Source organism: Sphaeramia orbicularis, chromosome 8 (genome assembly GCF_902148855.1).
Source record: "Sphaeramia orbicularis chromosome 8, fSphaOr1.1, whole genome shotgun sequence".
Classification (NCBI taxonomy): Eukaryota; Metazoa; Chordata; class Actinopteri; order Kurtiformes; family Apogonidae; genus Sphaeramia; species Sphaeramia orbicularis.
The window spans coordinates 47,364,976-47,437,064 of record NC_043964.1 but is presented as its reverse complement, the minus strand read 5'-3'; the positions used below and the strand labels follow the sequence as shown (position 1 = coordinate 47,437,064).

Below are 72,089 nucleotides of genomic sequence, written 5' to 3'. Positions count from 1 at the left end.
CCTCCTTCATTAGTCATTAGAATCTTCTTTTACCTCTTTCACTTTTCCTTGCCAAAAACGCATCAAAGTCCATGCAGAACGGCGTCCTCGACTGCTACTTCCGGCTGGATTCCTTTATTGTGAAGGGCTGTTTGGCGGCACACGCGTCGACTTCCGGTCGCTCCGTGCTATGTCGCACCTTGACACCGTCCTCGGCACTCCGTAGCAGGTGAAAGGATGCACCTCCGATGGGTAGCTGGGCTGGCAAACGGTCCGTCCCTCTCTCAGAAGTCCGGCGAAACATCCAAAGTCCAACAAAAAAGCAGCAACACAGGGTAGAGGAAGGATAACTCACGGAACAAACTTTTTCATCCAGAGTTGCCAGGAATACAGACACGGTTCGGGCGCCATTTGTAGCGGCCAGGGAGGCCTCCACGGGTCAGAAAAGTTAGAAATAAGACTGGAAACAGCTCTTCACCGTCACACTGCACATTTAATGTTTGCAGGGAAGCTCAGACATTCTTCACATGTCGCACAAGCACAGTTTGGTTGAGAAAAAACATGAAATAAATGTATTAAGAGGCCAAACTGATGAGCAGCCGCAAAAGAAGGTAACGACAGTAACTCTGGTCTGGCCTCGAACTGTCCAGGTTACGTACTCACGTTAGCGTAGCGTCATAATAGAAACCAAGAGCTCTTAAAGAGAAATTACAGAGAAAGGTGATCATTACAAAGGGTAAAACTAAAAAAGGAGAAATACATCTTACATCAGTGTCATGTAAGTTTACTACTCATTCTAAATAGCTAACGGCTAAACAAAGGCTACAATTCAATGCAGCTAACACTAGCAGACCAAAACCCGTTTAACCGTACACACTCCTCTGTATAAAAACAAAAATGCACATCACTCAATGTCTTATCAAACTTGTAATCATGAGAAACATACCGAAGATGCTGCACACGGAACAGAATCAAGAACAGAAGCAGAGAAATCATGAAACAGCTGCACATTACGTCCTCTTCAATTAACGTAATAAAGACATTCTCACCACTAGGGGGAGACAACGTGCAGAATAACTTTTGCAGAAAACAACACTCCCCGTCTGGCATTTCTAAATACCAGTTGCGTAGGACAACTCACAAAACAAGCTAATCTAGCAAAGAAGTTTCTCACTTATTCAGAGTTCACAGGTAGCACTAGACAGACAAGTTCTGAAACAGGCCTCAGGAATAGTTTAGGCCCATCTTCTCTTATCACCTTGACTTCCACAGACCGCACCTTCCCGTCTTTGCTGGGGTGAACCTTAGTTATCAGTCCAAGTGGCCAACAGTTTCTTTTGGCCTGAGAGTCTTTGAGGAGCACAACATTGCCTAGCTCCAGATTTGATGTGCTACTTTGCCATTTGGTGCATGTTTGAAGGGTAGACAGATACTGCTTCCTCCAGTTATCCCAGAACACATTGGCAAGGCTTTGCCACTGCCGTTTGTACAGGTCCTTCACATCAAATGAACCTGCTGGTGCTGTTAAAGTTCTGACCTTCTGTGTGAGGAGAGCTGAGGGGGTAAGTATGACAGGGTCTGAAGGGTCAGTTGACACAGAGGCCAGAGGGCGTCCATTCATGATGGCTGCTACTTCAGCCATGAGGGTAGTAAGGGTCTCATGGGTCAGCCTTAAATGTGTCTGCAACAGCATTGAGTCCAGAATTTTCCATGCCAGACCTATCATCCTTTCCCAGCACCCACCCATATGAGAAGAGTGGGGTGGGTTGAATGTCCACTTGCATCCCCTTTCTGCCTAGTATCTGTCAACTTGCTCATAGTCAATGTTTGAAGGAATCTGCAGTTCTTTGCAAGCCCCAATGAAATTGGTGCCTCTATCTGATCTGATTTTTTTGACGGGGCCCCTAATTGATGTGAATCTTCTGAAGGCGTTGATGAAGCTTGAAGCTTCATCGTCAAGAGCTTCAACTGTTTCTATATGGACAGCCTTCGTGCTCATGCAGGAAAACATTACTGCACATCTTTTGCTATCAGAGCTTCCACTTCATGTGCGACGTGTGAGTATGGACCAGGACCCAAACACATCAAGGCCTACTTCAGAGAAAGGTGGTTGCATAGCGAGACGGTCTTTGGGCAAATTGGCCATTTTCTGAGTTAGGAAGTTGCCCCGCAACTTGCGGCAGATGACACATTTGTAGATGCAGCTGCTTATTTTCCTTTTTGCCCCAGTTGTCCATAAGCCTCCCATCCGTAATGCTCCTTCAGTGAAGAGGCAGCCTTGGTGCTGTACCTGCTCATGGTGATGGCTTATTAACAGGGATGAGACATGGGCGTGGCCTGGAATGATGAAGGGATTCATTTCATCTGCAGGTAAGTTTGCCTCAGAGATACGACCCCCTACCCTCAGTAGGCCATTGTCATCAATGAAAGGATCAAGTGCCCTCAGAGGGCTGTCTTTTGGAACCTCCATTCCGTTAGTCAGGTTTTCTGTCTCGGTCATATGCTTCCTGCTACACAGCGCATAATATGGCTCGTTTAGCTAGTTCAAGTCTTTCAACTCTCAAAGCTTTGCTACAGAGATGCCACCCTTAGCAGCATTTTGTTCCTCTGGACTTTGGGCTCTTAAAGGACTGTGCCACATGAATAAGCTGGGCCACGGCATGAGTTAGAGTCCTCCAGGATGAGAACCGTTCAAACCTCTTCAACTGTTCAACTTACCCACAGAGGTGATGGTCTTTAGTGCTGACACTTGAGGACGTATTTCAGCACCCAGGGAGGGGTCAACTAACTCATAGCAGTCTGTTTCAGGCATGTCGGATTTCCTTTCTGGATTGGATAAGAACTTAGACCCAGTAAGCCATACACTACCATTCAAGTGAGACGCAGGGATAGCTCTAGTAGCTTGATCTGTTGGGTTAATGTCAGTGCGGTCATAGCGCCACTGCTTAGGTTGTGTTGACCTGTGAATCCATTGAACTCTGTTATTAACGTAAACGTAGAACCTTCTTGTCTCGTTATAGATATAGCCAAGGACCACTCTACTGTCTGTATAAAACAGTGCCTCATGAAGCTGGAGGTCAATTTATGACTGAATGAGTTCAGCAAGCTCAACTGCGAGAACAGCTGCACAGAGCTCTAGCCTGGGTACTGTATGTTCAGGTCTTGGTGCCAGTTTTGCCTTGCCCATCACAAACCCAGTATGATTTTTTCCATTACAGTCTGTAACTTGTAGGTATGCTACTGCCCCTATAGCCATAGTAGAGGCGTCTGAAAAAATGTAGAGGACTCTTCGTACACCATTCAATGGAGAGACGGGGGTATACATCCTGGGAATCTGGACACTACTGAGATCTTTCAGAGAGTCTCTCCACCTGATCCATATTCCTGCTTTCTCCTGTGCTAGAGGGGTGTTCCAATCTGTGGTGCTTGCTGTGAGCCCCCGCATCAACGCCTTGCCTTGTATTATTACTGGTGCAGCAAAGCCTAGGAGGTCGTAAAGACTGTTTACAGTAGACAGGAGGCCCCTGCAGGTGAAAGGTTTATTTTTATGTGGAACCTGGAAGATAAAGGTGTCTGTCTTCAGGTCCCACTGTAAGCCAAGGCTACGCTGCACAGGTGGATCGTCAACACCTAGGTCTAGGTCTTTGAGACCAACAGCATGGTCTTCAGGGGGAAAGGCATTCATGACCTCTGGGCTATTAGAAGCGATTTTGTGTAGTCTGAGGTTTGAGAGTGCGAGCATGTGTTGAGTGGCTTTGAGTAGACTAATTGCAGCGTCTGTGGTAGGTAGTGACTTTAAGCCACCGTCCACATAGAAATCTCTCTGCACAAATTGACAGACATCTGGGCCACATTCAGACTCACCCTCTTGAGCAGCTTGTCTGAGGCCGTATATGGTGATGGCAGGTGAGGGGCTGTTCCCAAACACGTGCACTCTCATTCTGTAATCTGTTACTTCTCTGCTGAAATCATTGTTTTTGAACCACAAAAAATGCAGGAAGTTCCTGTGCTCTGTTTTCACAAGAAAACAGTGGAACATTTGCTGAATGTCGGCTGTGATAGCCACAGGCTCTTTCCAAAATCGAATGAGGACACCCATCAGCAGGTTGTTGAGATCAGGCCCGGTCATCAGGACGTTATTCAAGGACATGGCATCATGCTGAGCACTCGAGTTGAAAACAACACGAATCTGTCCAGGTTTCCTGGGATGATACATGCCAAAGATAGGAAGATACCACCGTTCTTCTTCCTTTGAAAGAGCTGGTGCCAGCTCTGCATGACCGTTCTCAAAAATCTTAGCCATAAATGACAGGAAATGGTCCTTCATCTCTGGTTTCCGTTCTAGGTTGCGTTTGAGTGACAAGAGGCGATTCAGCGCTTGGGCCCAGTTGTTTGGTAAGCGGTGCCTTTGAGCTTTGAACAGAAGAGGTGCTACCCAGCTGTTAGATTCATCCTTACAGAATTATTGATCCATGAGGCTCAAGAAAGCCTTGTCTTCAAACGAAGGAGCAACTGACTCGTCCTTGTGTGTTCTTTGGAAAACAGAATGTCCTAGGCCGTCTGTATTGTATATTAGAGGCTCAAAGGTCTCTGAAGGCTGCATGCCATTGTAGTCCTCTTTGACTGTGAAGCGGTTAGGACAGGGCTGGAAGAGGCTGGGGCATCCACTCTCCAGTGTGTTTGCGTAAAGAGCATTCACGGTGGTAGGAGTGTGCAGACCTCCCAGGCAAACAGTCCCAATGATGACCCACCCTAAGTCCAGACGTTGGGCGTATGGGGAATCGTGAGGGCCATTTATCTGCTCTCTAACTTTGTGGACTCTTATGATGTCTCAGCCGAAAAGGAGCATTATTGGAGCATGAGGGTCCGGTGCAGGGATCTGGTGGCTGATGGCTCAAAGGTGTGCATGATGAGAAGCGGCTTCCGGAGTTGATATTTCTGAGCGGTTGTTAGGAATAGCATCGCACTCTATCAAAGCTGGTAAATCCAGACATACCTTGCCATCTATAGATTCGACCTGGTATCCACTGGCTCTTCTCCGAGATGTACAGACCATCCCAGACCATGTATTCAAGGAGTAAGGTGAGCTTGGACCCTTTATGTTAAATAGACTGAAGAAGTCCGAGCGGGCAAGTGACCTATTGCTTTGGTCATCGAGGATTGTGTAGGCTTTGACTGCCTTCTCTCTCTGACTGCTGGGAAAATCTTTCACTAGGCAGATCTTTGAACAGGACTTCCCTCGCTTGACCCTCACCGCAAACATTAGTGTAGCTGGATGAGACCGATGCTGGCTGTTGATGCTCTCTCTCCCCGCCGTCATCTGTAGCAGGCTGTTCGTAGGGCCGTGTAGCGGGGCCTGGATGAAGGGCTGAGTTGTGGCTTTTGCTTTTGCACTCTGAGCATTGCACAGCAGCCTCACATTGCTTTGCCAAGTGCGCTGAAGATAAACAGCATTTGAAGCAGATACCGTTTTCTTTAATAAAGACTTTGCGTTCCTCCAGGGGTTTTGCTCTGAAAGCACGGCACTTTGTCAAGGGGTGGGACTTTTTGTGTAGGGGACACCATTTCTCATTGTTTGGCCCTTCCTGAGGTGAGGTAGTGTGAAAAGAATCAGTTTTAGTCAGATCTGTTTTATGCACAGAGACGGCTGTTTGTTGATTATTCTGTTTGAATGCACGTCTGTCTGGTTTTATGGCTGCTGCAGCAGATACACTGAGGTCAAAACTTGGGTCGTTTCTTGTCTGAGCTTCACGACAAACAAAATCCACAAAATAGGCAAACGGGGGGAATGAAACTCTTTTCTGTTGTTTGTATTGAGAGCCAATACTTAGCCATCTTTCCTGGAGACTGTGAGGAAGCTTCTGAACGACAGGGTTCACATCCCGTGCTGTGTCTAAAAACATTAGGCCAGGCAAATCTCCACCAGATTTTGCACATAGAAGCTCTGTGAGTAAGTCGCCTAGCTCTCTGAGTTTGCCGTAGTCTCTACAGGTGATTTTAGGAAAAGCATCTAGTCTTTTGAATAAAGCATCTTCAGTAATTTCAGCAGACCCATAGCATTGCTCTAGCTGCTCCCAGATGAGTCTTAATCCGTTAGTGGGTTGTGTGATGTTGACTGCTCAGATGTGTTTAGCATGTTCGGAAGAGTTAGGCCCAAGCCACTTTACTAAGAGATCAGTCTCCTCTGTAGAAGACATATCAAGGTCCATCACTGCATTCTCAAATGATGAGCGCCATGCTCGAAAATCTTCTGGCCTATCGCTAAATACAGTCAGACCCGTAGAGACCAGGGGCCTCATGTATAAAGCGTGCGTGAGCACAAAAACCTGGCGTACGCCCTTTTCCACGCTCACGTTCAGATGTATAAAGAGTGAAATGACCGTGGAAATGTGCGGTCCTTCACGCCAACTCCATAGCTGGCGTACGCACGTTTCTAGTGCTTTGAAACCTTTGGCGACACTTAGAGGTGACACTGAAAAACTGTTAATAATGTGAAAAAGGTCATTCCTCCGATTGATGGGCACATCGGAGACACACAGATGAACAATGAACACACCGGCATGTCATCCTACTGTCAGAGCAGCACATCCACCACCAGAACCAACCAGACCAACCAGACCAACCAGAACCAGACCAACCCTGTATCCATCAATGCCAATCCTGCCCGGGAGGACATTCAGCAACAACCATATAAAGAGACAAGGACACAAAATTCATTGGTTGATAAATATAGTGTTAATGTCTGTGAGAACATTTATTAGTCGGTCCAGTCGCTCATTGACTCCGCCAATTGTCCTCTCGATGTCCTAATGTGACTCGGGTCAGTACAGACCCATGTCGGTCAGATGGGCATCAGCAGCGGACTGTTGGACCAGTGGACTAGCTAATGCCAGGGAGTCAGCAGAAGCCTCTGTGACAGGAGGATGATACTGGGTCTGACTGTCTTCTGTCTCATTGTTGGAAAATAATAATTTGGGTGATTAAACATGAGTCAAAGTCTTTGATTTCCTCTTTGATATCCTGACATGATTACGCATGAACCTTTATCTTGTTTGGCTGTGATCAGACTATTGTGTGACCCACAGAATGAACTAATGTGTGACTTACTCTAATACTAAATATATATTTATCTTGGGGATGATCAGCCCTGTAAGAAAAGTGTCACTATATCGGCGACTCTTTCCTCAAACAGTCTCAGTTCGTCTCTTTTCTCCTTCCGCCTGTTTTGGCCTCCGCTTCGTGTCCACCTTGACGTCATCATCTGATCCTGCAGAGAGGGGAATCCCAGAGGGAATCCCACCTGCAGACCCAGTTTATGCTGATTTGCATATTTAAATGTGGGCGTGGAGAGGGAGGAGTCAGGTACTCACACATATGCGCTCCATTCCTCGCTGATTGGGATGAATAAAGGAAGTGTACTTGGATTCAGGCGTACGCTCAGTTTTATACATCTGGATTTTTTTGTGCGTATGGACTTTTCTGGATTTGAGTGTATGCCAGGTTTCAGTATGAAATCCTCGCAAGTCTTTATACATGAGGCCCCAGTTCTCTCCTAGCGAAGTATCTGACAAAATCTCCCACTCCTCTGTTGTTAGGGTGAGAGGGTGAGTGTGTAGTAACAGGGGGGTTGTCTAGGGGGCGGCCATGTTCATTGAGGCTGTTTCTAGACCTACTGTGCTGGTTAATTTGCAAGGGTGGAGACACATAGTTGGAGTGGGGAGGAATAGCATTAACATTGTTGGTAGTGAGAGTGTGATTCTGTGTGTGGCCACCACTTGTTACTGGCACTGGGGTTTGAAGCCTTAGATTGTAGTCAGACACTGATTCTAATACTGGCATGGGCCTAAGTCTGCAATCAGGTGTCACAGAGTGATTTGAAACATATTCACATGTGTGTTGTAGAGGGTCTTGGGTGTTAACTGGGATACTTGGATCTTTGTGATCATCATCAATTTGTTCTGCAGCTGCCTCCAGTGCATTTGCTTCAGCTTCAGCAGCAGTGACTTTTATCTGCACAGTAAGTATGCCTAAAGATGCCTCTATACATGCTTTTTCTAATTTCGTTTCCATCTCTTTTTCAGCAAATTGGACATGGACTTTGGCTGCTTCAGCTTTAGCACAAGCTACGACTGCAGCTGATCTAGTGGACAACACACATGATTGTTTTGATGATCCTGATGCATAAGATCTTGCTCTGAAAGATTCTGATGACTGTTTCTCCGCCATGATGCATGGAGCGATCTCACCTGCTTCGTTGCACTGCTGTGGTAGTCGTGGGCTCAGAGTGCAGCGTGACGTAGTAGCAGTCAATATCTTTGCCTTTGCTCACTTGCATGTAGCCTTTGTTTTACTGTTCTGTCCTCTGTCACAGCGTGTGATTCGACAGGCAGCTAAACTCCTTCCCAATCAACAAGACGTAGGTTCAGAGGTTCGGACTGTTGTTTTATTGTCAGAAAGGGTAAAACTAAAAAAGGAGAAATACATCCTACATCAGTGTCATGTAAGTTTACTACTCATTCTAAATAGCTAACAGCTAAACAAAGGCTACATTTCAATGCAGCTAACACTAGCAGACCAAAACCCGTTTAACCGTACACACTCCTCTGTATAAAAACAAAAATGCACATCACTCAATGTCTTATCAAACTCGTAATCATGAGAAACATACCGAAGATGCTGCACACGGAACGGAATCAAGAACAGAAGCAGAGAAATCATGAAACCGCTGCACATTACGTCCTCTTCAATTAACGTAATAAAGACGTCCTCACCACTAGGGGGAGACAACATGCAGAATAACTTTTGCAGAACACAACAACTACAAATATTGAATATCATTATTTTTTGAATGAATGCTTTGTTTTGAACATGTTTAAATCAGTCGACAAAACAATATGCTGCAAATCAACAATATTCAGTTAACAATAAACAAAAATATATGCATTTACAACACATCAACAGTGATATACTCTCTCTGTAACATCTCTGTCTTTTTGTCTGCTGTTTCTCTTTCTTTCTCTTTTTTCCTCTGTCTCACTCTCAGCCACACCTCCTCATTGCTCTTTCTGTCACACCTCCTCATCAGTTGATTCCCCTCACCTGTGAGCACACCTGGTTCATTAGGTAGAGGGTTTATATTCACCTCTCTCTCCTTTGTTCTCTGCCAGATTGTCTTCTACTTGTGAGAAACTTTCCAGCGTTGTAACTACCTGATTCCTTGTGTCTGATCTCGTTTGTCCCTGACCTGCTCTGCTGCCCGTCGTTTGATCCCTGCCTGACCCGTCTGCCTGGTTCTGCCTTTTTGTCCGCTTCCCTGGTGCTCGACCTGCCCTTTGTCCCTGACCACGTCTCTCTGCCTGCCGCCTGGTATCGACCTGTTTCCGCCTCAGACCCTGCCTTCTGTCTCAGCCCCACTGGATTCTACGGACCCCCCGGTTACTGGACTATCTGCCTGTCCCTGACGCCCCCCCTTGCCTTACCCCTGTCGGATTACTGAGACTGAGTTTGTAACTGTGTTAAAAACTGTAACTGTTATATTGAACTCCTGTTGCTACTACAAAGCTTCAGTAAAGGTTTACAAACTCATACCTTTGTGTCGGTCTGCTTCTGGGTTCCGGTTGTACCCGTTACACTCTCAACCAAGTACTGGGTTTCTAACCTTTGCTCATACTACAGTATATTCCAGACAGATTTGCTTTCTGCAGGAGAGTTCACACTGCACTGTCTAGAACTCACAGAGGAGGCAGCACCATAGGTCTTCAACCAAATCCTTGTATACTTTTTAGGATTTAAACTTGGAAGTTGGTGAGCCATTATTATTAATCATCATCAGATTGAAAGACAAGACATGTATTCTACCTTTCTTGTTTGCATTTCCAATAATGGCACTTTTTTTTTTTTTTTTTACTTGTCTTGTCCAGCATCATAACAGCAGAATGGTAGTCTGGCTGCCTTTTGGTGCTGAACAAATTTGCCTTGCCAAGAGAAACTTCATAAAGTATGAGTTTCCCCTTGGTATTCTACAGTCTTTATTATGAGTTTTGTTGAACCACATTTCGATGCTGGACCTGACATGGGGGGGGGGGGGGGGGGGGGGTTCAAGAAAGAAGTAGGTGGTGAAGATCATCACAAGAAAATACCAACAATACAAACAATAACAACCATGATGAAAATTATAATTGTAACAATAACTACAACCAGAACTGAGTAAACTGGGCAGAAGAGAAAGAAAAAACAAACAAACAAACAAACAAACAAAACAAAATTACACTAAAATAAAATAAAATACATAAAACCTATTAAATGATAAATATAAGAAAAGAACGCATGAACAGAATATCATAAACTATGACAGCCCAAATAATATCTGTAACAAATCCACACAACACCAGTTGTTCACGTTAATCTACTGTGACAGAGTGACTGCATCAGAGTAAAGCAAAGAGAACAAGGCAAAGAGACTGAGGTGCACTCAGTGAAGAACACAGCCATGCAACCGCAACTGCACCCCCTCCAAGGACCAGGAGAACAATGAGGGCCCCAAGGCCCGGCCAACCAGCAGACACCACAGAGAGGGGGATCCAGCCTGCCCCCCAAGACGCAACAGTGCTCCCGCCCCAAAGATGGTCAAGGGAGGCCCCAGCCACAGGCTCCAAAGCAGCCAAGCACAGGCCCCAGTGGGCCAGGGACGCCAGTCGCCAAACCCCCGGCGGGGTCCAGCCACCCAGAGGGAGGCAAGGTGCCAGTCCCCAAGCTCCACGAGCCCAAAAGCAACCCGTCCCCTGGGCAGGGGTCCCACCCAGCATGCCGGGACCAGTGTGCACCCTGAAGCCACAGCCAAGTGCCCCAGGGGCCCAGAGGCCCCCCCCCCCCCCATTCCTGCCCCCCGTCCCACCAACCCCAAACCCCACACCCCCTCCAGTCCCCCACACCCCCACTTACACCCAGACACACACCACCTAACCCACATTCACCCACATGCACAAACTCCTCCACCCATGCCCATACACCCACCTACCCGCATGCACACCCACATGCACACACCTACATGTACAAACACACCCACACATGTACCTACACCCATACACAGCCCCCCACACCCACCTATACATACACCTGCATGCACATCCGGAGTGCTGCCACCCCCCCAGGCAGCACCACCGCAAGTCCCCCCAAGGCACAGCAGCTGAATGCAGCCCCAGCACCAACTGGAGCCCAGAGTGGCAACACCAGCCACCAGGAACCCCACTGCGGCCCATAACCCCACCAGCAACTGCCACATCCCCAATGCCTGCACACACACATCTTTCCCGGTCTCAACACATCCTGTGGTGGGCAAGAGGACAGCCTACCCAGGCACCCCCCCGACCACAATTCCCATGCACACACGTCATTCATCAGAGGGCAGCACCCCCCCCCAGCAAGGCAGTCAGCCATACACAAGCCAATGGACCAACCCCCCCCTCCCCCCTCCCCCCAGGGCCCCCCACCCCGGATGGCATCCAGGAAACACGGGTGTGGGAAGACCCCACCACCACCCTCTCCTCCCCACCTATCAGTGCTTTGAAGTGTGAAGTGTGTATGCAAGCATTTAAAATTGAGGAGCAGAAACTGCACACCGCTGAGGGCGATGACACATGGGCAGCCTCACCCACCCAAATGGCACCACCCACCAGGTGCCACGCTGCCCGTCCCCCAAAAGTAAATGTGTGGTGTCAGTGTTTCTTTGTGTTTTGGTGTGGGTGGGTGTAATTAAAATTGAGGAGTTGTCCGCCCCAGGGTATCACAGAAGGGGGCCGTTTTAGTGACCCCCCCTTGTCATACCCCCTCGGGATGTGCACACTCCCCAAGACCCTACATGCTTGTGTGAGGGGGGTGGGGAGGCGAGGGGTTGGGGGATAATATAAGTGGGAGGAAGTTTCCTCCCAGAAGACGAGCCAGTTGGCATTAGGCACCCTCGTTCCCCAGTACCCATCCCTCGGCAGGGGCCGCCAAGGAGGGAGAGACTCCGGGCACCCATTGACTGCAGCCAGAAAGCTGCCACCCACCCCAAAGGCCACTCACACACTCAATCATCCTATGTGGTCGAGGGGGCATGGATCTGGGACCAGCTGCCCCAAAGTCCCCCAAACAGGCGTGGGGACCCACCTCTCTCCATACCTCCCCAGTCTTGCACGCCCTAGGGGTGCAGCAATCACCGGCGCAGTGACACCCTGCCACAAGAGACCCGGCGACCAGGCCCCAATCGCCACCACGGCTGCACACTGAGAAAACCCCACCCCCCGGAGAGGCAGCACATCTTTTGAAAGATGTGCTGCCTCTGATGGCACATCTTTCAATGAGATGTGCAGTGACTTGTCAATCAACTGGGGTGGCACTGGCACCTGAGGTGTCCAATCAGGCCCCAGAGGTGGCCAGTGCTAGTTAGCAATATTTTCCTTGGCATGACCTGCCCTGCTCTGCAACTAATTGGTTAGTACTCACTGCCTTTACCGATTAGATTGGTTAACTTTAGGCATGATGACTGATGAGCCAATCAGAAGCAGAGTAGGGCAGGTCATGCCAAGGAAAATATTGCTAACTAGCACTGGCCATCTCCAGAGCCATATAAAGAGAGTTACAACATGCTTTGAGGTCACTGCTCCAGTGATCACGTGGTTCATATCAGCCTGAATAGTTCCAAATGAACTGAGAGCTGTTATGTTCTTCTATGGGACAGATAGCAGTGAATGCATCATTGCATGGTAAATCTCAAAATAAATCACACACAACCATTATTGCACTACTGTATGTATTGTTGTGTCAGTTATACTTTTGAATAGTGGGGTTGACCACTGAAAGGACTGCATTTATTACTTTGAAAACTTACATTTTGGGGGGAAAGGTTTGTGTTAACTTGGATTGGCTACCTACGTGAGTTGTGCTAATTTTACAAGTTCATTCATTCTGCAATTGTACTGTACATTTAGGGGATAGACAATTTACCATTTTTAAGTTTGCTATTACCGGACTGTGGAACAAGCAGAAAATAGTGGTTAGCTGTGTGAACACTGGGTGCCTGCCAAGCTCTGCTCTCCTGATAACACACAATAATGGCATTAACCAGCTGATAGCATAGCGGCTAACTTAGCATGCTAGCATTAGCACAGGTGCTAAACTCATTAAAAACTCAACATTAGCAAACTCAAAACTCAACAGAATTCTTATAGGATGTTGAATATTACAAACTGCAAGTTACAAAAGTTTTGCCTCCTTTAACATGAATAATGACTTTAATGAACTTTTATTGGCAGAGCTCAGCTCTACAGCAACTCTCCTCCTAATTAGGACATTACCTCAGCTGACAAACCTAACCAAACCCCACCAGGTTCAGCAAAAGAACTAAAACAAGTGGTGCTGGGCACAACAAACCCCACCCCTCAAACATATTGTAGCTTATTTTGGCATTATTACCCCTTGCCTCCCCTTTGGGGGGTGGGGTAATAAAACTCACTGACAAAAGTTAATAAAACTCACTACAAAAGTTGTACTAACATTTCCTTATCTTAAAAACTCCATAATTTGTAGTTATAGTGGTTAAATCTCAACAGCTGGCCAAGTCAACCTAGTTAACTATTGGGCTGCAGCTGAAAATCGAACATAACAGTTGTTTAAGATATAAATTTATACAAACACATACCAAAGAAATCAGAAGTTACAACATAAATGTCCGCTAATACAGGAAATACACTGGATAATTTCAAAGATGACAATACCTTATTAACTTAGCGCTAGAGTTGCTAGATCAGCTTCGATAGAAATGAATGTGTTCCGACGCCACTGCACTCAATGGGCCATATCTACTAAAGGTTTGTGTGTATTAAAACGTGTGCAAACTCATTGCACACCCAAAAAAATGTACAAACTGATTTACTAACAGTGCGCACTAAGGGTTGTGTCTTTCAAAGGTGCAAAATAGCACATCTGCATCCAATTAGTATGTTTGCCACAATGAATATGCAATATGGGGTGTTTACACGCAATTGTGCATGTGGTGGGAGGAGAAAATGTAAATATATTAATTTAGCACACTCAAAGTGATTTATCAAACCCAAAATCAATTTTGCTCATTGAAACTGTGTCTCTGTTTAACACATCTCAAAAGGAGGTGCAAACAGTTTGTATCCATAATTGCACACACGGCTGTGGTTAGGAGACACTGAAATGATGAAACGAGATGCAGAGAATGCATTTTTCACCCTTGTGTGAAAATTTTTGGAATGACGGAAGAAAAAATAATTGAGATGTATGCCACCCCCCACACACACACACACACACTTTACAGGACTCTTTTCTACTCCTGATGATTGTGATTAAAAATAAGCACCGACAATAGGCTATAGCGTGACAAAATTATGTGCGTCTGACAGTCATTCAATCCAACTACCCCCCGCCACCCCCACACACAAACACGCCACACACATTTAAAATGAAAAATGAATGAATGGATGAGGACTTCTTGGACAAAACTCCTCCAATGGTACATTTCCATGTGTCTGGATCATTCACCGCACTGTTACTATTAGTGCTGGTCTATCTCCAGAACAGTTTAGCACACACAAAATCCTCATTTAAATAGGGTGGTCTGCAAGACTTTGCACCTGTTGACATTTGTGCAGGCAATCTTGGTAAATCACCCACAAACCGCGGTTCAACCCCACACACAAAACTCTAGATTGTGCACGCAAATTAGTACACGCAAACTGGGACCTTAGTAGATCTGGCCCAATGTTGGAACTATCGGCCCCTCCATAACCCGGAAGTAGGTCCATATTTCATCCACCATTTTTTACAACAGCAGTCTATGGAAGTGTCTCAACTGTTATATTGAAGGCTCTGGCCACCTCTAGAACCTGATTGGACACCTCAGGTGCCAGTGCCACCCCAGCTGATTGACAGGTCACTGCACATCTCATTGAAAGATGTGTCATTAATGGAAATATTATTGGCAAATAAGAAAGGTAGAATAAACATCTTTCAACTTGATGATGATTAATAATAATGGCCCACCTACTTCCATGTTTAATCCTAGAAAGTATGCAAGGACCTGGTTGAAGACCTATGGTGCTGCCTCCTCTGTGAGTTCTAGACAGTGCAGTGTGAAATCTTCTGCAGAGAGCAAATCTGTCTGGAATAAACTGTAGTACAGTGTTTTTCAACCTTACGGTTGGGACCCCATTTGGGGTCGCCTGGAATTCAAATGGGGTTGCCTGAAATTTCTAGTAATTGATCAAATAACAACAAAAACTTACTAATAAAAAAATATATTGTGACTTGAGAGAAACAATCACAAGACATAGAAGACATGACAAACTGTGAAGCTGAAACTGAAGCACTGTAGTACTGTTTATCTTTCAAATGTTCATTGTGGTTGGTTTCAGATGCTGCAGCTCTTTCATAATTCATAGTTTGAGTTATTGTTTGTTCGGTGTTAATTTCCACCCTTGTAAATACAAGCTAGACCGACTGTACATATCCTGACCTAGGAAAATAAAATTCTCACTTTGTGCAGTAATCTACACCTGGCTTTTCTGCCTCTGTCCATAATAATATACATTATATAGACTAAATGTCGTCTAAAATTAACATTTATTTGCAGCATAGTACAGCAAAATATTACATGATCAAAAACAAATTCATTTTACCCCCCCCAAAAAAGTCTCTGTTTTGAATGTCTGGGGTCACCAGAAATTTGCAGTGTTAAAATGGGGTCACGAGCCAAAAAAGGTTGGGAACTACTGCTGTTGTATGAGCAAAGGATAGAAACCCAGTACTTGGTTGAGAGAGTATATCACTGTTGATATGTGGTAAATGCATAGATTTTTGTTTATTGTTAACTAAACATTGTTGATTTGTAACATTTTATTTTGTTGAGTGATTTAAATCAGCATGTTCAAAACAAAGCATTCATTCAAAAAAATGATGATATTCAATATTGCATGCATTTAAAAACCAACGATCTCAGTCTCAACTTGGTCTTGACCCCTAAAAGACTTAGTCCTGACTCGGTCTCAACTTAGGCAGTCTTGTCCCTATCACTATCCATCACACATTTGAACTGAATAACTCATTTCAACATGCACAGAATTGTCTGACATTGAGGAAACAGAAAAAGAAGCAGTGATTTCCAATGTAAACAAATCGCTGATGCACACCCATCGCATTAGCAATTGGCTTACTGTAACAACACAACGATCTCTTCTAGGATTAATACAGTATTCTGAGTCTGATTCTGATAAACCATTTGTCTTGATCAGCAGGCAATTTTGATTCAGAGGAGTGTGATGAGGTCTAAATCTTCCAACAGGTGTGTTTACATGTAACATTTTATTCTGGTCAGGCTTTTACTCCAGCTACTTGTGTCCATATACTGTAAACATTGCTACTGTCACAAAGTGCTTGCAGTTGATAGCTAAATGTAATTAGCTATTATGTAATTGTGAGCTTATCTGAGAAATGCTCCACAAATATGCTTAGAATCCTGTGTTATTTTTACCTGATCTGTGCCAATCTGGTCCCTTTTACCAATATATATATATATATATATATATATATATATATATATATATATATATATTTTACCATCAGTTTTTTCGTCTTTTGTGCAGACCATCACCTCTTGGCTGTCAGTTTTGAACGTGGGATGTTTTCTTGCCTAGTGCACAATGCGTGAGCTGACATGAATCAATCAATACACTGTTCCATTTTATTTTATTGGCTTTCTTAAATATGGTTCTTATGGTTCTTAAACATGATTCACTTGACAACTGGATCTCCACTAAAGCATTTGAAAATGAATTCCCTCTCCTGTACATAAAAAGTGGCAGATTATAGTTTCATTGCACTACACGTGATGTCATTGTGAAAAGTAGTGAATTAAAAGAATGCAATGATTAAATGTCACTTCTTTCCTTGGAGGTTGTTGGAAAACCAAGAAAGTGGTGAATGAAAATGCGTGAAAGCAGACAAAGAAAACTGATATTCAAACAACACTGAATCACGAAAGCTAATGCTGCAAAAGCAATTTCTTGAACAAACTGTTGATTTACTAAGGAAATGTGATGAGTGCAGGGCAATTTCACACAAATATGGATGGTAAAATACCACAGTGCAGTGATAAAGTAGATTCAATAACCATATGTTTTACAGATACAACTATATACTTTGATCACTTGATCAAAACTACCAGTCCTTTGGGAAAATGGGGTTTTGGCAGAATGTGACAGCAAGCGATGGAAAACATTACATCTCTAAAAGTCCTGGTTCAGAGGCCAGAATCAAAGCAGGGAAAATCTCATTGGCATGCATGGTCACAAATGCAGCTATTTATTCTTCTGAGAGAAATGTGTGCTCAGTAGGTGTCTGAGTGGGAAGCTTTCCTTTTCATTTTTCATGAAATATGTTTGGAATAAGGCCCACAACACTCTTGAGTCCACAACAGGAGTGGTCTGCTCATCTGAAACACATGTGCCACAAAGAACAAGCCACTGTAGGAACTTAATGACAAAGCATAAAAATATGTTTAGGGTGAGGTGTTAACTTATGACTAGTCAATCAATAGCGAAACAGCTGGTTGGAATAAGACGTTAAAATCTGGATGTTCTGGATGGAGAAACACAGAGCTGTCCCTGAATGCCTTCAGAAGGGCAACCTTTCTTTTAAATTTAATTCTCTCCAAATGGCGTTTGTGAAACCTTGTTCCTGTGTCCTGACCTATATAAATACAATGCATTCTGACTTGCAACTCGTCATATACTGCCTGGTTAGGAACCCAACCCCCTAATGTTTTTGATCCTTAACATCACCTTGACCTATAATGTCAATTTCAATCATCTATAGACTTATTTTGAGTTTTCTCCTTCTCAAAAAACACCATAGAAGGACCCAGGGCAATAAAAACAGATGTCAGGGGTACTTAACTAATCAGTAGAATGTGATCATTTGGGGAGAGTGAAGTTGGTTCCGTTCTCAGAACCAGTTCCATTTAAGGATCCAGTTTCGTTTAAGGATCTAGTTCCGTTTACGGAACCAGCTCCATTTACAGATCTTGGAACCAGTTCCGTTTACGGAACCAGTTCTGTTTAAGGGCCATGGAACTAAACCGTGCTCTGACCTCCAAGCCCCGCTTAGTGCCCTCAAAGCCCCAGCTCCTGTGGGGCTTGGAGCTGCTCTAAACCACAGTGAACCGGGAGACCAAGCCGTACCTCCACGGACCTCGGATCTAGTTCTGACTAATGCTCTCCATCAGGTCCGACCCATAAATTAATACACATTTGCTGTTTATACTTTCTTTAATACTGGCGAATGTCATTTTATTTTACTTTATTAATGCCAACCCCAACTTCCACATTGCCACATTGTGTCCTGCAGGAAGCCAGGCTCCAGGCTTCTAGCGCTGGCTCCTGCGGGCTTGTAGACTGGTGCAGTAAGCCACTGTGACCCTGTACACCAAACCGTAGTACGGGCCTCCAAGCTCCAGGCTTTTCATCAGCTACCAGCTACATTTAACTTAAACAGACCTTGGAAGTCCAGTCCCGTGCTGGTTATTAATAAGCTTTCTCAAATCTGCTTATGCTGAACCAGTTCTTTGTACGGTACCAGTTCCGTTTAAGGAACCAGTTCCATTTAAGGATTTTGGAACCAGCTCCGTTTAAGGATCATGGAACTAGTTTTGTTTACAGAACTCAGAACCAAGCCCTGCTCCGACCTCCAAGCCCCGCTTCACCCACATCAAGCCCTCCAAGCCCGGCTTCTGTGGGGCTTGGAGGTGCTCTAAAATGCTGTGAACTGGGAGACGAAGCTGCCTCTCCACAGACCTTGGATGTAGTTCCCAATAATGCTCTCCTTCAGGTCCGAGCCAAAAATTAATACAAATTTGTACTCTTCTGCTGTTTATATTTTCTTTAATGCTGGTGAATGTCATTTATGACTTCCTTAATGCCAACTCCAACTCCCACATCACAGTGTCGTGCCCTGCAGGAAGCCATGCTATGGGCTCTGAACGCTTGCTTCTGCAGCTCGCAGAGCAATGCAGTAAGCCGCAGTGACCCGGGCCGCTAATCCAGTTCTGAGAACCATTTTCGTTTGCAGAACTTGGAACCAAGCTGGGCTTTAAGCTCCACTTTGACCATGAAAAGATGACAAATTGCATTTTACACCAATTATTTGCATGTATTGGTAGGATTAGTAGTTAAGAAGTTATTAAACATTTTAGACCAGTAGATGATTTTGGACTGTGGTGGTTTGGGTCTTTATGGGTTGAATAGTTATTGTGTCATACTGTCATATTTTCCTTATGGTTATAGAACTTCATGACATGTTTAAAGTTAAGGGGGAAAAAATTATATAATGTGATATAAGGAATGAATCTTGCGCTGTCCATTGTACTGAATCTAAGATCCTCACACAGAACTGGTTCCGAATAAGCAGATCCGAGAAAGCTTATTCAGAACAAGCATAGAACTGGACTTCCAATGTCCGTTTAAGTTAAACGTAGCTGGTAGCTGATGAAAAGCCTGGAGCGTGTTGTGGCTTGGTGTACCGGGTCACAGCCGCTTAGTGCAACGGTCTGCAAGCCTGACAGGAGCCGGCGCTCGGAGCCCATAGCACGGCTTCCTGCAGGGCATGACTCAGTGATGTGGGAGTTCTGGGTGAACTTCATCAAACATTTGCATGACAAAGTCATTTGAAAGTCCTGATGTCTGTAAAAAAAAAATTTAAAAAATGGAAAAAAGAAAAATACATTGCATTCAATTTACAGAAGCTCTGGAAGTCTGATTAAAAAAGCAGGAGGTCAAACACACAATCAAAACTCTACATGATAGACATTAAAGCCTTTCATTCACCCTAAAATCTTAGCAAAGATGGAACAGAACGCCTACTAGAGGATCCAAATAAAACAAATGAGACCAAAATGACTCCTTTCTAGAGAGATCTTGCCAGGGTTTTTAGAGGAATATGTAGTGGCCATATGGTCTTACACATGACATACTTCTACCTTAACTTCACAATGGAGCCAAAGTCCTGTCCTTTTGTCAAATCTAACATAACAGCGTCCAATAAGGTTCGCCCATTTTGGACAAGGAAGTTGCCAGAAGCTTGATTAGTAAGTTAGTAAGTTGGATACAAATGTGTCGAAGACTGCAGTGCACATTTTGTTTGTAGATGTCATTTGACTAGTTTGTTGTTGTTTATATGTACAGATATTTTACAAAAATACTTTTATATTGTTGTTATTGTTGTTATTGTCTATATTATCAAAGCCAAGTGACCTCTGTGTGCGTGCATGCATTTATGTTATCAGCTTTATAACTGAAAAACTCGACAGAGCTAGCATGTGCCTTTTTGGAGTACTAATGTATTTTGGGTCAAGGATCAGAGAGACACTACACGACACTAACAAGTTTGCTGTGGCCCGGTTCCACTCCGCCGGTCCCCAGTCACAGCCGACCCATTAATGTCCCCTATGGCTCACTGGCAACTGTGCAATTCTTGGATTGTTTGTTTGGGATTGAAATCAGGCTAAATCTGTTTAGTGTGTGTCACTGTAGTACTTTTGGCATCATTTAACAAAAATTCCCTAACCAACCTTAATTGGTTATTTTGTTACTCTAAATAGTGAATGTGAGAGTGAATGGTTGTTCATCTCTATTTTTCAGCCAGATATGTGATGAACTGGAAACGCATCCAGGGAGTAACGTGCCTTTGCCTGATGTCAGCTGGGGTGAGTGTCAGGTGTGTATTGACCAGTTCTTTTCTGATTTCAACTCCTGCAGCTTTACAAGAATGAGGGTGAATGATGTGTATAGGCAGAGAGTAGAGCATCTGGTTTTCTTCCATTAAGCCAGTTTGTCGTCTGTCAATCATAGGTTTCAGTTTTACCCTTATAAACCCTTGCCTCCATCGATCTCTATGTTTTACAGCTTAGATACAGATAGAAAGGCACATCTATAAGCTTAACATAGGATCAAGCCTTTGCAGATTTGTCTAATATCAACATTCTTTCTATTTAGGGTTAATCAGATCATCTTCACATGACAAGAAAATAAGAGATTCATATGCATAGCCTCAGCAGCAGATGAAGTAACAGTTTTCCATATTTTTATAGAACCAGTGAATAATTTCAAGGTTAATGCAGATGATGGATGTTTTCAGTCGGTGGCATTGCCAGGATGAAAGCTACTGGATTCATCCTATGAATGAAAAGTCAATTAAAAACAGCTCACCCAAATACCCCTTACATTTAATTGCTAGCATGTGATTCAATTGAGATGCATGGAGAAGATGTGAACATATTTTATGTAATTAGGTCAACTGTACTGTGTCCAAGTAATATGTGTTATGTAAACCTTAGAGCTGGAATAGAAAAGATCATATGGGACTGTTATGCACCATGGAAAAGAAATAAAAATGCCAGTGAGTCTTCAAATTAAACCTGACACAAAAGTATGCCATTCATCAACTCCACTGCAATGAAGCATCACTTGCAACACAATAAAAATACTTGAGAACTTAAGAATTTTAGATGAAGACATTAGCATATGTTGCACAAACCCTTCTAGAGTTTTGAATGTTTAAACACATTCAGTATGTGGGTGTACTTAGGGACAACACATATATTTGATGGTACCAAAACGTTATAGCAACATCTGCAGCATAGCTACATATGTCAGACACATGTTTCATAGTGAAGTCGCGCAAACATCTGCATTGTTACTCAAATATGGATATGGTGAACAAGACAGAGTGTTACTGTTTGATCACACACATCACACAGAGAGGGGCACTCCATCAATCTAAATGGCGGCCCCCTGACTTTAAAATCTGTGACCTCAGACTAAAGTCAGAACATCTCTGTAACCACCACAATCTGAAACACATGAAAGGCATTTTCATGTTGTTTTTCCCCCTCTATGTGGGAACAAAATGAAACAACTTTGTATTCATCAAATAGACAGAAAGCAAGCTTCTGCACAGGAAGTGGAGAAAGAGCTGTGCAGGCTGGATGTGTCTGCAGAAGTATGTCCTCAAGCAAGACAACTGATGCCAAATTAGCACTTCTGTTCCTATATTTAGCAGCTTTTCAGACTACCCTTCTTCTTCTTCTTTTTTTTTTTTTCCAAAAAACACCTAGCAACAATTTTAGCTACTTTTAATATTTGTCTGGAAATTTTTATCAACTTTTATTATATTTGTGACTCAAGTAACTCAAATGCTAAAACACACATGACACGAAATGATATTTTTCTGTCACAGTCATATAAACACATTGTCTGTCTGCTTAGCTGTAAAAGTCAGTGTTGACAGTTTTGACACTTTGTTATTATTTTTAGTGATTTTTCAGGTTACGTTTGCACGTATCCAGGTATTCAAGTAAACAGATATTTCCCCCTCTCCATTAAAAAAAACAAAAAAACTTGTGCAGACATGACTGTTTTCAGAAAAATCTGCGTTTACACGGCCCTGTATATTTACACCGTCAAGAGCATACCAGGCCAGTAGATGACAGTGTGGTGAGACCATCGAGTACCATTAACCAGTCAGAATCCTGAAAAGAATCACAACAAAACGTTACTTCTGCTATGAACCTATGGGAATGTAGTTTTCTTGGTTCCAGGTCCAAACAAATCCAGGATGTGCAACCAATACAATGCTATGCAAATGGATGAGCTGGTGACTTTTGTTTTTACCATCACAAATTCCTTGTCTAATGAGCCAGAGCGGATGAACTCTGGTGAGTCGAACTGTTTTAGTTCTGTAGTCGTCAACAGCTGTGGTCTGTTTTTCAATCATCTTTTTTCTTTAGTCCTTGAAGACCGCTGTGCACAGACATTAATTATTACTTCATTTACCTTCCACTGAACTGGACAGAACAGATAAAGGACTGATAAACAAAATATGTAGTAAATGATAGGCACAAACGCAGACAAAGATCTCTGGTTACTTATGGTTACTATTGCCAGATACCCAGCTACATGTAAATGTAGCCTCAGACCCCTCTAGAGACACTTTATCAAAAAAGCAACAAATCTACCAATGTTTTCTGATGTTATTGGAGAGTATAACGTGAAAGCATGTATCATTCTTTGTCTAAAACAAATCACTGCACTGAATATAAATCATTCTAATTGACATTGACAGTTTTCTCTATTGTGTCGTTTTGGTCCATTTAGGTTGTTATGTAGATTGAAAATTTTAAATGTAATGGTTAAAATTTTCATGATTTACAGTGACTTGTTGTAGTCTACTAAGTGGACCGTAAGGTTAAACACTAAGCCAAACTGAAGAAAATGAAGATAAAAACTAAGCAAACACACAAATAACTAACCTAAATAAGTCCTCCAGAGTGTCTCTTTTGGGTCTCTTTAGCTGGTCCTCAAGCCCAGATAAAGGAGGAGGGTTGGAATTGAGGCATTACAAAAACAAGAACTGACAGAGTATAGTTCATTTGTAGATCTACACATACACATATACACTTTTTGCCTCTCTCCCATTGTTATTCCTCTCTCCTACGTCGTTCATTACAATTAGATTCACATTTCCAATTATACATATCAACAACTTCTAACAATTTTTAGGACAGAGAGTAGATACTTTCCTTACTAAAGAGTTGACAACACTGCGTAAGACTGGGTCGTTTCTCACACAAAATGTAACACAACGTCTATGGTGCAAAATCGAATGGTTCAACTGAAAAATGCGGACATATCAATCTTGCTTAAATGGCCCCTATTTTTTAACTACAGCACAACTAAAAAAGTTTATAGCATGATACGCAACAACAGTTTTGGTTTCTTTAATTAATTTCTTTGTTATGACAACTGGTTGGGATGAATTTTCACATGTTTACATTACATTCAACCTCATAGTTCTGCAGAATTAATGAGTTGATTAACAGCTCAATTGTGTGCTGAGTCAGAGGTGTTATCCAATGGGACCTTACCTTGAAAAAATATGTGATGTAGTCAAAGGCAAGACACACATTAGATCCTCTGAATTATGTCATCAATCACATATAGAATGCTTGTAAATTAAAACAGATTTTCATAAAAATGTGTTAGTCCAAGACTGAAAATATCAACACTACACACCCAAAAGGCATCACTTGTCATTATCCTTACTTTGACTTTCTAGCCTGCTGAAATCTGATGAAGATGTCTCTGCTGTTCAACATGTCCAGACTTACAGTGATTTTCATTTCTTAATACTTGACTTGTTCTAAAAGAACAAAGTGTCAGCAACCCTTTAGGTGTTGGCAACATGTTTCACATGAGGAAGGAGTCCTCTGCTCTTCACTTAACTCTTCGCTAGCTCCACCTTCTTGTCCTAATATACTCACCTCTAGCTCCTTTGTTTTCTGGATCACATGCTGACAAGAATGTTACATTTTTTTGTGTCTCTGGGAGAGTAATAAGCAGCACTGAGGTTCCACAGGGGACTGTCTTGCCCCCCCCCAGTACAATAGAGAGGAAGTACAAGACTTCATTTCAGTTAGAGAAACATACTAAGAACAGTGGAGAACATTTTGTGCATCCTCTTGACCACATTCTAACTGTCCAGAGGGGCAGCTGTTAACGGTACATAGGTTCAAGCACTCCTCTGCATTATATAGAGGAAAGATTGGATACTAAAATGGAGATAGACTGAATGTTGTGAATGTAATTTGGTAAAAACTTGTTTTATTTTCATTTTATTTTATTTTCACTTCTTGACCTGATGGACATTACATTTCCCTCTAGGGGTTAATAAAGTTCATCAGTATTTGCATATGTTAAACATTAGTAGGAGGTGGTTGTGGTGGTTTTGGAGGAACACCTATGTTTGTGGTTGGCTGCTGTAAATCTGGAATTTCGCCTTGTGGGACAAATAAAGGAATATCTCATCTTATCGTAGGAGATCATTTTTAATGTCCAGTTCCATGCTTTGTTTGATTTTGCATTTTCCCCTTGTCTTTCTCATTTCCACTCTTTTTCTGGCCTTTTTATCTCCCAAAACGGTCAAAATATGATGCCCTGACCAAGCATCAGTATGTGACCAGTTTGGAAATCACGTGCATGCATGTGCATCTTCATTTTGCAGATAAAAAAAAAAAAAAAAAATCTGAAGAGGAGACTGTACACAATCAGATAAATCATTTGTCCCTTTGTCAAACAATCCTTGAGGTTTTTTTCTGCATAACAGAGTCAAACTGTATGTTTACAAAACTAAGTTATAGTATGTGGTGGTCCTTTGTTATATAACTGAATTAGCCAAATAATTTACATACTAAAACTGAGCAACATGACACATCATAATGAAAAACAAAACAAAACAAAAACAAAACAAAACGGAAACTATTCATATCTCAGTGACTCAAATCTGAGAAGTGAGAGGTCTTCACCTTAAATACACTCCTGATCAGAATTTTAAGACCAGTTGAAAAATTGCAAGAATTTAGATTTTGCACTGTTGGATCTTAAGAAGGTTCTAAGAAGAGTTTCAAAATGCAAAAAGAAGGAATGGGAGTGAGGCAAACAAAATTGAGTAAGCAATTTATTGAAAACAATTAAAAACAATTAAACTGAAATAGGCCGTTCATCAGCCGTTCAAAAGTGTAACACCACATTCTTTAAAAGCCAAATTCTGCGCAAAAATGTGGATTCAGTGTCATTTTCTGTCAGATATTCACAGTCATGACCTCCTGATGGCAAAGGCAAAAAAGGCTTTCTTTCTTTGAATGTGGTCAGATTGTTGAACTGCATAAATTGCGACTTTGGACACAGAATTACAATGTCTATAAGTGAAATTAGTTAGTTAGTTAGTTAGTTAGTTAGTTAGTTAGTTAGTTAGTTAGTTGGTAGCCTAATAATCAAGCACATAAATTTCTGCCACTCTGAAAAGTGTCAAATCATCCAGTACCACAGATTATGACGAAATAAAGCTGTGATACAGATGAATTGCTCACAGGAGGAACTAACAAACACTAACACCGCATGACTGAATGACGAATTTCCTCTGTAACCTTGACTCCACCCAACCTGCGGCGTCTGTCTGTCTGTTTGTCTGTCTGCGCTCTTTATCATCATCTGGCCGCTGGATTAACAATCAGTGCAGATTATAGCCATGATAAAATCCAAAACACAGGTTCAAGGGTCAGCTGGGCTGTGTTGGGACGAAATTAGGATGTGTGTGTACGTCATAAAAGCCTCAATCTGAGATATGATTACTATAGCCTACATGCTTAATATTCAAACAGTGTCATTGTCAACCGAATGAAAGAGAAAAAAAGAAAATGTGGGTTTGAAGAATTACTGTTAAATAATAAAAAATCCTTATTTTATATATTTGCTAGAAAATAAGCCTTTTTTCTAACAGATTGCAATTTAACCCATAAGAACCCAGTGCTTCTTTTGTAGCAGCTCCCAACTGAGTTTTTCTTTAGCCGATACTTAACCGTTCTTACACGATTTATCACAATTTTCCATGATATTATCCTCAGTATATTGCTTTTTTTTTTCAGTGAAAATCGTGTATTTTCCTGTTTTTAATTTACTGATCATGTAGATATTCATAACAGCTCAGATTAAAGTTGAGGGATCTTTTATCAGAAACTGAGTAAACTGAAGAAAAAGTGATTCTTTCAGCAAAGATATCAATAACTGAACGTAACAACAAGTGTCTCCATCCACTGTCATTTATCAAACTCCATGCGTTTTACTGGTGAATCAGTGTTGAAGATGACGGTGTTTCCACGTTCACTTCAGCCTCTGAACGTCCAAATGGGTAATATCGGATGACAGTGAAAAGATGACAAACTGCATTTTACACCAACTATGTATTACTATGTAACAGGTATTAAACATTTTACAACAGTAAATACTTTTGGTCAGTGGTGGAAGTTTGGGTCTTTAAGGGTTAAAACACTACATTAAACATAAAGGGGCAAAAAAAAATAAAAGCTTGACTTTGTGTTATACACTCAAGGTTCAGTACTTTGGTTAAAAGCCACATGTATCAGTACTTTTGTCTTCATTAATAATTATTGCCCACCATGCACGTCGTCGGCCAATTTGGAGCCATTAGGCCTGTAATGATTCACTTCCAAACGGGCGAACATCAAACGGTGGAGAACAATGAGAGCCTGGCTGCCGTCTCTGCCTGCGCGTCTTTAATTCTCCATAACAAAAGTACAAAGGCCGAGACGGAGACCAAAAGCTTTACCCCTAACACCCTTAACACCTCTGCCGTCCACGGCGCCGCGCCACGCCGACGCGCACACACCGCGGTGCGTCTGGAGCGCAAGAGGAAGACAAGAAAAGTAGAGAGGAGCCTCGGGGAAGGCACAGAGGAGGGGTAGGAGGAGGAGTGTGTGTGTGTGTGTGTGTGTGGGGGGGGGGGGGGGGGGGGGGATGGGAACACCTCATCTTCACTCTGTCTGAACAAACCTGGATGAGTATAAGAAAGTGTCAGGAAGATACGTTTTTTGCGTCTGCAGTCTGGCGGAATCTGACTCAGGGGAACGCAGAAGGACAGGAATACTACAAGGATTTACCCTTAAAACCTGACAGATAAAGACAGCTTGATGCGTAAGTAAATAGCTACATAACATGATTTTGAGAAACAGTCCTCCACATGACTGAAATCCAATCATTTATTTCATTTTGATTTTAAAATAAAGAAGTAACTTATAGAAACATGTTATTTATCAAATATGAACTAGGTTTAAGGACCTTTAAATAACCATATTGTAGTTATTTTCCATTTATATCAATCCTTAGCATACAGCATGGCTACTGTTTAATGTAAGTATAAGGCAGACACAGTAAAACAGTGTTTTTTATTTCATTTTTTATTTTATTAGAATGATATACCATGAATCATTGTATAGGCCTCATCTATAACTCTGCGTAGAGATAAACGTTCCTGACCATTTTTACTGTCATCAAATTATATCAAGCCATTTTGAAGAAATAGGCCCATAGATAAATCACATTGTTTCACTGATATTATTAAAAACAATATAAATGTAAAATATTCTTCGGCCCAACGAATACATTCAGGCTGTTGTTTTCTCCCATGCCTCTTCCTGAAAGTTTTTCCTTTTTTATGTTTGAGCTGCAGTTTTATTTGGCCAATCCAGATAAATCTCCCGTGACCAATCTGAAAGGTCCACGTACCCACGGTGGCCAGGGGTCCCTTTTTATATGAGGCAGCGCAGCATTTATTGTCCCAAGTGTTAGAACGATTTTTAACCAATTTTAAAGGAATAGCCTATGAGTACAAGTATACAATCAAAGACTCTAAGAACTGTGAAACCTCAAAATTGTCTATTAAATTCTGTTTATTTTTGTAAGTTCTCATCCTTTCAGTGTAAGCAACGCGTCACATTGTGCCCCAAACACACACCTGGTCCATATTCCATCCATTCGTGCCGGTTCCATCCGCAGGCCTGGTCATAAACAGCCGCCTCTCTGTGCGTCATTTCCAGTTTCAGAGGGCAGACAGACGCCGGTGGCAGCCGCACCCGTCGTCCACGGTCCCGGTCCGGCTCCGGGCCCGAGCGGAGAAGAGGAGCAAACGGAGCCGTGCCCGCGCAGCGCAGCCTTGCTCGACCAGAGCCGGCGACACCGGACCGCGTTCACGCGCGAGCAGCTGTGCCGACTCGAGCAGGAGTACGTGAAGGAGAGCTACGTGTCTAGACCACGGAGGTGTGAACTGGCCACGGCGCTCAACCTCCCGGAGACAACGATAAAGGTACAGATAGGACCATAGTCATATCCAGGTCACCTTCAGAAGGCCATCACTGACCCATTTAACTAGTCTGGTGTAAGTATTAAATGGATTCAAATGAGAGTCATTCAGCCATTAGGAAATTCACTACTAATTATATATAAATACTGGACTCACTGAATTAACAGAAATAAGTATCAATGAGATGCAGAATTCAGGTTACACTAAAACCAAACAAGTTACCAGGAATTTTTGAGCTTTTTAAGTTTCTATAACTTAAAAGTTTGGATTACCTGTACTTTTACCATTTGATTACAGTTAAATTAAAGTGTTAATTAAGTCAACTCAGATAGTTTAATTTAATATGCATTTAAGTTTTCAGTTCTTGCAACTCTAACATTTTATATTAATATGACTTAATGTTTTCAATAGGAAAAAGTTACCAGAACTTTGAAAAATAATGACTCAAGACAATTTTCTTATAAACTCACTGTTTATTAGTTTATCTTGTCATTGTTTTCAGTAAGTGCAAGTCAGAATTGTTCTCTTTGTAAAACTCAAAAACATGGGACTCAAAACTTTATAATGTTGTGCCAACTGATTACCTCCATTACACTGAGTACAACTAACTTAATGATTAAATGTCATAAATATCTGCAATTGAACAACATTTTTCCGTCCCTTCACTTATAGCACACTTAAAGATAGAAATTATTCAAATAGAAGTTAAAAAAAAAAAAAAAAACATGAAAAAAACAACAAAATAAAATTTGGCATAAAATGCAGAGATGCAACAATTAGTTGGTCAATTGATTAGGTGCCAACAAACACAGAAACAAACTGAAACCTACAAAACAGGAATAATCATTTAAATAAATAAGCTTTAACCTGTATTATTTGTTGAATCAGCAGCAGGGTCAGAAGTCTAACGTCTATAGAACCAAACAGACGATCGTGTACAGTTTTGAATGTACCTGAGTGTATAACTGAATATTTTTTAGACTACACACTTGGATTATTGAATGAATAGGACACAACTATAAACAGTGACCAACGATTGGGCTTCACAAATGAAAATACTGACTGAAACCTAGACTGATGTAGAGCTGCAACAATTAAAAAACAGTCAACTTCTAAATGAATCAATAACTATTTTAGTAGTTGCTATGAATATTTTTTCTGACTTTACCCTCAAACACAAAATATTGTGAATATTTTCGATCAGTCATGAAGATTATTGCCAGTGAAAACAATTGTTAGTTGCAGTTGTCATGTTAGGTTTTTGTCCATTTGTAGTGATTAATTACTTTGGCTTAATGGTCAGTGATTCAGAATTATTTCTTATTATTATTATTATTATTATTATTATTATTATTATTATTATTATTATTATTATTATTATTATTATTATCATCATCATCAAAGAATTTGTGATTTTGATGTAGATGATCAGTTCAACAGGGACTGCAGATGAAAACCATTAGGCTAACTCTATTGCATTTACAGCAATATGAATTAATGTACAAGGTCCCTATTAAATAAACTAATAAAATAAAATAAAAAATAAATAAATAAATAAAAAAAGTTCTGCAGTTCCTAATAATATCTTAGTTGTATACATACATAATACTTTTTAGTCCCAGAAGTAAGAAATGAAAAGTCTCAGACTTTTAAATGTGATTATTTTGTGTTTTCTGTGCTCCTCTGTGACAATGATCAGAATATCTTTTTGGCTTACAGAAAGAGTAGCTAGATTGTAGATTGTAGACTAGATTCTACACTTTGTGTTTTCTCTCATTTTGTCACTGTTTTCTCTATGGTTTCACTTCTTTTAATAAACCAATTTTTCAGTTGGAAGGCACAGGTTATATTATAATAATGGTAATCATGGTCTAAAGGACTAAAGGTGAACATGAAGAGAAAAACCTATATAGTGCATTTCATAGTACACTGCATACAGTACAATTCAGGGCTACATTAAGTCGGCCAGGTCTCCATGACAACGGGACTTTACAACAGTTGGCCTGCAAGATGACACAATTCTAACCAAAAAACACTGAAAAACAGCCTGTGTGGAACAAAGATCAGCATGTCATCATGAGTTGCTCACTTACATGACAACACCTTTGACATTTCCACTGACTGTGAGGTTTTATCTTAGTCGTGACAGCTCATAACATTTGTCGCAGAGGCATCCTGGTCCAATGCAGCAGCTGTAGTAAACCCACTGCCCATCTTTCTGTCAACTACTGCAGGGGCTTTTATGAAAGAGCAGGAATGTGAAGCAAAGCCTTGTAAATGCTGCCACCTGACGCTTTAGAAGCCAAGTCTTTCAGGACATTCTGTGAGCTGGTAAAATAGTTGAGGACTAGAAAGACAGAGTTAGCTCAAAGCTATAAATACGGCAAAAGATTTGAGTGAAACACAGAAAAGAAAGGATGCAGGACAAATTAAGTCTAAAATGTTGAGGCTAATCAAAGTAACTGTGAAAACCAGAGAAATATGCACTCCTCTAAAAAATGAAAACACTTTGACAGTAATTTATTTTTTACATGAATTTCTGTTTTTCTATGTAAAACTAGGCTGATATCTAGGTATGCATTATACATGATGGTGATTCACTTTAACCCTTAAAAACCCAAACAGCCACCGGCGAACAACAGCATCTGCTGATCTAAAAATTTTATTACCTGTTGATCCACTAGTCCTATCAATACATGTAAATAATTCATGTAAAATGCAGTTTGTCATCTTTTCATGGTCATCAGATATGACCCATTTGGATGTTCAGGGGTTCTGTAGTGAACATGAATACACAGTCCTCTTATATAACAAAACACTTGCTTTTACATGCTGTTATTCCATGTGTTTACATGACAACTTTTATTCCTGGTTTAAACTGATTAAACGTTAGATCCTATTTAAGATGCCAATGTAAACACCTTATTCCAGTTGAAAAAGAAAAGTTCGGATTGAATTTAAACCCATTTAAAGTCACTGGTTTAATCCACTTTTTAATCCGGCCTAAATTATTCCTGGGACATGTAAACCCTTTATTCCGTTTGGACTTTATTCCTGCCATTCTGTGCATGCTCGTTGCCTTGTCTCATCGCGATGACGCACACATTCTGCACTGGTGGGATTGTGGGAACATATTCCAGGATGTCTGCCCGAAGCAAGCGTTAGAATGTGGCTGAAATAAAATATTTGATTGCAACTTTAGAAGATATGGAAATTATGGCAAGAGTGGATGGGAGGAAACACAAAAATGGGGAACTTTTTCAAGCGGTCGCGAGGAAGATGTCAGAAGGAGGTTTCCCTGACAGAGACACTAACCAAGTTAAAAACAAGTGGAAGCAGTTGAAACAAGGATACAGCAGGGCTATGGCTCACAACAGAAAAAGCGTCTCAGACCCCTCGAAATTTGAATTTTTTGAGGAGGTGGACAAGGTCCATGGCGGATGGCCGTTGGCAATTGCCAAACAGCATGGTGTCGAGTTTGGCTTCGAAGACTCAACCGACGACCGTATACCAGGTCAGTTAACATGTGCAACACCACCACCTAGCATCTGTGGGTCAGGCCTATGAATCCTGACATGAACATGTTCATCTTTTTTTTTTCCCAGATGAAGACAAGGGCTCTTCACAATAGCCTCATCGGGCATCTAGTGTGACGAGTGATGCATCTAGTACTTCATCCACCCCACTCCCTGGCCAGGTTGGTAGAGACAGGCATGTCTTATTATCCATTATTTTATTTAACCATTCTTATTTAGACTCCTGGGGTGCGTTCAAATTCACTACCGTTAGTGAATGTTCTTTAACATTTGCTAACACTTCAATTTTTTGGGCAACGTTGGCAAACATAGGTTAACAGTTTGAGGAAATAGTGCGCCGCTAAAAGAAATGGAGAGCCAATTACAAGAGACAGAAATAAATCTTTATAAGTACTAAATTTCACCAGCTTGTTACACACCAACTCTGTCTTTTCTTTTTAACATTTTGCTTTAGTGGCCGCTATTTTCTATTTCTGACAGACAGGTAGGAATTGCCATTTTCCTAGTGTAGCCTACATTACGGTTGATGTTAGTGATTGCACGCTATCCCAGATGATCATATTTAAATGTCTGCTCTAATTTGTGAAAACATTAGGCCAAAAAGCATGACAGCCTACTCTTTACACTCCTGTTAATATGAGCCATCAAAAAACTAGTCTTTCTTGCAATGATATCAGAGAGTAGAGTAGCCTAGGTGCATTCATATCACAATAAATCGTTCAAATTCCATTGCTTAACGCAAGTCTGTTCGAGGTAATTGTTTGGTGAACTTGAATGCACGCCAGATAGACCTGTTTGTTCCCTTCTCAGGCCATTAGCGAGAGGCCAGATTCAGATGACAAGAGACCTGGTACATCGCTGGGTAGTGATGGTGAGTCTCTGCTCACAGGAACAGAGGATGCTACGGGTGTTCACTGCAGAGGAACAAAAAGTAAATGTTGTACTTTTACCTGAATAACTACGAATCTGTGGGTTTGTCACAGATGCTTTCTTTTATAATATAATTTATATACTTTAACACTTAGACAATAAAAGTTGTACTGACAATTGTGTTAACTAATGTTTTGTATAGGGAAGATGGCCACAGCTAAAACAGGATATGAGCGTGCTCTGTAATCCTGGTCAGAGAAGCAGAAGGTGCTGCTACTGGAAATGCAGGACAGGCAAAACATGTAAAGTGAGCAGCAAGAGGAGCGGCAGGCAAAGAGACAGAGGACACTCCTGCAGTACCAGGAAAACATGCTCAGCAGACTACCGAGAGACTTATTGGTCTGATGTTTGATGGCCTCAGGTCAGTCTTACATAGCCCACAGGTTGGTCCACCTCCCCCTAATTATTATTCATATCCCCAACCCAGCCATCCAGTCCCAGCCACCATACACCTGCAGTATCACGAGCCCCATTCTCAACAACTCCCAAATTTCCACGCACAAAATGAACACTCACAACCCCAGTCTGAGTATAGACTGCATACATTACAATGAATTCAGCTTGATTTTTTTTATTACAGTGTTCACCTCAAAGAAACAGGGATTTGACCAGAAAATATTGCAAAATACAGAAATATGATTATATGCAAAAAAGTTGTGATTTGAAAAATACTTGATATTTGCTTTTGTGATGTGGAGTGTATAGTGCAACAAACATTTTAATACAAAGTCATATTTCAGTGATATATATATATATATATATATATATATATATATATATATATTTTTTTTTTTTTTTTTTTTTTTTTTTTTTTTTATTGGTGTGACAAAATGTACTTGCACTGTACTATTTTATTTAATTTCAGGCTGGTGTTTTAAGTGCCTGTGTTTGCCCTTCAGTTACTGTAACTTTAAATTAAAGGTTGCACTTTAAGTAAAACTGATTCTGTGTGTAATGGTATCTTGAAAGTCTTGAAAGTAAGTATCAAACTTAAGACATTCCTAGGCCAAAGGAATTGCCAGTTCAGAGAGGGAAGTGTCTTCCCATATACGTTGTCATTGTCTGTCTTGCCCTGGAGTTATCTGCAAGGTAATTCTGATTGGCTGCCTGGGCAGGCTGAGGATATTGGTGTGTGTTCATCTCATCTAGCCAGTTGGTGTTGCCGCAGTCCTTCTCCTTCTGGCAGAAGTTATGTAGGCCACAGCATGTGGCTATCATTTTTGGGACGAATGTGTAGTGAAAGTCACTCCTCTTCTGCTGAACGCGAAATTGTGCCTTGAGAAGACCAAAGGTCTGCTCAACCCCAACGTGGACCGAACTCAGCTAAACATTGAAGGACTCTTGGTCTGGATTGAGGTTAGGTGACATCTGGTATCCTTTCACCAACCAATCTAGGAGAGGATAGGCAGGGTCACCAACAATTTGAAGCATGATGTCTTCTCCCTCCACTTGTCTTGTAGTCTGTAAGGGGAGAAGTGTATTTTCTAACTTTATAAGTATCCATGTTTTTCCTCAAATGTCACAGTTGTATGCTAAAACTACTGCAACCCCTCAAAAGTGTAGTATACTGAGACAAATGCTTGTATGAAGTGGAATGTAGTACATTCTACCACAATCATAGGCTACTTTTTTAAGTGTCTGAATTTTGCTAACCTGTGGTAGCAGGTAAGCTCTTCTAAAGAGGTCCGAGTTTTGGAATACCAGTGAATCATGGGCGCACCCAGGCATCTTGCAGCTGATGTTCCTGAAGCTAAGACACAAATAATATTAATGTAATGCAATAGTAAGGTATTGACTGTCAGAGGACATGCAGTAAGCATTGGAAGTAAAATGTGTCTTGAACATGATGAACCTAGGAAAAGCACTTACATGCAACGGTCATCCACAACAGCCTGGAGGACGTAGGAAGGCCATCCTTTCCGATTCACAAAATCTTGGTAGCCGTAAGAAGGAGGAAGGATCGGAATGTGTGTACCTGACAAAGAAATTAACAATCTTTACTGCAAACACAGGGAACAAAGTAGTAGAGCCATCTGATATCTGAGTCAGGGCTGCTTCGAGCCAGTTACATGTGGGTGGGCTTGAAAAAGTTTTAGGTGGACACAATTTAGTTCTATTTATCACACTGTAAGCAGTTTTTTTTTTTTTTTTTTATGTGACAAAGCGTATCTTATGATAGGCTAAATTGGCTTATACAATAGCCTGACTAGATGAATTAAAAAAAACCCAATAATTTCTAAAGAATATGCAATGCAGTATAGTCAACCCAAACCGTTCCAGTGGGCTATTCTGATGGTATTTACCAGCCTCTAAAACCCTGAAGGAATAGTTCACCACTTGTTTTTTTTATTAATTCATTTGTCATGCACTAATGAGCTAGATAAGTGGGCAAAACAGTTTGCACTGCAGTGCACCGATTGCCTTGTTCTCACAGCCCTTCCATTAGCTTAGTTTAGCCTAATTTAGCATAATCCCTTCATTCCTATGGTCAGACGTAGCCAGGCTTTTATAGGTGATTTGCAGTATTTTATGAGTGATTGTGTGAAATTCAATTCTCCCTAATCATTACTTTAGTCCGGTGGGGTCAATATGATCACAAATTGAGGCTCAAATCATGGCGATGTGACTTACTGCAGTAACAAAATCTTGGGAAATAAAAACTAATGCAAAGCTAAAACGGTAAAGCAAAGCTAATTCAGCGCATGCATCCCTTCCAACAAAACGTTTTTCCAAAGTCCGTCAACACAACAGTCCCAAGATTGTATGAGTGCAGTAAGTCGCGGATCTAAAGAAATAATTAGGGAGAATCGGATTTCACAAAATCACTTACAAAAGACTACAAATCACCTTTAAAAAACTGGCTACGTGTGACCATGGAAATGCAGTGACTGTGCTAAGCTAAGGTAACAGAAGGGCTGCGAGAGCAAGGCAACGTGAGCACTGCAGCGCAAACCCTTTTGCTCACTTATCTACCTCATTAATACATTGTAAATGATTTAATAAAAAAAGTGGTGGACTATTCCTATAAGCCTGTAAGGACCAGATCAGAGGAAGAGAATGCTTGCTTACCATCAATAAGGCCAAAAATCTGAGGGATGTAATGTGAAGCCTTGAATCTCCTTGAAATATCGACTGCCTCCTCTTCATTTGGCATACATATTAGGGTGTTTAATAGTCCTCCTTCTACCATGCCCTTACAGAAGAGGTACGTGAATTTCTTCACCATTGCTTTGTTGACTCTGAACTGGTGTGCAACCAGGCGATACTCGGCAACACTACCAAGTTTGTAGAGAACAATGGCAACACGCATGTTTAAGGGGATGGGTTCACGGATAAAGGCGGCATCTGGGGACATGAAACCCTGCACCAGGTCGCACAGTTTTACAAATGATGCGCGGCTAATCCGAAAGTTCTCCTTCCATTCTACACCCGTAAATTCAGTCAGGACTATTCGGTTCCACCAATCCTTGCAGCACATTTTCATCCACAGTTGCTTGGCCTCATGAGTCAGATGTGGCATTGGGCTAAGGTAGAGCAGCCGCTGCACCAACGGTTGGCTTTGATTTGCCGAAGTAAGTCTATGCTCTTCTGCCTCCCGTCTTTGGTTCTCTACCATCATCTTTAGCTGATCAAAATGAAGCAGTATTTGGATTCATGCCAGCTGCTGCTTCATAATTATTACAAAAATAAATGTGACGATCAAATTTATGATGTGGTCTTCCATGTTGCTAGTAGTAGTAGTAGGCTAGTTGAGACAAAAATAAACAGGAACCGGACATAGTTTTGTTTTTTTTTTTTCTGGAAGACATCAAACCTCACGTTTGTATGTTCTGCCCAGTCAGAGCCCTTTCTAACACCCCAAGCTCTTCAAGTGGAATTAACTAAACCTGAATAAAGGTTTCGCATGTAAACCTTTATTCGGGTTTAACATTTCCATGTAAACAAAAGAAAAAGTACTTTTGTTCCAAAATAATTTCTTCTGGAAAAATAAATCGGATTTAAAAAACATGATGTAACTGTACCCATTGACATCTTTTCTGAAAAAGTAACTTTTTATTCAGTTTTCTGTATTTTGATTTAATAACCTTTGAATTTACTGCAAGTTTTTGTGAGCATTTACATGATCACTGTATTAAATAGTGGAAAATCCATAATTTTCTCTGAAAATGCAAAATATAGAGGAATATACTGCAATACATGATGATAAATCACTTCAGAATATTTCCGTAGAGCCACCTCAAAAGGTTCAGAGTATGATATTGAGCAGTATATTTTCAGATTGCACCCAAGCTTTTCCTCCACTGTGATGACCACAAAAACACACAATTGTTATTGTTAAAGTCAATGTTTAGTTCTGGGCTTTTTAGTTTGTGGGGATATTAGGTGTAGTCCACTCTTAAATACATTATTCCACTTTAAACACTGGATTCCACCCATGATTAAAAAGAAACTTAAACACAAAGATCACAAAAAAACATTCTTGATGCCACCTATTATTAAAAAAAAAGAGAGAGAGAGAGAAGAACATCTAGAGTGGGGGATTTACATTTAGAAAGCCATAAAAGAAAAAGAATGTCTTTCATTTTCATAGTCAGAAACAGCAATGAACACAAATAGAATAAATAAAATAGTGAAAATAAAACTGCTTTCCATAGACCAGCAACCCTGTCATGGACAAACTACATATACACCGACAATCCAGTTATATTGTGGACCAAACATCATGCTGTGTGCATCAAGGTTAAAGGTTTGCAATAAAAAAAATAAATTAAAAAAAAATCCTGGTTTAGGGAATGAGGAGGGGGAATACAGGAGACTGGTGAGTGACTTTGTAGGGTGGTGCCAGAAGAACCAGCTGCTCCTAAATGCATCAAAAACTAAGGAGTTGTTGCTGGACTTCAGGCACAAGCCCCTCACTCCACTCCCTGTTTACATCGAGGAGGAGGCAGTCGAAATGGTGCCCTCCTACAAATATCTTGGCCTGATAATAGACAATAAACTGGACTGGTCTGAGAACACTGAACACATCTATAAGAAGAGTCAGAGCAGGCTCTACTTCCTGCGCAGGCTGGCATCATTTAACATCTGCCCTAAGCTACTACAGATGTTTTGTAACTCTGTAGTGGCTAGTGTTGTTTTTTACGCTGTGAACTGCTGGGGGGGTAGTGGCAGAAAGAAGAACATCCAGTGCCTGAATAAGATCATTAAGAAGGTGGGCTCTGTGGTAGGCCTGAAGCTGGACTCTGTAGAAGAAGTGACAGAGGAGAGAACCCTGTCCAGACTGAGGGCCATCATGGATACTGTCAACCACCCATTATGCAGTGTCCTAAGCCAGCAGAGGAGCACCTTTAGCAACAGGCTGCGCTCATTGAGCTGCTCCACCACCAGATATGCAAAGTCATTTGTCCCTCGTGCAATAAGACTATATAACTCTTTAAGTGGGAGGGGAGGAGGGAGGAGACGGGAGGAGGAGCAGCTGGGTGGGGATGTATAGGAGGTAGAAGCTCAGGAACACTTCTGTCCTTGGGTGGGTTTCTTTGATTTAATGTTTTTATGCTCTTATGTTTTTATGCTTTTATGTTTTTATGTGACAGGTAGAAAACACATCTTGTCTTTTAAGTCTACCTCTTTTTAATCTAAGTTATTCACAGCTACTTATACTATGGATTTATTTATTTATTGTGTGTTGATGTGGTATGGCTGTGTTTGTGGAGCAGTGACCGCATTTTGTATTTTGAATTTCCCCTAAGGGATTAATAAATTAAATCTATCTATCTATCTATCTATCTATCTATCTATCTATCTATCTATCTATCTATCTATCTATCTATCTATCTATCTATCTATCTATCTATCTATCTATCTGTCTGTCTGTCTGTCTGTCTGTCTGTCTGTCTGTCTGTCTGTCTGTCTGTCTGTCTGTTCAATGTGGATTGCAAGATTCTAGCGAAGTGCCTAGCTAAATGCCTTGAAAAGGTTCTCCCAACCCTCATCTCACCTGAGCAAACAAGATTTATTCCGGGATGACACTCCTTCTCAAATACCCATAGGCTCCTTGACATAATGTACATCCAGCCGAAGTCTAGTTCACCTGAAATTATTGTTGCCTTAGACACAGAAAAGGCTTTTGATCGGGTGGAATGGGACTTCCTCTTTGATACCCTTGCAAGATTTGGCTTTGGACCCACTTTTATTTCCTGGGTGAAATTACTTTACAGCAGCCCCTTAACCTCGGTCTGAATGAATGAGATACGATCAAGTTACTTCCCTTTTATACCGTGGAACAAGACAGGGATGCCCTCTATCGCTGCTGCTTTTTTGACTTAGTGATTGAGCTACTTGCAATTTTCTTAAGACAATGTCACTCCTTTGAGGGGATAAACCGAGGTGACAAGGGGCACAAGGTGTCATTGTATGTGGACAACCTTCTCCTATATACCAACCCTGTAATGTCCCTTCCACCCATTATATCTAACCTGGAAGAGTTAAAATTTGGTCACAGTTTAGGAAGCAATTTGACCTGCAAGAAGCCTCCTTAATGGCACTTATTATGTCAAACCACTTCTTTACTCTAGCCCGGTTAGATATGTCTTTTCGCGCATGGCATGAGAATGGAATAAGAGTTGTTAAAGATCTGTTTATTGAGGGGGTTTTCGCATCATTCACTCAACTGGCAGAAAAGTTTGGACTACCCCAGTTGCATCACTTCTGCTATTTTCAGGTCAGGGACTTTGTCCAAAAGGGTTACCATCCTTTCCCTGAGTTACCTCCAGAGACACCCCTAGATAGTCTTCTAACCACAAAGGCAAGTCATAAGGGTGCAATCACAAGGATCTATGACAAACTAGCCTACTTAAATCGTCAGTCCACAGCCAATGTTAGGACTCTCTGGGAGGAAGATCGGGGTACACCTCTCTCTAATGACTTGTGGCACTCAGTTTTAGAGCAAGTACACTCATCTTCCTCATGTAGTAGATATGGCCTTATACAATTTAAAATTGTTTATTGTGTCCACTTAACCAAGGCCAAACTGGTTAGGATTTACCCCAACACTACATGTGACTGGTGCAAACAAGCAACTTTGATGCATATGTTTTGGACATGTCCCGTACATTCTGGCTTGCAATATTTAACTCGAGTGAGGTTTTTAATATGGTTATTCATCCACATCCTTTGATAGCCTTATTTGGTGTAAGACCTGGGGACTGTGAATGGCCATTAAATTTGCACAATGTTGTGGCCTTTACTACCTTACTCACCCATCACCAAATACTATTAAACTGGAAGAGCTCTAAACCCTTATCCCATGTCAGGTAAATCAGGGACATTATGTTTCACCTGAAGTTGGAGAAGATCAAATTCACACTGAGAGGAAAAAAGAACAATTTTAAGAAAGTTTGGATGCATTTTCAGACTTATTTCGACAACATTACGGATGTGATTAACTGGGACTAGTAGAGAATATTTATATATTTCTACATATTTAGATGAAGACTGGCAACTTAAACCAATGCTGTGTTTATTTATTTCATTTCCCTTTTGTTTTTTTGTTTTTTTTAGTGTATTTTTAAGTTTTATTTTTATTTATTTATTTATATACCTATTTAGAATTTACTATTTGTATTTTGTGTTCTCTTTTCCTTTAGAGGATCTGGGATCACGGGTGGGGCGTGAGGCAAGGGGGTAATGAGGGGATCGACTGTGTACACTTACTGAATTTGTGATTTGTATGTGTTCAACAAAAATGTCAATAAACAGATTTAAAAATAAATAAATAAATAAATAAATAAAAGTTTTCTACATTTAATTTACTGATTATGCACATGTTCATAAATTTGTAAATTCAAAGGTTATTAGCTCAAAAACAGAAAAAATGAGGAAAAGTAACTTTTTCAACAAAATATATCATTAACTGAAAATAAAAGCATCTCCATCCACAGTCATTTATCAAACTGGGTTTTACTGGTCAATCAATGTTGTAGAAGATGACGGAGTTTATACAATAACTACAGGGTCTCTGAATGTCCAAATGGGTCATATTTGATGACCATTAAAAGATGTGTGGTGGTGTGTCAGTGGTGGATGTTTGCGTCTTTATGGGTTAACTGTATCATGAAGAGCTGAATAAAGCTAAAATCAGAACAACTGATATTGCTGAGGTGCCTTGAAATAGGTCAGTGGTAAAAGTCTAATGCACAAACAAATTCATACATTCATATGGGAGCATTTTACACATTTTCAGAAGTCATTTATTGTATTGTATTGTAATCAGGTCAAGCTGGACCATCACGACAAAACTACACCCTTGAACCAAGTTGATCCAGTTCTTGTTTCCCTCTCGCTAGGTGTGGTTCCAGAACAGGAGGATGAAAGACAAACGTCAGAGACACTCGTTGCCATGGCCCCACCCTCTCATCGACCCACTGGGGGCGCTCCTCCTCGGCAGGGCCACTCCATCCTCCACCTTGCCATATCCTTTCATTCCACCCCACCTCCACCATCTTCCCTTCCCTTCTTACTCTCCACTGGCTCTGTCATCACCAGCGTCGTCCACTCACAGTCCTTATAGCTCACCCATAAGGCCTCTGGAGGCGCTCCGCCTATCCCAGTACCACAACAGACCCGGGGGGTTGCCTTCGACCACTCTCTACCCATCCACTAGCATCAGGCACCACCCTGCTTCATGCCCATGTGCCCTCTGTTTTCACTGGGGACCAGATCATCTGCTCAAAGCCAGAGGGGAGTCCCTGGGGTTCAGCCAGCCACAGAGTCCCAAAGCAAGCCTCCAGGCTGCAGGTCTGGACAGAAGGGAAGAAATGGTTTAGATTGAAATGAAACCAAAACTCTGCCATGCTCTCCAAGGTGGCTAAACTGCCACAAACACATGGCAGCACTGAAGTTGGATGTGTGTTCATTAACAGGATGAGGATGCAAAGTCACAGCTGTAGTCTTTGAGAAAGAAACAAGTAGCGCAAAACAGAAAGTGGAAACAAATATTAAGGTCCTTTCAGAATTAATCACTCATTCAGTTCAGCTGGTCAATTAATGCACAAACCTTTGTAGTGGGAAATCTTTTTTCTTTTTTTTTTTTTTCAGTTGTAGAAGTCCATATCTATAAATATTTGCTGCACTTTGATTTGTAAAAATCCATACTGATTTGCAGAAAACAACCAGCATATTCATCTCAACAGTAACGTTTGTTAAGACAAGTGACTCGTTCTGTTCTGTAAGTTCTGTTTTAAGTTGGTTATTTAGAAAATTGTTTAACCATCAAGTTGCATTGGTGTTAGTTTGCACCATGGTGACCTTAGGTTTACCTCCAGTATTTCAGGGTGTGCTCACACAGGTCATTCCGCACTACTCCATGCCATGACCTCACACTGCCCTTAAAGTTTGCATCAACACATTTGTCTGCTTTCCATGTGGGTTTTATCATGGGACTGTTTTTACTCTAAATCATTATTAACCCAACCATGTTCATCAGGTAATGAGCCATTTGTTACATTTGGTAATTATAGTTGTGCTATTGATGTGGAAAAAGTAAATTAATTATATTAGTAGTAAAGTTAATGCATTTCTTCAAACACTGTACAATTCATGGAATGCTCCATGCTCAAGCACAAACAGCATTAAGAAGCATACTGTTTCAACTGAAGCATGCACAAGCTACAGTTGAAACTAACTTAGAAATCATTGCACATAATGCTTTGATTTACTGTGGCTTATCAATGAGTGGCATTACTCTACTTGTAGTGATTAATTATGTTGTCTCTCCTTAGTGCTTAAAAGTACCTACCAATAATCACCAAACAACAAAAAAAAACTTAGACAAAGCATCCTGATTTGACTACAGGTAGTGCCAAATCAAACAGTGAATGGTAAAGCCATCAATTAAACTATCAGGCAACATATCAATACTCTGTTAAGTAGATAAAGTGTATCACAGACACATCATGATAGTTTACAGTGATAACCATTGGAAATTAGTGGTGAATGTGAAAGTTGTTTGCTAACACTACCGCACATGACAAATGCAAAATTACTTTGGTTTATGACCAAAAAAAAAAAACCCCTCAAAAAACCCAAAAAACTAGAAATGTCCATCAGTCTTAGATGTACTTTGTGCTGAGTTAACTTGTTAACTAGCCAGTATAAACTGAACTAAGATGGCAGTGTAGCTTAAAGTATTGTTTCTATGGCCAAGTTAGCCTTTAGCTCAGACTTTCAGGGCCATGAGCTGTATCCTCTTTTATTCATAAGCCATGCTGCAAATCATGCGGCACGTTTTCTCACCAGTCATTCCAAATGGATCTGGGGGGAAATTGAGAAAAAAACATCTGTTTTCAGTTTTGATCTGAGGCTTAGAATAGATTCTTAACATTTCATGAAGCAATTTCAGCAATGATTTCATCCATTTGTTCTAGTGGATTCTGTGATGTACTTTAGTAACATAACAGCTGTGTTCTGTCCTCAATGCTCCATTTGCTGATCGACCCACGGTTTTCTGATGTCAGGATAAAAACTGGGTTGGAGGGATTGTGCAATCGGCTGAATTGGCATCTATTTATGTCACACTGGTGAAATTAAGCTGCTAATTATTTTGTAAAGTAACTTGAAGGATGATCCAGATACACTTTTGCTGATGTTAGACAACTGAAACATTGGGAAGTTTTATGGTTATGAACATGTGCAAATATTCACACTTATTTCTAGAGAAAGCCCCTGTACACACCAGCATGTGGAAACAAAAAATGTAATTTCATTGTAGTTCCTTGAAGGAATGGTATGCTGTATGATTTCCCAGTAGCATCGCCTCCTATCAAGCATGTCTTTACTTTAAGGTGAACCTGGTTTGTTTTAAGGAGCTCTGTATGAAGCAGAAAGACAGGCAGGCTGGCACATAATGTTTGATGTGATTCACATTCAGATTAAATTGAATAGGACCATTTTGATATCAGTGTCTGTAAAAGCACAATCACTTAACATGTAGTTTGAGTCTTTTTTACTAGGAGCTTTTCTTTATTATTATTATTTTTTTTTATCTTATTGTCTTATCTGCTCTAACACTAATGACTACTGTGTTAATTTATTTGAACAAGTGTGAAGATTTTGTAGCATATAGTTTTGGTTGTGGAGAGTGTTCATGATTGATGAGTGATGAAATCTTATGTAGTGTGGCAAACTAAAGGTCAAACTTTTATTCCTTCCAGAGGTGCTGTGAAAGAAATGTAACTTCTAACTGCTAGACTTAAAAAAAAAAACTGTATGTTCAGAGTGTTTCATGTTTCATGAGTGAAAGCAGAGGATTATCAATCTCATGTCAGACTGCAAAAGACATGGGTTGAATCAGGCTGTGATTAGCATTTGGACTGGTAGCAGGGGGAAATAGCTTTCTTAAAAGAAACAAAAACTCTATTTACAAAAAAAAAAAAAAAAATGTATTCCTATGGAGTGTCTTGAGTTTCTGTGCATTGATATTGTTAGTTAACTCTCTGTAGCCCACCCAGTGAGGCCTTTATTAACCACTAAAAGTGCTTAATCTGCACAACACCATGGTGTTAATGTCAGTTGTTTTTAACCTTTTTACATTTTTTTGTATTTCATCAACTTGAGCCATAATCAAAAATGCCAAATACTCAATAACTGTAATATTTTTAATTAACCCTTTATTTCTTCAAACCTTTAAATGCCATGTTTGTGATGTAAACAAACCAAATTTTTAATGCAAAAAGCACAAAAACTTATTCTTTTTCATTATACTACATAAAAATTGGATTACTTACTTCTTTTATTTTTGCTGTCTGGCATATGCCAATGATTAACAGCAACATAGGTTAATATGCATTATTAGTCTATTTTTTGTGCTAGGTCAAATGTTAAATGCTAAAATGTGTTAGTGCACATTTTTTACTCCCTTCAGAGAAGGGTGCTAGTGCAGTAATTTTGTATTGTTTTCAAAGTGCTGATTTTAGTGGCTGGGTCAGAATTTAAAAAATCAGACAAAAAATGAACAACTTTTGATTTCTGACCTAATACAAATTTTGAAAAAATAATATGACCTTTAAAAACATGATGTGTTTTAAAGTGTGCATAATATGCTCACCTGGACACCAGAAAGTTAAAAAAGTAGTGTCTGTGCATGTGGCACTGAGACCAACAATATAGGAGTCAGTTAGCTTTTTTCCCCTTCCTACATTTTTTATGTAAGCTTCCTTAAATTTTTATGAATTAAAGATGTTTTAGAGCACAATTTATTCAATAAACTAGAATCTATGAAGTGGCTTACTGTAAAATATACACATAGCCTAACTGAACATTTTCTTGCGTTGAAATACTCTGATGTTGTGTTTTGTCCATTTGTTGACCTTTTTCTCTGAAATTAGCGTAATCATTAAACTTACATTTTCAGTTTTCAATGAATTTCTAAAAAGCTTTGTCTGAAATCCATTATCCATTGAGCTATAATACTGACTCATTTTCTTTGGGGGAGAATTAACTACCTGGAAGCTCTGCATTTAAAGCAGCTGTTTATAAAAATAGATTAATAGATAGGGTTTGAAATAACAAACATCAGCATATTTTAGACAGGTAGTCTAATGGTGGTCTGTTGTCCACCTTTTGGTTCTGACTGTATGTAAATACTTTAAAGGGCCAATTTACCTGTTACTATAGATTACATGAAATGGTAAATGAATGGATCATCACATATTTAATTTTTTGACTGACATTAAACCGATTTGTCAAAAGACTGTTTTCACTCATAATCAGAAGAAGCAAGATGCTGTACTGTGTTCGGACATGTGAAGGAAATGTACTACAATTACCACTTGGTGAATAGAGATTGAACAAATCAATAAAGAGCAACAGTTATCTAAAAAACATCAAAAGGTGTTGAGTTTTGTTATGACATCATATGCCATCTACTTACTTCTATGACAGTTTATGGTTTGGAAATAGTTAAATACAGCGCTTTAAACACCATGTCTTCTCAATTTGTATTAATAAGTTTTACTTCTAATTCAGCCTGCAGGTTTAACAGTGCACTTTGTTACTGCTTTATTTAATTTGCTAAAATGTATGGCAACATGCTGTATTGTAGCATACTGTACCACTCAAATTGAAATCCAGCTGCAGATACAGAACCAAATATAACTTTAAATGTCACTTTTCCAATAAAAGTGTCATGTCTACTCAGTCAGATCAAATAACCTCTCCGACCTGATTTGTATTAGCCTTGATACCACTGATTAGCTGTAGTTCTCTGCAGGCTGATGGAATTTTACAATCAAAACACAAAACCTCCACTGAGGCAATAAAGTGATTAAAAGATTTCCAATTGCTTTGTGTATATGTGTTCTGGTGTGGCTATCTTTGTGAGAACCCCTTTGAGAACTTAACTGCTGAAAGGAGGACCTGGTCTACAGTGAGGTCATTTTGAATCATCCTCTTTGGGATGGATCATTAAGGGCTATTAGATGGTTAAGACTTGGGTTTTAGGGTTTGGAAGACGTGTACATTACATTATTTACAGTGGGGATATGCCCACACCACTTTTTAAAAGCATAATTTGTCAAAAATAACATGGCCCAAGATATGTTAACTACAACTAACAAGGTTTTATTGGGATGATATTACAAAAAAAGAAAAAGAAAATAATAAAAATACCTTGTTGCCCATAAAGTTTTCAGACAAATTCCATTTTTTATTCTTCTTTATACACATCAGTAATCACCTTTGACCAGCAATGATTACATACTGAGTCCCAGTTAGCACTTTATCTATTAACAATAAATTGCATTGTCACAATCATTTCATGAGAAGTAAAATATTTTATTCTAACGTAATAGGCAACAGTTTAATAATAAAAAAAAATAATTGTACACTGCAACATAAATATGGAATATAAAGAAACAGATTTGTATTGTACAAAAAAATAACAGAAGCTAAATTAAAAAAATAAAATAAAATAAAATAAAAAATCCCAGTGCTTTGCATGTGTTGTCCTGCCAAAGGAAATTAAATTGAATTCATTCATGAAGAGAACCATTCATTCGTTTCATCTGTCTATTATGCTGCCTCTTTGCCAGGTTGTCTTTGTGAATGAAAATGGATTCTCAATTTACCTGGTAAAATAAAGGTTAAATAAATACAACAAATTCATTTCATTTTCAGCAACAGATGAAACTTTTTGGATGTGTGAAGGAATGAAATACAGCATAATTATCACTACCATTTGATCTGAATTAAGAACAAGAATGACTGACCAGACTCTGATTGCTGACTCTCTTTATAACACAGACACAACACATTCCATCTCTTTATTAAGAAGTACTAAGTATGTTAGTGATGGATGATCATCAGTAAATGACATGGTGACATGACAGAAGGTTAAGATCCAATTACATGACTGTTCCACATGTTCTTTAGTGTCATGAAGACCTCAGAATCTTTTTGTACCTATTTTTAGTATTTTTAGACTGCAAAACTATGCTGGCAACCCAATATACTACGATACAAACAAATCCAAATATATAAGCAGCAGCTTGAGGCCACTTAGTGAGGTGCATTCAAATATTAGTACATATTAGGTGCATTCAAAACATGGTGCATTCTTTTAGCTTGGCTCTTCTTCATACATAAAAAAGTCAAGCAGAGTACAAGCCATGTGAGAACATTCACTGTTTATTGGTTACATGTGCAGAAGAAGGTCCTGAACAAGGCTCCTACAGTCCCAATACTAAGGCCACTGTGGTCTACTTTGCCAGATCCAGATCTGTCTCCCCCAGGAACACTCATCTTTATGTGTTTGACTAGATGAGTATGTGCCATTATTCTGCAGTTCTTCCATGTAATTAAAAAATGAACAAAATGACATTCAAAATCCATCCTGTTGTAATGCTTTTGGATTGAAGTCCTTTTAGGCCCTCCTTTCAGTGGACGGAAGGTTGTCATTTATTAACTAGACCCATTGTGAAAGAGGGCCTACTGTGCATAGGAGACCATGTTGTGTCCCTTTGTCAAACAGGAAATTCTGTCTATAAATCTTTTTATTTGATCAGCTTCCTCACTGAGCATGTAAGATTGAAACATATATTAGTGACTTGAAATTTCTATCTGGATCTTTGATTTAGACCAAGAGGAGAGAAATGCAGACAGTATGGTATCTACTTTCTGATTCTGATATGTTTTCACTAATTTGGGCTCCTACAGCGTTAAGTCTTTTAACCAGTTTACTGTGACTTAACCAAACTGTGTTCATCAGGGACATCTTTTACAGCAATAGGGCCCTGAAGATGTGTGTTTGTGTTCAGGTTAGCTTTGTGACTCAAACATCCATTGATGTAGATCAGTGCTTCCCAACCTTTTTTTTTTTTTTTTTTTTAACCCCCATTTTAACATCACAAATTTCTGGCAACCCCAGATATTCAAAACGGATATTTTTTTTGTTTTGTTTTTGTTGTAATAGTTTGCTATACTATGTTGCAAAAAAACCCATTAATTTTAAACATTTAGGCTATATAATGTATATTATTATAGATGGAGGCAGAAAAGCCAGGTTGAGATTACTGCATAAAGTGAGAATTTTATTTTCCTTGGTCTGGATATGTACAGTCAGTCCAGCTTGTATTTACAAGGCTGCAAATTAATACTGAAAAAACAATAACACTAACTATGAATTATAAAAGAGCTGCAGCATCTTAAACCAGCCACAATGAACATTTGAAAGATAAACCAGTTCTTCAGTTTCAACTTCAGAGTTTGTCATGTCTTATATGTATTGTGATTGTCTCTCTCAACTCACCATATATTTTTTATTAGTAATTTTTTTTTTTTTTTTTTTTTTTTTTTAATCAATAACTAGAAATTTCAGGTGACCTCATTTGAATTCCAGGCGAGTCCGCTTTGGGTCCCGACCCCAAGGTTGAAAAACACTGATCTAGATGCAGGTTTTGCTTATATACAGGTATATAAGTGCAACCCACCTTGAGGAAGCAGTTCATCTCTCTCCACTGACCCTGTCTTGCGTGAAGATTCTTGACCATGATCTCACCCACTAGTCAATATGTCATTTTGAAGCAGGGCGCTGCCATTTCATTCCTGGCTTTTTGGAGCCAGAAGTGATCATAGGGGTCAGAGCCATTTGTGAAGGTTCGTGGATGAGCTAAAGCTAAAACACTAGCTTACTGTCATGCAAAAAAGTAAATTCATCAAAATATTCGAGCATTTGTGATTTATCTTATTAAACATAATCACAGCTGAACTGTCGTCAGGAAAAACAATAAATTCAATAACAGAGACTAAGAGTCTGTCATAGCATTTGTCAGTCTTTTATTTATTATAAAACCCTAATGGAAGAATAATTTAAATTTTGGCCAAAAAGTAAAGGGTCTAGGTTAACTTTCAAATGATTTTTTTTTGTCTTTTCCAAGTGATATATCACCATTTATTATAGTATTTTCCTCTGCATGTTGTATTTTTCAGTGAAAATCAGGAATTTTCCTATATTATTCTATATAATTTATATATTGTTCTATGTAAATTACAGATCATGTTGATGTTGGAGTAAATTCGAAGATCACTAGATCAAATCAGAAAGAAAGGAGGAGGTGGTGACTTTTTCAATCAAATATATCAACTAAACATAAAAATCAGTACTTTATTAGTCTTTTATCAAACTCCATGGATTTTACTCTGAATCAGTGTTGTTGAAGATGACAGTGTTTCCACATTCACTATGGAGCCTCTGAACATTCATCTGGGTCATATCTGATGACCATGTAACTGCATTTTACATCAATTATTTACATGTATTGTTAGGGTTAGTGGATCAACGGTTATTAAACATTTTATGACAATAGATGCTTTTGGTCGGCAGTGGATGTTTGGGTCTTTATAGATTAAATGAATGACAGATGACCAGAATGACTAATGAAAAAAAAAAAGACTGCTGAGTATTTGTAGAGAGAAGTTCAGTGAAAGTTTATGAGAGCCAGGGCTTTTTGGAACATCATTTAGTGGCTGTCAGCAGTAATATACTTTAAGATAGTTCTGCATAGGTTTCTTTGCAGAACATCAGTCTTCAGCCCCTGCTCTAGAGCAGCATGTCGGATACAAACTCTTGAATGGCACAGTAACCAAAGACAATGTGCAGAAGTTGACAGAAGGTGGGATTTGTGAGGTCAAATGTGATCATTTGAAAATACAATGGATTGATGAATGGATAGAAAAAGAATAGATGCAATGAACTAAAGGCAAAAAGAAATGATATCTTCCACTGTGGTTGATTCTGTTTGGCAGTAAGTCCTAGCCCAGATCAAACAGTACAACCCTACAATTTTCTAACAAACCAAACAAATTTACTGCTACTTAATAGCAGAGCATCTGGATATGCTTAGCTGACATGCTATTTTATGGTTCTAACAACTTATCCACAATAACTGCATGAGAACACCAATGCACATTTCAAAGATGGACCTAAACATTTAATGGTAATAAAGACAGAGTATGGCCAAATAAGAATATGAATGGTAAAGTGTTTGTTCATTGTAAGGGTTTTTACAGTGCAATAGCTCTGCTTCACAGAAAAATCAATATGAGGTTTAAGCTCTAATTGAAGTATATGATCTCAACGAAACAGTTTGTTGGAGTCATTTCTTTTAGCAGAATGAATTACACATCCAGTCTGTAGTCATGAGGCTGAAATGCTGTTGTAAATACAGTTCAGACGATGTTGCCACGACATTCAGGCAGCAGGTGTCCCTTTAAACCTCAGACACCCCAACTCCACCTGGACAGGTGTTCATTTCCACAACTGTACTTGAGCAGACTAGAACCTTAGGCTGTGTGTAATAATGTAGGACAATAAACAGATGGGTTAATTACAGGTGAGGAAGCCTGCTTGGCCGTCTGAACCAAGCTTAACACAGTGGGGACTCACAGAGGGGACGGCGAGGATAATAATGTGGTATAATCATGTAAGTAGAGAGGGAAGGCAGACTGTCCTGTCTGAACTGGCTCAGGTGGCATGGAGGGAGGTGAGTGGAGAATAAGGGGCTTTCATGTGACATAATATAGTGTCTGCTGGTCATAGTGGCAGTCCTTAGCTCTATAAACAGTTGTTTGTGTCTGTGTCCATCTAAACAAACTGGATCAGACTGTGCTTCAATCTGGGATCTGATTATTTCAGTGCTTAACATCATAGTCTGTTTGTGGTCCCACACTGTATAATTAGTATGTTTTATTTTACAGTGACAGTACTGCAGAGTATTAAAAGCATCCGTGGTTAAGGGTAGAACTGAGAAGGACCCTGTCTGTACATTTCAGACATGGGGTTTGCGCTGAATAACATTTCTGCAAAACAAACTATAGGTCAATTCCACCCATGACCACTGTATTCCAGAAAATGTCCCTGATTGGCCATCTCTTGAATTGCTTCAGACTTTCAGAACATAATGTTATTGGTCCTGACCCCACACAAAATTTCAGCCTCATATCTATATTAATTTTTTAAATACTGGTGCTTTTAGAATGAGGTGTAACAGTAAAACTATTCATAGTTCATACAGTGCATTTGAAGTAGTATTCATGGTAGACAGATTACATTTTCAGAGGTTGTTCTAAGGTACAAGATGACTTTAACCTCTGTAAAACATACATACAGGATGATGATCCATTTGCATTAAATTACAGCTTCCTGAAAACTAAAACTTCTTTTAAAAAAGTTAAAATAATAATAAAAATATTAACCCTCAAAGACCCAAACAGCCGCTGACAACCAAAACCATCTACTGACCTAAAATGTTTAATACCTGTTGACCCACTAATCCTGTCAATACATGTAATGTATGTGCATGTAGTTTGATTAATGATGGAAGCACTTGTTTTTCTATTCGGTTATGGATATCTCTGTTGAAAGCAACTTTTTCTTCAGTTTTCTTTGTTTCTGATATAATTATCCTCAACTTTAATCAGAGCTTTTATGATCATCTACATGATTAGTGAATTAAATATAGGAAAATACCTGATTTTCACTTAAAACCACAAAATACAGTGGACGTAAAACGATCTTAAAACTAAAAATAATATTTTCACATCTGTTCTCAAATTCAGTTATTCATGTATGGCAAGGTCTACCATAAAAACAATCATGTTGCTCAAAAGACCAAGTCTGCATGTCTGACCCTACATCAAATTAACAATAGCACCGATGAAAATACCTGATTATCTCTTGGCACTTCACAAATTCACGCTAGTATTTTGTTGACATCTCTGTTAGGCAACTATTTCCTTTAACTTGTGGATAATAACTTGTTTATTATTGTTATCAAGATGTTAGGTGTTTTCCCCAAAGCTGGTGCATTAACAAAAAAAAATCTAATTAATATACCATGTCCCTGTCAAATAAAACAATAAAAATAAAATAAATCAAAAATAAAGTAATGTCTCCTTTCTGTGGCAATTAAACCATTTCCAGCTGTACATGTCACTTATGGATTTATGTGTATGATTTATGTTGCAAGACCTGAAATGTGTTGGTCTGGGTTTTTCTTTATGACTGATGTTGTGTTCACATTCTGTTGGTTGTGTTTTTTGTCTCCTTCCTCCTCCCTTTTTTGTTTCTTTTTCCTGCAGGTGTGTGTAAGGACGTGTGGCTGATGAGCTTCACCCGCCTTCTACGATTATCTTCCACTCCTGTGTATTTAAGTCGGTTTCTTTTCCACCACTTTACCAGAGGATTCAGTCAAGTGAAGAACTTCATGTCCCTCATGTCCCCCCAGGACTTCAGCCCCCTGCCATGGATTCCACAGTAACCTCGAGTGATTCTTGTGACCAGTCATCTCCTCACCACCACGATCAACCACAATCCTTATTTCATGAACAATAAACACTCATTAATTTTCTGCCTGCATCTTTGGTTCTACTTTCAGGGTCTGGCTTTGAACTACTTCAGGCTCAGTCCTTAATGGACATTGATCATCTTCCTGAAATCCCTCCCAAGATTTCTGCCTTTTTCTCTTTTCAACTAGTTTGATTCCACAAACAGGATCATTAAATAGCAAAGTAAAACTGTTTGCTCAGCAGATATATGCATCTATAAAAGACAGGCCAAGCCATGGGCAAACACCAGGTCAAAGGTACAATCTGTGAATGTTAAATTCAATAAATTAAATAAAACAAATGTTTGCTTGTTGCACACAGACAAATTGAGAATGTACAATCCTGGCCACAAAATCTTAAATCTCTAAAACATAACAGCATTTTGTAAAAGCAGACTAGTGTTAATGAATAATGTGTCCTTGAGTACACACAGTGAGAAGTTAGTTGAGAGCCTCAAGCTTTTAGTAAAAATTTTGTTTCATAGGTTGATAAAGCTGGATGTCACAAGAGACATTTTTGTGGACTTTTGTTGAAAATGACTGAAGGCTGATTTTACACACAATAAAACCTAGCTGACAGGATGTTATCTTTTGAAATAATCCTCTCACTGGGTGATTGTTTTAGACAGCACTCTCCCTTCCACTGTCTGCATCTACCATTTTCAAATAGTTCATGGGCCAAGACCAGATATTTGGGATATTGGTACCACCCAAGGGGGCAAGTTCTAGTGATGCATTTTGAAATGGCCTATATCTATAGATAATATTTTGCTATGATAGCCATTCCAAAGTAGTAGCTTAGTCAAAGCTATCAGCCATTGAATAAACCCACTGTAAGGGACAAAATCAGAGGTCATTAAACGTCATTTGAATGTATGGATTGTTAATACCAACACAGATTTGCCACATTCATGGCCAGTTCTTTGTTATTATCAAAGATCTGAGTTGCATATAAACCAAAATAAACAGCTTAAACAGTAGATAAGTGCATACTGCAGCATTACGAATGTAACGTGAGGGTTCGTTGGTGGTTAATAGTTCATTCTTGATAAAATGAGACTGCAGGATGGAGACGGATTTCTTCATACAACTTTGCTTTACTGTGCATGTATCGTGACAACTACAACACTTCCTGAAACAACAACTCACATGACCGAACCAGCCAATCAGAAACCAACAGTACCTAGAACGGTAAATGCAAATGATTCAGAAAAGGCACATTCAACACATTACTCTAGCTGCTTACATACAACAAATGAAAATAATTAAATGTGTACATGTGCAAACAATAACTCTGCAACACAAATGCAAATAGTTATTTGTGTAAACACTGTCAATATATTTTTTTTAACAAATACCTGAGCTAACTTACTCCCTGCAATTTACTCCACCGCTAAACCTCTCATTCCTTCAACACAAATCATTCTAACTTCTGAGCCCTACACACATATAGCAGTCTGGTTGATGAATAGTCTCTCTTCTAAGCTAAGTTTAATTAAGGTTAAGTGAAGTAAGGTGGTAAAGTGAATGTGAGAGAAAGTCCTTAAGGTTAGGAGAAAATGTAAAATGTATATCATAGTTTAGCAGTTTCATTAGGTGCATAATTAACCCATAAAGACCTAAACATACACATGTGACCAAAAGCATCTACTGATCTAAACTGTTTTATACTGACTGATCCATTAATTATATCAATACATGTAAATAATTGGTGTAAAATACAGTTCTTCATCTTTTCATGGTTATCAGATATGACCCATTTGGATGTTCAGAGGCTCCGTAGTTACCATGGAAACACCGTCATCTTCTACAACAGTGATTCACCAGTAAAACCCATGGAGTTGGATCAATGACAGTGGATGGACACACTGGGTTTATGTTCAATTAATGACAGATTGGACTGAAAAAGACACTATTTCTCAAGTTCCATGATGATTAAAGTACATGATTCATAAAATAGGGAGATAAATATTTATTATTAATAATATTTTCTGGAGAGGGGGTGGGATTAAATAAATTGCACATCTTCCCACCCCTTTTCGGGCATGTAAATGAAACTATTGTGCTGTTCTTCTGTCTAAGACTGTTATAATTGTTGATACCTGTATTATTATTTATGTTTTGCTTGTTGCATATATGTTAAATTTCATTGTATGTTCGGAATAAAACACTAAATCAAATCAAAATAAATGAAGACTCTGGTGCTAAAAGTACTGAAGTCACATTTTTGGACAATTCAGGTTGAGCATATAAACATGATGTATTTGTTTAGCTAAGTCCACCCTCTAAATATTTTTTAACAGATTATTTTTGTGATATCAGTACTTTTAGTACCAGGGTCTTCAAATACTGGAAAATACCTGATTTTCACAGAAAAAAATGCAAATCACACAGGATAAAATCATGATCAATGGTGATAAATCACTTGAGAAAGGTTAAATAGAGGGAACTGAGACAAAAGTACTATCAGGCATTGAAGACGTGCCCGCTTGGGTGCTGTGCCACTCATCCCTGAGTCCATTTCAGTTAGGCCCTAGCATCCAGACCTGCAAAGACACCAAAATACCTTATGTGTTATTTTCTTGTCTGTTTGCATCGGGATTGGCACTATAACATGTGCTCTTATGTATGAAATGAAATGGTACATTAGTTTTCTGCTCCATAGTTGTGTCATTATTAAACTGCTGTCTTTGTTGTGATCACTCCAGAACTCCAGAACTTTCATTTGTTTTCATTTGTTCTGAATGAAAAGAGAATTTATCATCGCTTCACTTATTTCAGTCTTAATTATGTCTTAACTAAGTCTTAAATAAGCATTGATATTTACTTGCCTCGGATGCGTTGCCCCGAATGAAATGAAAACACGTGTATTATTTTCTGAAAGAAACAATCAGTTGTAACATCTTCCAATAAAATCTGAAAAGTAGAAGCATAATGTAATGTCACAACCTTATCTTGGACCAATTCCACTGGCACTTTTGCAGGAAAAGGTGGAATAATTCAGAAATACCACCATATGCCATTAAGCGTAATGATACATTTTTTGGAAAAAAAGAGGTACCATATAATCATGACTAAGCTACTCATTTGGAAAAGCTATCATGGTTTAATACACATGTATATGTCCTACTAACAAAAAGGCATCACAAAGGTTTTGCCCCCTTTGGTGGTACCACTACTTGGCCTGGCCCATGGACAAAAAGTCCCCCTAACAATTTTGAACCTTTTCGTGGTGGTTACTTTTGCTGTGATCTAGTCATTTCAATACCACAGCATGATTCCTTAGTTGGAAATGTTTCACCAAAACAGGACATGACAAAATTGTGCAAAGGTACCATCATTCCCTTTTCCAGTGACTTTCATCTTTTACCCAGGATTTTGAGAAACCTTGGCGCGTTTCCACTAAAATGATCCAGGGGCAAAACTTTATCCCACTTTACCCCAAACTTCCTTGAAACAAATAGGGGGGTGGGTCTTTTCAGATTCCCTGGAATTCTTGAGGGGCGGTGCTGTGTGTAGAATAACCTGAGCGCCCTCCATCCTGGCTTACTGCATTACACAAATGATGATGCAGATTTATTGGTTGCTGTTTATGACTTCATTGTGTGTGTTTGGCCCTAAGCTTCTTCTTACCATCACATACTGGACTGGAGATGTAGTACAGATTCTTTTACCATTCCCCCATTATCAGCCTGCTTTGAATAAATTTTCCAGTACTTTGAGGTGCAGTGGGAACGCAAACCACACAGATTACCAAGTATTCTGTTAGCCAGGCAAATAAATTCCTGAAAATAAAAGTTCCTGGAAATGTTGGTGGACAGGTGCTATTGCTGCATTCTGTCTCTAGCACCAACTAAGACAAATATGACTTGTTACCTCTGCCAAGGAGGTTATGTTTTTGCCAGGGTTTGTTTGTTTGTTTGTCTGTTTGTTTGTCTGTCCGTTAGTGTGCAACATAACTCAAAAAGTTATGGACAGATTTGGATGAAATTTTCAGGGTTTGTTGGAAATGGGATAAGGAAGAAATGATTAAATTTTGGTGGTGATCGGGGGTGGGAGGGCCCACGGGGGGGGGGGCGCAGACCAGAAAATTTCATCAAAATCTGTCCATAACTTTTTGAGTTATGTTGCACACTAACGGACAGACAAACAGACAGACAAACAAACCCTGGCAAAAACATAACCTCCTTGGTGTGGGGGGGCCCACGGGGGGGGGCACTGATCAGCCTTGGCGGAGGTCTGCGCTCTCCGAGTGCTTCTAGTTTAAAGAATACAAACTGTTCATACATCATACAGCAAGAGTTTTTTCCCCCTTAATCCCAGATTGAGATATCTGGGGTAAACCAACAGTGGGGTGATAACATGTAACACTGCTTTTACCACTGCTGTTTTAGGACAATGTAAAATTGAATGATAATTAAAATTTCTAATGAAATGAAAGTACTGGCTCTGAATATCTGTCAGTGGATTGGTGTATCCACTGGGGACACACTCATGCTGGCAAGTATCGAGTCTTCAAAAAGATTATGTAATTATGAACATGTCTCAAGTTTAAGAGATACATGTTTCTTGGTTGAAATAAACCAAGGCATGGTATGCAAAACACTGCAGGCTTGTATTTAGCATGCTTTATAGAAGCAGTGATGTGTGGTCAACACTCAATTACACACCAGATCTAACAGTTTAACTATTGCCGGCAGTTAAAAGAGGAAATGTGTGGCTGAGTTTATGAAGGGGCAGGAGTAAGAGAGAGTGACTGAGTGTCAGTTACGTTTTTGTTTGTGGGACTATCCAGCACAAAAATATAAAAGAGAAAAGTGTGGAAGGTTTCCCAAAAAAAGATTTGAAAACATCTGGTCAACACCAAAAAAAAGCAAACAGTCAAAGGGTATTTCCAGAGCCATTCCCCTTCACATCTTCACATACTCTTGTGTTTTACTAAGAAAAAGTGAAGACCCACTAGGATAGTTTGTTTGCCATATGAACATTTGTGTTAGGTCTACAATAGTACATACTGTCAGGAAAAATTCCTTTGCCCGCACCACAAGACCAGTGTTGGGAATAACAGTGTTAAAAATAGCATTACTAACGCCACTATCGTTTTCCAGTAACGGGTAATCTAATGAATTACTATTTGAAACGTTACAACGCCGTTACTATTACCGGCAGTGAAATGTGGTGCTTTACTATGCACTGATATCTATCTATCTAACAGCTGTTATCCGTCCTGGCTCGCTCAGCCAGGCACGAGAGGTGTGACGTTCGCAGACGAGTCAAGTCTTTTAACGGCTCTTTTCAGTGAACGATGAGAACCAATTCGTAGTGAGTTGTTCGTTTACAAACCGTTCTCATATTCAAATTGCCCACACTGCCTTCATGCTTCACCTGTGTGCCCCATGAGTCTGAGTTGTCCACGCTATCTTCACCTGAACAACTAATGACATGTACAAGTTTGAGTTGTCAGCAGCGCACCCCATTCACTTGAATGCAGCTACGTTCACAGTTTAACTTAGGGGAGGAGTTATCAGTGAGAGTCCAACTGACTGGACTGAAGACATTTACCGCTGTATCAGGGAGGAGCGACTGAAAAAGTGGAGGCGCATGTTCTTCCTATAAATGCAGATCCCCTTATGTGGTGGAAAAGCCGGGCCCTGGTGGACCCCAGCCTCACTAAAGTCATACCTGTCTGCTGTTCTACTCTAGGCAACTGACCCGTGAAACACGCTCAGAAATCAGTTTCCTTTTACATATTTGAAGGTTTTTCAGAAAAGTAATGCAATAATTACTTTCCCTGGCAACTAATTACATTTATTAAGGAGTAATTCTGTTACTAATTCAATTACTTTTTTGGGAAAGTAACTAGTAACTATAACTAATCACTTTTTTTTAAGTAATTTGCCCAACACTGCAGAAGACACTGAAAATGTAAGAGACTGCAGAATAATTACATTTCACTGCAGGTTACTGTATAATATTATCAACCTGAGCCACTTCCATCCAGCCTCTGAGAACTGATTCTTATGAACCAAAATACAACTGAGCAAAAGAAGAAGTGTCAAAACCTGTGATTCCTTGAATGTTCAGAAGTCGGTCAATGGCAATGACTGAAGAACTGCAGCTCCAAAGTGAATTCAACGTAAGTTATGTAATGTGACAGATGGCCACTAGGTGTAGGCTGAAAAAGCCTTGGCTTTCTTAGATGTCCACAGTACTTCCTGGTAAAAATATAACCAATCATTCTTTTCCAGGTGTCATTTTGGTCTCTTGTGCTTTATTTGGACTTTTGGACTCTTAAGTGTTCTGGTGGCCCGTCTTTATAAAATATTATGACATATTACTGTAAATATGATTTTATGGGCAGTAGCAGACCTTGATGGTGGAGCTATGTAACATTTTACTGTTTTGATTCTTCTTTGTTGCTTTTGTAGTCATTTTTCTCTATGGAGCTCCCCCTACAGTTTTGGAGTACATATTCACTGGAACACCCACACTTAACCCCCCACCCCCACCCCACCCCCCCAAAAAAAAAGTTGAGACAGTGTGTGTGTGTGTGTGTGGGGGGGGGGGGGGGTTTCAAACACCCCCTGGTGTTTGGAACGAGAAAGCTGAGAAAAAGCAAATTTGACATGGGTCACTTAATGAACAACATACATCTCACAAAAATTAGATTCAACTGCCAAAATTCTGTGACTAGTAGTAAAAGCACACTCCTGAGGCAGACAAAGGGCAATCTAGTAAACTAAACAAACATACACCTATGTGACATAAACAACCATGATTACTAGTGAGTATGCAAACATGTCAACTAGCTAGCAAGCATCCGGGAAGCATTCAAAAAATGAGCCATGTCTGTGGCCAGTTGTGACCCGGGACTTGGAGCTTGGTGCCCAGCTCAGTTTCAAATTCTGTAACCAAACTGGTTCCGTTAATGGATCTCGTAACTGGTTTTGAGAATGGAACCAACTTCACTGTGCTGGATAATTATCATGTGACATATCTCAGAGGCTGCACCATTTTGAATTTACAAGCTATCGGTTGCTATGATCAACAGCATAGCATAGACGTGCAGGAAAGAGCCATATGAATCAAGATTTAAGAAAAAAAGGATTAGGCGGCGGTGAAAGCAAGGGGTCTTTATCAGGAGAAGCTCAATGTGACTGCTAAGCAAAGGTATTTGGAGAAGATCACAGAAATTAAAGGTATAGACTCGTACAAGCTACCGGTGTTCACTGGTGTCTGACTAGTGCAGAGATCTGGACCTGCCAACCTGTACCTACAAACACTTAGTTAACTATCTCGTTTTCAGCATAAGTTACTACACAGTGGAAGAATTCAAAAGTCTTAAGTCCCTTCACAGCTATGAACAGTTTTGCTGTGTCTGGGTTCAAAGTTTGGCAATTATGAGCCCGATGAGTGTGAAAACACTGTGGTGCTGTTAAAGGTCACCCCGTGCATAGTGCAATGTTTACGTGTTGTAATCAATGGGGTAGTAACGGTGAAATGCTATCAACATTGTTTCATTGTCAATAGCCAGCATCGTTTATGTTTTTAATGTTTCCTCTACATTCTTGTTACATGTATCTGTTGAGTGACTGGGGTTCAATTCTAGTTTAGTGATGGCCTGGTTAGTGTGTTGGTGGGTAAGTGTGTGGGAATTGTAAATGCATTAAACTAGTCAGAAACCCAAAATACCGTACCCCCAGGTCTCTACCTTTGCTGTGTCAATCACAGTAGTAACTGGAACAGTTTTAAATGCAGCAGTGTCTCCCAGGCATCTTCAGTCACGTGGTTATGGGACTGTTAGCACCTGTAAGTTCAACATGGCAAAATGGGGCGGGGATGCTGGTCATTATGTCATCTGCTAAATCCTAATAGTAAGTGGTGTTATTTAAGACCAGGCCTGGACACGCCTCTCATCTAACCATGCCCCAATGTCAAAAAGAGGCCAGACTGTTTTGTAATCGCAGAAAAGTTTTGTAACCACAGAAAAGTGTTTTGTAACTGCAGAAAAGTTTTGTGAATGGAGACAAAATTTTGTAAACACAGAAAGTGTTTTGTAAAAGCAAAAACTGGGTTTGTAGGAGTAAAATAAGTTTTGTAGGTGCATTTTTAAAAAGAAATATATATATATTTTTGCTTTACAAAACTTCACTTGCGCTTACAATACTTCATGTATGTGTACAATGTTGTCTGGCCTCATCTTGACGCCATAAAACAGCCAGCTGCCATTACAGGGTCCGTCAAACATACTGACAGAAGGTTCTCCTCAAGGCTTGCTGTTGCTGCTCCCTGCTGAAATCATTCTAGTAAGAACAAACCCATAACTCTAGAGATAGTACAGTGACTGACAGATGAGTTCATGAATAAAGAACAATTAAAGATTTGCCTTGGAGGGCGTGACAGTGACAATTCAGTCAGGAAATGAAAGAATATTATGATATAATTATATTTTTGGCTAAACCTTTTACTCTCAAAGATTGAGCAGTGTTAATGGAAGATATGTAGATGTTTTTTCTTTGTTTTTGTTTCAGCTGAGATGAAACAGTTCATTAACACTGACATGTGGACAGTGACTATGGAGATGGACAGACTAATCGCTTGGAAGAGAACCAATGAGGCGAAACCCCCCCCATCCCCTGCTCAACTGAACCTTCCTGGACTTGATTCAGAGGCTGACACTAGACCCACATGTCTATACTGTCCCCTGTTGTCTACTAGGCTGTACTGCATTCTAGTCACATGCAGGAGCACACGAGTCGGAGCCTGTTTAAGCACATAGACTAATGCTCTGAATTGTAATTAAAACCCAGTTCTGGCCATAACTGTGGTCATTGGTTCAACAGAATTCTGAGGTCAGACATGACATAAAACACCTGTAGCTCTTTTTTAAATGTCATCACACTCTGAATACAGTCAAACAGTTCCTCTAATGCAGGGGCGTCAAACTCCAGTCCTCAAGGGTCCTGCATCTTTTAGATATTTCTCTCTCCCAGCACACCTGGGAGCCATTACATCATTATCAGGCTTCTGCAGAGCATGATGATGAGGCAAGCCTGGATTAACCATATGGGCAACTGGGCAATTGCCCAGGGGCCTGCCACCTCTGAAGGGCCCTGGGTAGCTCGGGCATAACGAAAATGGTTATCTGGTTATCTTTTGCTTATAAATTAAACTGTCCACTGCCCGGAGCCATTGCACTGCACAGAAACCCTGCTCCTGCTGTCTGTGACCGTGAGCTGAGACCCTCTCCTCATTGGTCAGTCCAAAAAGCGAATCAGCAGTGACGCAAATCAACGTGCGTGCACTGAGCGAGATGTGAGATGTCAAGAACTACGCGACATACGCAACATACATGAATCAAAACATTGCAAACATGGAGAAGAAGCTAAGTGTAAGATCTGCCAAATAAAATCAGGAATGTGAAATTTAAACATGCACTTCCCCATCATTTAGAAAACAAATTTTGTATTGGTCAGATAAGTATTTCTTTGAGAGAAATTGACAGTTTTCCAGATGTTTATAGTATTTAGTATATGTAGTATTTAGTATTAAAATGTTTAACCCTTGCCTTGACATGCCTTGAATTGTGATGTGTTTTCTGTTTAAAAGTTAAACTGGGACCGAAATGTTTATTTTAGCAGATTATACTGCATTATATTTATTTTTTCCTTGTGGTGGCTCCATGAAAATGTTGAGATATGTTTATTGTTGAGAGAAAGCAGATTTCAAGATGTTTACATTGCACTTACTTTAACTCTCTTGTTGAATTCTGAGGTGACAAGGGGATTTCTGTTTAAAATTCATATCTGATTCTATCAGATTATGTTTGTGTTTTGTCTGTGGGCTTTTTCTGACGATTCAATACATTTGTGTCGGCAAAAAGTGTTCTTAAATAAATACTGGATACTTTGGAAATGGTTTCTTATTTATTTTTTGTGAAAATGGAGGACACTTCCCTCTCTTTCTAATGTAGTGGATCAATTTTAGATTATACTGATGCTAATGTGTTTTGTTTTCATATCATCATATCCAAGTGAGTGGCCTTGACAAGAGGCTATAGTGGTGCACTTGTAGTTCTATGAGCATTTACACATTTGTACATCAAAATGCATTTGATGATAGTTAGATATTGAAGTATGGGGTATATTTACATATATTCCTGGAACTTATTCTGTATTTTGCCAGATTATAGGGATCCTGGGGTTGTGATGATGGGGCCCTTGAGTATTGTTGCCAAGGGTACAATGAAGTGTTAATCTGGCCCTGTGATGAGGTGATCATTAATTGAACCAGGTGTGCTGGAAGAGGGAAATATCTAAAACATGCAGGATACCGGCCCCTCGAGGACCGGAGTTTGACACCTGTGCTCTAATGTTATTTCGCTTGTTCATATATTTTCCCTCATTCTTGACTCACACCATTTTATCCTGATAAACATTACATGTGCACTAATACCCTGGTTCCAATGAGAGTAACCAAACTGAGATGTGTTTATGTTTGAGTACTGGTTTTGGGTGTTAATGGTCAGTACTTAACCTGATAGTTGAACCCAGGTGAGCCTGTCCTCGCCTATAATACTGTATTATTATTTATGCAATAATGTGGGCTGTATTATTACATCCAAACATGCCAAGCAAGGACCTTAGTACTGTGAGGTGACTGTGCTGAACTGCTGAAGCTGTCCACCAAAGCACGCAAACCACAGGACGTTGCTAATAACATTAACAATGGCTTGGTTGCATCACCAGAATCAGTACACACAATTCAAAGGTCTTAAAGTGATCCACCTAAATGGGATGGAACCATTTCTAATAAGAATAATTATGCCAGGGCATTTTCCACATTAATGAATTAAAATGTCTGCTGTGATGGTCTATCACATCAGATATCATAACAAACATAGGCCGTCCTCCAGGAAATATTGGACCCCACAAGGCAACTATTCCAACTTGAAACCAATAAATATTTTAAAAATAATAAAATATTGTTCAGTTTTCGACTTGGGTCATTGGAACAAAATTAAACCTGGGAAAGATAAATATAAAAACCTGATGGAAATGCTGCACACTAATGTGGCAAAGCATTATAAACATGGAAATATGTTACAGGGGTATGTGTATAGACCAGGGGTGGGCAGCCTGAGAGTCCGAAGCCACATTTGGCTCTTGGGCCCTTTTCAACAGGCTCCATGTGACTTTGTTTAAAAACATATGGAAATGGATAGCACTTTTTTTTTTACACAGTTTGTTTTTATTGTTGCAATCATAAAGTTATTCTAATATTATGTAGTTGTAAAAATGTAGACCATACTCTAAACGAATCAAAGAATAGAATTAATAGTAGTAAAAGTAGACTACTTTTTATTTTATGACACTGAAGGTATTCATCTGTTCACTCCAAGAAAGCTTTCACATACCAGTCAATTTTTTCTGCATAACACAATAATGATAAATGTCATTGTTTTCTTTAGTGTAGCTCTGCAGTTTCTTTGTAGTTCTCTAAATGCACAAAAACTTAGATTTATTCAAAACCTATTCTGTACAAACTAATCCTAGCAAGCTTCTTAAACACCACTTTGAGGTAAAACATATAAGGATATCTTTTCATTCCAGACAGATTTTTGTTTTTCCACTTGTGTCCTAAACTGGCTATACACACACACACACACACACACACACACACACACACACACACACACATATATATATATATATATATATATATATATATATATATATATATATATATATGTGTGTGTGTGTGTGTGTGTGTGTTATTTATTTATTTATATTTATTATAATAATAATAATAATAATAATAATAATAATAATAATAATAATAATAATAATAATAATAATAATTAATGATATGATATATTTAATGTATTGACCAAATGGAACCACTAATGAGTACACTGTCATATATAAAGAACACTCTTGATGAGTACACATGTATCAAGGATTATGAGGCTAAAATAAGCGTAAGCATTGCATCTTTAAGTGATAAGGTCAGGTCAGGTTTTTAAACTGAAAACAAAAGCTACACGACACATTATGTGTGGAAAATACTGTAATAAAGTATACATTAGCTTGAGCAGGACTCCAGTAGGCAGTATGTTGCTGCTATTTGTTGCAACAGTGAAGGCTAAATGAAACAGGGAACTGGTGAACCACAGGTCGTCATGGAAATGGGACAGCTGCAAACCTCAGAGCTAAAGCAAAGCACACAAATATATACCACTGGTCAGAATCACACAAGTTTTGCTTGTACTATTTAGGAACCTGTAAACTCAATAGTCTTACATATATTGAACTTATCTATAGTAAGTGGTCTGTATTTCTCTGAATTTCTCCTTTGTGAGGACTCCTTCACAGCCACTGTGGATCGGGGGGAGGCTGTGGAGGAGGTGGAGGGTTATAAATACATTACCTGGGGGTGGTGATCAGCAACAGACTGGGCTGGAAATCTAAGACTGATGCTGTGTACAAGAAGGGATGAGCAGACTCTATTTTCTGAGGAAGCTGAGATCCTTAATTCAAATTCTCTATTTATATAAATATTTATATAAATACCAATTTTCTTCTTTTCTCTGTATTTTTCATTTTCACTTGTGTGGCTTTTTCTATCTGTCTTTCTGTGATTGCTTGTTGTATGTTGCTGCTGTTAACTGTAAAATTTCCCTATGGTAGGATAAATAAAATCTTATCTTATCTTATCTTATCCTTTGGCGCATGCAGAAAGATGTTGGAGATATTCCGCCAGTCTGTTGTGGCCAGAGCCATATTTTTTGCTGCTGTTTGTTGGGTTGCAGCTTCAGAGCCAGCAACACCAACACACTTGATAGAATCATCAAGAAGGCTGGTTCTGTATTTGGTCTCAGACTGGACCACTTTGAGGCTGTGGTGGAGAGGAGGATGCTAAAGAAACTGATATCCATCATGGACAATGATGAGCACCCTCTCCACCACACACTGGACAGACAGCAGAGCACCTTCTCTAACAGATTGTTACAGCTCTGCTGTTGAATGGACAGACACAGGAAATCTTTCCTGCCACATGCCATTTCTCTTTACAATAAACTCAACTCTGGCTGATGTTTAAACCCAATCTTAAACCATATTTCCATTATGCACTCTAGCTAGCTAGCAAGCTAACTATTTGTCTGCTTCAGTTGTGTCAGCTGCACTAATTTTGCACATTCTGCATTACTGTATCTGTAGTATGTGTATGAATGGTGTATGAAATATTTTATTTATTTTCTTCTTTCCATTTTAGTCTGACACTGTTCCCATTGTTTTTACTATTGATATTTTTAGACTTTATTCTGGGTTTTGATTGTTGCTTTTTTCTGTGTGAAAGAAAGCTTGCGTAACAGAACAATTTCCCGTAATTCAAAGATTAATTAAGTACATAAACTAATCTAAGATTTTAGGGCTGATAGAATATTTTTGATACATTGACCTTTGATTGATAGAGTTGTTTGGGAGTTTGCTTGCTTGCCAAATTAAACTTTGAGAGATTCTGTTTAATTTTATCTTGACAGGCAGCTTGACTGTACTTGTGGTTAACAGCAACCAATTCATTTTGTCCAAAAAATTGATAAAATTTCCATTTTATTGAGCTAGCGTTTAGCATTAGCCCATGGTCCCTCATGCTTCATAGTAGAGCTGCAGTTATCAATTATTTTTGCAGTTGATTGATCTACAGATTACTTTCTTCTATTTGATTAGATTTGCTGCATGTAAAGTGTCTTTGAGTTCTATGAAAAGTGCTACACAAATAAAACATATTATTATTATTATTATTATTATTATTATTATTATTACTATTATTATTATTTGAATAGGCAAAAATACATACATACATACATACATACATACATACATACATACATACATAAATAAATAAATAAATAAATACATACATAAATACATAAATAAGTGAAAAAGACATGTCTGAATGTCAAGACTGATGGGCTTTCCAATATGGACAAGAGCCAGTGCTTGATTTGAAGAACTGTAGGTATGAGGTTGTAGTATCAAACCAGATTCAGTTGGGACTGGCAGCTGTGCCAGACGATCTGTCCCACATTTTTAACCCCTTACCTCCTACATTTATTCACAATTATAGAAAAAATAAAAATATTTGTGTTGTTCTTGTGACGAACATCACAAATTAAGTGGAGATTATTAATTTGAATATTGCACTTACAAAACTGATGCATATTAGTGATATTAGGCATAATTGGAATAATACACTGTTGTTCATAAGTGGGTCAAATTTTGTTTTCACATCCTGTGAGCTCCTAAAGATTTTATTAACCATGTGGTAAATAAAATCTTTGGGAGCTCACAGGTTGTGTGGACCTTATTTCACTTTTTTCATCCAATTTTTTGGGATCCTGCACACCTTTCATTTTCTGGATGTGTGTGTCCACCACCTCTCTTCATAATTTTGTTTTCAGACACATTCCTCTTTTTATTCCTATATGTACACATCAGTAATCACCTTTGACCAGATGCAATGATTTGTCCCTGTAACACTTTATTTATCAAGAATATATTGCGTTTTCACAACCATTTCAACATGCTGTGTCCCAACTTTATAGGCAACTGTACTGATTATTTTATTGATGCTACTGATCAGTTAGTCCAGTCAACAATCCAAATAAAACTGATCCAAAAAAATCTTCCAGAATCAGTAGAATGTGATGAAAATAATAACATTGTTACAGTAACAAGAACTGATGAAAGTCAGGGATCATGGATAACCAGGTAAAATATTATTAGCCTCATAGCATAATTTCCCAAGCCATATTTTTGGCCAAATTATGATATCTGCATAACTTTACTCTCCTGACACTGCTGCTTCATTTTATGCAGATATCACAGTTTGACCAAAAATAGGACTTGGGCAATTATGCTATGAGGACAACAATTCCACTGTCAAAAAGAGTGTTGAGCAGCACCTCATTACAAAAACAGTGGAATATTGAGGCCAATTTGTGAAAATAGTCTACAAAGGGTTAATATTAGTTTTAGACATTTAGTCTTGGGTCAGTTAGTGTTCTTACAAAAAATGTTGGTTGATATGACCTTCTCTTCCTCCTCCTTTGTGTAGATGTCACTCAATTCCACCTGTGCTGACATAACATAAAAAGTCCTGAAATTAAACCACATTATTCAGACATCCCAGTCTTAACACTGTCCTGCCTGTGTGTATGTGTGCGTGTGTGTGTGTGCATGCGTGCGTGCATGCGCATGTGCGTGTCTGTGTAGATCAGTGTGTGAGTTCATCTGGGGCTTATATGTGTGTGAGTGTGTGGCGGCTGTGAGGTACTTTTACAAGCAATCTCTTTACTGCTTTGTGTGGCGCACACCTACTTTTACTACCCGACCACAGTGAAGACAGAAATGAGCATGCACACATACACACACAAAGGCAGCCGTTCCAATCAGCGCCATGTGGATGATATGGGCCGGTTGTTTTGGTATTGAGTTCTCTCTGGCCCAGTTTATGAGGAAGCTGCATTGAGGAGGGGGAAAGACATTAGTTTAATTGTAGATGGGGCCTGTGACTAAAGCAAGATCCCAGTCTTTCACTTATCCAGATGCACTGTGTTAAAGTAACTCCCCTATATCTCCAACATTAGACTGTATATACTATGAGGAGTCATTTTGAAGCCAGGACTTTAGATCTGGGCAATTGTTATGTTGCAGCTAGACTTGACTATGAATTAGAGCTGAAACAATTAATTGATTAATTGACTTCAATCAATTAAAAAAAAAAAAAACAAAACATTCCATGACAATTTTCCTGAATCAAAGTTTTGTTTCCTTAATTTTGCTTCCACTAAACATTGGTTCTGCTGTTGTGTTTCACACGAACGCTTAATGTGACGCAGGATCAACAAAAACAGCATAGGCCATCTATCTATCTATCTATCTATCTATCTATCTATCTATCTATCTATCTATCTATCTATCTATCTATCTATCTATCTATCTATCTATCTATCTGGTGAGTGAGTGAGAGTGAGAACAGACTATTCAAGTTCTATCAACACAGATAATCTCACAAATTGTCATCATATTACTGCTTAAAATTTGATTAACAAAAAAAAAAAACTCAGTGTGTAGTGACATTTGAAAGGACATCAAACTCTTGACTGCAACTAATCTCATCATTCAACCACCTCCTATGCATGAACAGATATAATATTGGCCAAACACTTGGTCAAATAATAATATAGGGCTTCTTTTTAATTCATTAACTTTAGTTTGTTCTCTCACCAATGCTGCACATTTAGGACAAATTTAAAATATCTGAAAGATCTGAAATATGTCAAAATTCAACTACTTGCTCAGTTTTCTGGATATAATATACAAAAAACTGTTTGTCATTTGTGCTTTGGTTTTGTTTTTTAATTATGAGTGCCACTTTTTACTGAAGAGTGATGAGTGCATTTTTATTTTTATTTTTTTGGCTGAACACAGTCATTTTAAGTTCCAGACATAAATGGAACATGTTTCAGCCTGAATCACATTAATATCTGCCACTGATTATTTTGATGGATATTTCGATGGACTGTGTTATAAATACTTGAGCGTTGGTTTGTGGTTGTGGAGTGCTCTCTTTGTATGTGTCTGTTAATTAAAGACACAAAGCAAGGGCGAATTACTCCCAGATGCAAATCACTAGTACTGATGTTGTGTTTTGTATTCAGAGCTGGCAGTGTGTCACAGCATCTCTGAGCTCTAAAATTGAGTGTACAGCTTTACACAACAGCAGTAACTTAATTAACACATCAGTCAGGATCTCATTAATGCTGTGTGTTCTGCAGCCGTTACTCTCAAACACTAATTTTTATAAGCTGGAGTGTTTGCAATAAAGCAGCCTGATCTGCATCAGCACTAACAAGACACAATTTCATTTTTAATTCAAAGCTTCTTCTCTTAATCCAGTAAGTATTAAACAATTCCAGCCAGTCTGGACAAAGAGAAAGAAAGTTTATGTGCAACTAATACACACTTTCTCCATTGCAATCTTTAGTAGTTTTTTGAATTACATTATTTTGTCGTAACAGATTAAACAGTATTGATATAAAAAAGGAGCCAGTTTTCCCCAATTGCATGTTTCCAAATTTGCATCAGTGAAAATCTGCTTGACAGTGTAGTCTGTGAATAATTTTCACCCTTCTGTGGCTTCTATTTCAATTACACAATATTTGTTGCAACTTTATTTAATATTGCTTTTGTAATTTTTCTTGATTCATTGACAATTGATTTAGTTCAGATTTATCATTGAGTTGTTTATTTATGTATTTTATGTATTTATGTATTTTGTAAAATTATGTATTTGTCATCATTTTTGGAAAACAAGATGACTATCACTGCCAGTAACTAGCAAACAGCTGATTTAATTTAGATTTGTCAGAGTTGTTTATTGTAATTTAATTGATACAGAGCCGTTGATAACATTTGCTTTTTAAAAAATTTAATTTATCTATTTGCTGAATATAACTACATTCCCCATGATCATTTACTTATCTCATAATTTTTGGGAAACAAAATGGCTATTAATGCTAGTAACTAGTGAACAGCTAATTTAATTTAGATTTATAATAGAGTTGTGTATTGTAATTTCATTGATACAGAGCTGTTGATGATAATAATTTACTTCATTTTTATTTAATTTTAATGGGAGATATACAAGACTACATTTCCAATGACCCCTTGTTTGTCTGATCATTTTTGCAAAACAAGATGGCTATCAATGCCAGTAATTAGCAAATGTGCTACAAAAAGATAATTTAGGTTGTTTATTGTGTTTTGTACTCCCACTGTGAGGTTGAGATCAAGAATTTTCATTTTCCTGTCCATTTTTGGGCCGAGAGTGGATTTGCTCTCTAGATATTTGTTTTATTTGGACTGGTATTATGAACGCAAAAGCCATGCAGTCCTATGCAGTAGTGGATGTGACCCCAAAGTTAGAAAGCAATATAAATGTCATGCTTGTCCTATATTTGTATCCAATACAGCGATCTAAAAACTCTAATTTATCCACAGACATTTAAGTAAATGATCCTCTTGTCCAGTACATGCTGGGATGAGCAGCAGTCTATCGCAAAAAACTGTCACTTACAAGTAGTTTTGAAAATGAATGACTGGCTCTAGCAATGTTTCCATCATGTTGCAGTCATGACACAAATATACAGTACATACACTTTCCATTATCAGTCTTATAAAATCAATATTAATTGCAGGGTAAATGTAATCATCCATGCTGACCTGGGCCACATTCATCCCAATATGATCGGATATGGGCTGGATCAAGTAAAATAATAACATAATCATAGATAAATAATGTCAACTCCAAACTTTTCTCTATGTTTAAGAGTGAAAAAAGTAAAATAACATTATGAAAATATTTACATCTACAAACTATCCTTTAAAAATTTTGAATAACATAAACAATCATGAACAACCAGAAATTCATAAGAAAAATAAGTGCAATTTTAACTATATTATGTCTCACTTTACACATGTGTATTACAATGTACAGATCACAGATCTCCAAAGACATAAAACATTTACTGACAGGCAAAATATTGTAAACTTATTTCACTTATTTCTCAAAAGACATTTCAGGTTATTCATATTTGTTCAGGTGCACCAACACAGAAGACACGTTTAATGATAAATCAAACTGAACAGCAGGTGGTGATGCTGCTGAATGTGGAAATATTCCCTTTAACACTAATTTAGGTATATCCATCCATCCATCCATTATCTTCCGCTTATCCGGTGCCGGGTCGTGGGGGTAACAGTCTAAGCAGGGATGCCCGAACTTCCCTCTCCCCAGACACCTCCTCCAGCTCTTCCGGGGGGACCCCGAGGCGTTCCCAGGCCAGCCGAGAGACGTAGTCTCTCCAACGTGTCCTGGGTCTTCCCCAAGGTCTCCTCCCGGCGGGACATGCCCGGAACACCTCCCCAGGGAG

At 39.4% G+C, this 72,089-nt stretch overlaps 2 protein-coding genes across 2 annotated transcripts; both read left to right on the top strand.

Annotated features, from left to right (window-relative positions):
• The first annotated feature begins 10,509 nt into the window (after positions 1 to 10,509).
• Positions 10,510 to 12,161, top strand: LOC115424871 (basic salivary proline-rich protein 2-like). The gene is made up of 3 exons (XM_030142266.1): positions 10,510 to 10,796; positions 11,130 to 11,679; positions 11,964 to 12,161. Exons 1-3 carry the CDS (start codon positions 10,510 to 10,512, stop codon positions 12,159 to 12,161), a joined length of 1,035 nt encoding a protein of 344 aa, XP_029998126.1.
• Positions 12,162 to 27,046: 14,885 nt separating this feature from the next.
• eve1 (even-skipped-like1) lies at positions 27,047 to 42,037 on the top strand. Its single transcript, XM_030142265.1, has 3 exons — positions 27,047 to 27,348; positions 28,365 to 28,749; positions 41,558 to 42,037. The coding sequence occupies exons 1-3, from the start codon at positions 27,047 to 27,049 to the stop codon at positions 42,035 to 42,037; spliced, it is 1,167 nt and encodes a 388-aa protein (XP_029998125.1).
• The last annotated feature ends 30,052 nt before the right edge of the window (positions 42,038 to 72,089 follow it).

Excerpts from the sequence above, each read along its gene's own strand:
- LOC115424871 (XM_030142266.1), top strand. The coding sequence starts at position 10,510 with ATGAGGGCCCCAAGGCCCGGCCAACCAGCAGACACCACAGAGAGGGGG. Across the intron at positions 10,797-11,129 it reads CCCAGCATGCCGGGACCAGT|GCAGCACCACCGCAAGTCCC; the intron begins GTGCACCCTGAA and ends CCACCCCCCCAG. Across the intron at positions 11,680-11,963 it reads ACGCTGCCCGTCCCCCAAAA|GGGCCGCCAAGGAGGGAGAG; the intron begins GTAAATGTGTGG and ends ATCCCTCGGCAG.
- eve1 (XM_030142265.1), top strand. The coding sequence starts at position 27,047 with ATGCACGTCGTCGGCCAATTTGGAGCCATTAGGCCTGTAATGATTCAC. Across the intron at positions 27,349-28,364 it reads GGGGAAGGCACAGAGGAGGG|TGTAAGCAACGCGTCACATT; the intron begins GTAGGAGGAGGA and ends TCATCCTTTCAG. Across the intron at positions 28,750-41,557 it reads TCCCGGAGACAACGATAAAG|GTGTGGTTCCAGAACAGGAG; the intron begins GTACAGATAGGA and ends CCCTCTCGCTAG.